The following is a 64,964-nucleotide window of genomic DNA, read 5'->3' as shown; positions in this document are numbered from 1 at the left end:
CATATTCATTGCATCCGTGATGCTATCTAGCCATCTCATCCTCTGCCGTCCCCTTCTCCTTTTGCCTTCAGTCTATCCCAGCATCAGGGTCTTTTCCAGGGAGGTTTCTCTTCGCATTAGGTGGCCAAAATATTGGAGCTTCAGCTTCATTATCTGTCCTTCCAATGAGCAGTCAGGGTTGATTTCCTTTAGGATGGACTGATTTGACCTCCTTGCAGTCCAGGGGACTCGTAAGAGGCTTCTCCAGCACCACAGTTCGAAAGCATCAATTCTTCGGCGCTCAGCCTTCCTTATAGTCCAGCTCTCACAGCCATACATTACTACTGGGAAAACCATAGCTTTGATTAGACGGACCTTTGTCGGCAAGGTGATGTCTCTGCTTCTTACTATGCTGTCTAGGTTTGCCATAGCTTTCCTCCCAAGGAGCAAGCGTCTTTTAATTTCATGGCTACAGTCACTGTCTGTGGTGATCTTGGAGCCCAAGAAAGTAAAATCTGTCACTGCTTCCATTTCTTCCCCTTCTATATGCCAGGAAGTGATAGGGCCAGATGCCATGATCTTAGTTTTTTTAATGTTGAGTTTCAAACCAGCTTTTGCACTCTCCTCTTTCACCCTCAACAAGAGGCTCTTGAGATCCTCTTCGCTTTCTGCCATTAGGGTGGTATCGTCTGCATATCGGAGGTTGTTGATAATTCTCCCGGCAATCTTAATTCCGACCTCTGATTCATCCAACCCGGCATTTCTCATGATGTACTCTGCATATAAGTTAAATAAGCAGGGTGACAATATGCAGCCTTGTCGTACTCCTTTCCCAATTTTGAACCAATCGGTTGTTCCATGTCTGGTTCTTACTGTTGCTTCTTGACCCTCGTACAGGTTTCTCAGGAGACAGGTAAGGTGGTCTGGTACTCCCATCACTTTAAGAATTTGCCACAGTTTGTTGTGATCCACACAATCAAAGGCTTTAGCGTAGTCAATGAAGCAGAAATAGACGTTTTTCTGGAATTCTCTTGCTTTCTCCATGATGCAGCGAATGTTGGCGATTTGATCTCTAGTTCCTCTGCCTCTTCGAAACCCAGCTTGTACTTCCGGTAGTTCTCAGTTCGCATACTGCTGAAGCCTAGCTTGTAGGATTTTGAGCATCACCTTGCTGGCATGTGAAATGAGCGCAATTGTGCGGTAGTTTGAACACTCTTTGGCGTTGCCCTTCTTTGGAATTGGAATGTAAACTGACCTTTTCCAGTCTTGTGGCCACTGTTGAGTGTTCCAGATTTGTTGGCATATTGAATGCAGCACTTTAACAGCATCATCTTTTAGGATTTTAAATAGCTCAGCTGGAATACTGTCATCTCCGCTAGCTTTGTTGTTACTAATGCTTCCTAAGGCCCACTTGACTTCACTCTCGAGGATGTCCGGCTCAAGTTCAGTGACCGCACTATCATGGCTATCGGGGACATTCAGATCTTTCCTGTATAGTTCTTCTGTGTATTCTTGCCACCTCTTCTTAATCTCATCTGCTTCTGTTAGGTCCCTGCCTTCTTTGTCCTTTATCATGCCCGTCTTTGCACAGAACGTTTCCTTGAGTTCTCCAATTTTCTTGAAGAGATCTCTAGTCTTTCCCATTCTGTTGTTTTCCTCGATTTCTTTGCATTGTTCATTTAAGAAGGCCTTCTTGTCTCTCCTTGCTATTCTCTGGAACTCTGCATTCAGTTGGGTATATCTTCCCCTTTCTCCCTTGCTTTTCGCTTCCCTTCTTTCGTGAGCTACTTGTAAAGCCTCATCAGACAACCACTTGGCTTTCTTGCATTTCTTTTTCTTTGGGACGGATTTCGTTGCTGCCTCCTGAACAATGTTACGGACCTCCGTCCATAGTTCCTCAGGCACTCTGTCTATCAGGACTAATCCCTGAAATCTATTCCTCACCTCCACTGTATATTCATCAGGGATATGATTTAGGTCATACCTGAATGGTTTAGTGGTTTTCCCGACGTTCTTCAATTTAAGCCGAAATTTTGCAAGAAGCAGCTCATGATCTGAGCCACAGTCAGCTCCAGGTCTTGTTTTTACTGACTGTATGGAGCTTCTCCATCTTTGGCTGCAAAGGACATAATCAATCTGATTTTGATATTGACCATCTGGTGACGTCCATGTGTAGAGTCGCCTCTTGTGCTGTTGGAAAAGAGTTTTTGCTATGATCAGCGTGTTCTCTTGGCAAAACTCTATTAGCCTTTGTCCTGCTTCATTTTGTACCCCAAGGCCATGCCTGCCTGTTATCCCGGTGATTTCTTGACTTCCTACTTTAGCATTCCAATCCCCTATGATGAAGAGGACATCTTTTTTTGGTGTTAGTTCTAGAAGGTGTTGTAGGTCTTCATAGAACCGATCAACCTCAGCTTCTTCGGCCTCAGTGGTTGGGGCATAGACTTGAATTACTGTGATGTTGAATGGTTTGCCTTGGATTCGTACTGAGATCATTCTATCATTTTTAAGATTGTACCCCAGTACTGCTTTTCCCACCCTTTTGTTGACTATGAGTGCTATTCCATTTCTTCTAAGGGATTCTTGCCCACAATAGTAGATATGATGGTCACCTGAATTAAATTCGCCCATGCCTGTCCATTTTAGTTCGCTGATTCCCAAGATGTCGATGTTCAATCTTGCCATCTCATGTTTGACCACCTCCAGCTTACCTTGATTCATTGATCTGACATTCCATGTTCCTAAACAATATTGTTCTTTACAGCATCGGATTTTCTTTTCACCGCCAGACACATCCACAGCTGAGTGTCCTTTCGGGTTTGGCCTAGCCGCTTCACTCTTTCTGGCGCTACTTGGAAATACCCTCTGCTCTTCCCCAGTAGCATATTGGACACCTTCCGACCTGAGGGGCTCATCTTCCGGCGTCATATCTTTTAGCCTTGTGATACGTTCCATGGGGTTTTCTTGGCAAGAATACTGGAGTGGGTTGCCATTTCCTTCTCCAGTGGACCACATTTTGTCAGAACTCTCTGCCATGACCTGTCCATCTTGGGTGACCCTGCACGGCATAGCTTATGGCTTCACTGAGTTACGCAAGCCCCTTCGCCACAACAAGGCAGTGATCCTTGAAGGGGCAGAACTAAGTACTCGTGAGTTAAATGAAGCTTATTCCCAGGTAACTAGGCAAAGGATTACAGTTGTACCAATCTTAATCAACTAAAGAAAAAATCCAAAATCCAGGGGTGGGGGGAAAGAGGAAGAGAGGAAAAAAACTCACAGTTAGGCAATACCTAAGCTGAAGCTCAAATATTTTGGCCACCAAATGTGAAGAGAAAAGTCACTGGAAAAGGCCCTGATGCTGGGAAGGATTGAAGGCAAAAGGAGAAGGGGACGGCAGAGGATGAGATGGCTAGATAGCATCACCAATGCAATGAATATGAACTTGAGCACACACCGGGAGACAGGGGAGGACAGGAAGGCCTGGCGTGCTATGGTCCATGGGGTCACGAAGAGTTGGACACAACTTAATGACTGAACAACAACAACCTAATACTGAAACTGAGCCTATACTACAGACCTGACAGCCACAAGATCTGACCCAATTTTTAAACTTTTCTGTTTCCCTTCCCCCCCATCCCCTGCCTCTTATGCCCCCTAGCCTGATGAAGAGTTCTGGAGAACTTGAAACCTTGCACAATCTTTTGTGGCATTTGAGTTTGTCTGAATAAAGGTAGTTGACTGCCTATGGATTTTGGTTGCCTTACTGTATTATGGTCCTTCCCCCCCCCCCATCCCCATTGAATTTTTTTACTCATGGACCAGCGCATCCATCTTTGCTTTTCATAGATTGGGTGTTATGCTGTGTGTACGGCTGCTCTTTGGTGTGTGATGCTCCTGAGTCCTCCTGCACTTCAATATTTATCACCACACCACTGAGACCAATACCGACCTCCCTGACACCGCTGCTGAAGGTAACACATCTGAAGCCCTTAGAAAGTGCTTTAGAAATGCTGCATGTGTCTCCACTATCCATCCATCCATCCATGCAGCAGGCTTTAGAGAAGGGAACAGACATGCCTGCCCTACACTGTGTTCAGGAAGGATCTTTATCTCTCTGCCCCCGCCCCATCAATCATTTTCTTTTGGTCTCTTGTTTCTTTTTGTCCTTCCATCCCCGCCTACCGGGCTGCCTTTCTCTCCTCTGGGAATGGAATCCACGCGGCGCACATTCCTGAGCAGGCGGAGGGGCTGCTGGGACTTGTTTTGGCTCAGGCCACCTCGAATTCTTCATTCAAAGGCAAATCCCTGCCTGCCCCCACTTTCTCGCCTGGGATAGGCGGCTGCCGCTGACTGCTCCCGCCAGGTGTCTGTCTCTGTGTGTGTGAGTGTGCAAGAGATGAGTAGGCGAGAGCATGAGTGAGAGGGGGAAGGGGCTCAAAGGAAGGAAAGCAAGAAAAGGGAAGGGAAGAAGGCGAGGCATAGTAAACAGACGGAAGGGAAAGTTGGCAAAGTCCTGTGCTGCTCCAGGAGTTCACTCTCTGTGGAATTAGCCCATCAGCTAAGAGGCTCAAGGTAATAGTCCTCACGATTCAAACAGGACGTGAGGATGCTGGTGTACATCTGCGAGGAAAAGGTGTGGTGTTTGTGTGTCTGTGTAAGTACGCTTTAGTTGGGAATGTTTTCTGGCCAGCTGGTCAGAAACCCTTTTCCTGACCGTGTGTGAATGCACCCAAATCCTTTTGTAACTAAGCCTTAGTGTGCAAAACTGAAATGAGCACATATTCTACCCCCTTTTATCCTTGCCTCTGTTTCCTTTGTCGTGTGCCATGTGTGTGTGTGCTTGTAGATAGAATTTCATTTTTATGTGGGCTTCTTAATTTTTAAAATGACTCAGAGGTACTGGGGCCCATGGATGCTTGGAAAAGCATCCCCCTCTGCCTTGAAAGCTCTGCCTCTCTTCACCATCCTGCTATATGGTGATGGAGAAACCATCTGCTATTAATGTTGTGCAGGAGAGGTACTCTGTACCTGGTCAATTATACTCTCATTTAATTTCTTTTCAAGTGAAGAGGCTGAGGCCTGGCGTTGGGTCTAGGTTTTGGGGAGACGCCCTGGTGCCCCCTGGTTTAAATTAAGGCTAGCTTTGTTTCCAAGACCCGTAAGCTGCCAGTGCCGTGCTGTATGCCTTCAACACCCGCTGTATGCCTTCAACACCCACGCATGGAGTTTGGCCAAAGGGAAGAGTTGAGCAGTGAAGTTATTTAAGGCCGGGCTGGAGGTGAAAGGTGATGTTATCATTGGGCCATTTCATAACATTTTTCCTTCCCTTTGAGTGGTTCAAACATTTGTGCGATGAAATGTCAGCATTTTTAGGCGGTGTGTACTTTGGACATGCAGCGTAGTAAGGGAGAGATGCATGAGGATAGAGCAAGAGAAAAGAGAGGAAGTCGGAATGCCCAGAGCTGAAAAGAAGCACCATCCTAACAATTACTTAACGAAAGAGAAGGGAAGGATTGTACTGTATTAGTAACAACAACAATAACAATAATGCAGGCTTTGTGTGCTCTGTTGCCAGCTGTACATCTCCCCGAAAAGTGAGATGGCCCAGGGACGCTTACGGTAACTGAAGGAGATCCATGGAGAAGAATTCACAAAAGTAGAAGTTTTTATCCTGGGCTGGTATTACCTCTGACTCTGCAGCATGACAGGTAAGGTAGGATCAGTTAGGACTGGAACTTGGTTCCAAAGTCCGGGATGCCACAGCTCCCAAATGACAACCCAGAGAGTGGCAGGTGATGAGGGCAGCAGAAGCAAATTCTGTTTTATTCCTGTAGTCATGATGGTGCTGTGATTTAATGGAGCTTAAAATGCAAAACTGCACATGCTCAGTGTTTTTAAAAAAATATCAGGATTGGCAAACAGTTTTGTAGATGTTGTTTTAATGTATTGAGAATGTAGAAGTAGTTGTAAAGCAAGGAGTGTGTGTGTGTGTTACTTGTGTGCTTCTGCAATACACCTGGCCTTCTAAAGCCACTCCCCTGCCCCCATAAGACCATTAAATCCAGGGCCTGAAATTGCCAAGCTGCACCACATAGTATGGACAGTGCAGATGTAATGAGTTGGAGATTCTATTGGATAATATTAAATCTGAAGTTGCTATATTTGGAAGTGTGTGTGTTTGTCTAGCTGAGAGGCATTTCTTTTCTTTGTCTTGCTTAAGTATTAAATATATAACTCCATAAATTGCTTAGAGTTGATGACAAACTAACTATTGTAAAAAGAACCTGCCCCCTGGGGAAGCCTGCATGGGCGGGCGGGCGGGCAGGAATGGCGAGACCTGTGCTTGATGACTCAGCAACTCATTTGAATGTCTGAGATTTGTGACTCAGGACATCTCCTTGGAACTCCGCTGCCTCGCCTCTATCACTTCATCACAGCTAAGGCTGGGAGAAAGAGAGCTACACTTGCTTATATTTAGTTCAAAGAGGGGTAGGAAGGCGGTTGCTTTTTTCTTTTTTGGTCCCACAAGATGCCCAGAACTTTAACTGCAATCCAGCAGGTACAGCTTCTTCCAGTGTGGAGAAAAAGCTTTGCTGCTAAATATCTGCTTGACTATATTGTAGTCAGAGGAACCTTTGTGTGTTTGTGTGTTTGTGTGAGAGAGAAACCCTTAATGAGAGTCTAGGACCTACCATTTCCATCTTTTCACCTCTAGCACCAGCCATGTATTGCCCTATTGAGGGCTGCAGTCATCCTCAAACTCACTTCTTCCAACTACAGGAGTTAGAACAAGGGAGGTAATTTGAAATGTAACGTATGAACACAGGAAGCTGTCTTATCCTGAGTCAGTCCACTGGTCCATCCAAGGCCCACTACCATCTTCTCTGACTGGCAGCCATTCTCCAAACTGAGCTGGGACCTTTCCCAGCTCAGCTACCTGCAATCTGTTTAAGTGGAAATACCAGGAATTGAACCAGTGGACCTTTTCAGGCAAAGCTATGGGCTCTCCCCAAAGGTGGTGGACCCAGGTGGCTCCTGACACAAGAGAAGATGGTATCTATGTTTTGGTTTCTCCTCTTTGGGTCTCCCTTTGGTAGAGAGTTGGGAAAACAGGAATAAAAAGTTCTCTATAAAGAGGAGCAGTATCATCACTCCTGTACTTTTTGTTCATGTGAATATTATAAGAGTAGTGTATTACAACCTTCCACAACCTGGCACCCTCCAGTTATGTGGGACTACAATTCCCATCATCCCCAGGCCATTCTGGCTGGGAGCTGCATTCCAATGTATCTGGAGGGTGCCTGGGTAGGGAAGACTGGTCTGTTATCTCTCCTTCTCTTGGGTGCTTCTGTCCACCACCAAGAAAATAGGCAACTTGCACATTAGGAGACAGAGCCAAAAATAACATGACTCTTTTGAAGATGGTCCTCCTGCCAGTGACTGAAAAAAAGCCGTGTTATGTTCTTAAACCTGTGTGAACAGTATTCAATGCCCCTGGTTTTTGTTCATGTGAATGCAGCCTAGGACTGTTAACCTTGACATTTCCACTGTCCCGGTCTTGTCTGGGTACCATACACCAGGGTTAGGCAACCTGGTGCCCCCCAGATGTTTTGGACTACAATTCCCTTAACCTCTTACCATTGACCCTGCTGGCTGGGGCCGATGAGAACTGTAGTCCAAACCCCTGTTGCTGACTGTAATCCCTGTGAAGACTATGGGCAAATCCATGCTACAGAACAGAATTTCTTTAGTGGTCATGTCCCCTTCCCTGGGAACCTTGAGAATTGCAGAGTATTAGTGCTGGTGGTGGCATCTAAGGGATTTCTAAGAGAACTCTCAGTAAAGGTGCAATTCTATGGATGTCTAGGCAAAAAAAAAGTCCTGAAACTCCCAGTATTCATCAGCATGACTGGCTGGTGAACACTGGGAGTTGTAGGACATTTTTCTCCATCTAAACATCCATCGGATTGCGCCCTAAATCACCAAACAACAACTCCCTGGATTCTGGGAGGAAACCATGATACTTAAAGTGTCATGAAATCATATACTAAGTTTGCACGCTCAGCTAGGACCTCTGAGTCAAATAATAGGCTTTCTATGGCTTATTTTTGGCTTATTTTTCACTTGCCACTTGAATGAATTCAGCGCTGCTCTTGGCTTGGAAAGGTTTTCCTAATTGCGGGCCTGTTGGGCAGCCCTAGACCTCTGCAGGCAACATGAAGTTTTGCTGAAATCGGTTTCAGTGGCAACGTAAACATTTGGATCTGGGTTTCTGTATGGTAGATGTGCTCTTATCTTCTGCTTGCCTCTTCAGTGCCTTAGTAAAGGCTGGGAAAATCCCTTGAGGTGGGAACTGAACGGTTCCAGGGAGCCTGGGGTCAGGTTCAGGCCTCCGGTTATGAGTCAGCCATATTGATATTGGGCTGCTTTGGAGGCCCTGAGGAGATCTGCTGCTATCTGATGGAGTGATGGCCAGGATACTCAATGCCGTTTTGTTCCCTGGGGATATTGGCTTTGTGCCATGTGAAGAATGAGTCTTGGAGAGGGAGTGGAGGCAGGGATACGATTTTGCTTTTCAGAGGGTTTTTTTCGTTATGGGAGGTTTATTTTTGTTCTTGTTGTCCACATTATTGAATAGTTAGTGATTTCTTGTATCCAGTGAGCTTTTAGATGTGTTTGTTGTGGGCTCATTCAGGGATGCTTCCAGTGGAAGCTGGTGGCTCCAAATTCGATGGGGCTGTGAATCCATTCCAGGTTTCAGTCAGAAACAGCCAGAACTCTAAAGGTCATATCCCCAAAATAGGTTCAGCACATTGGATAGCTCCTTTAGCGTTCTGGCCAGTTCTGACTGAAACCCAGAATGGATGCACAGCCCCACTGAAATCAGAGCCACCAGCCTCCACTGGACCCTTCAGTGCCCTCCCATTCTGGCTAGCTTATAATTGATGGCTGATGAGGCATTTGTCCTTGTCTGTCATAAGGTGGCTGGATGGAGCCATGTGCAGGGCTCCTGTATCTTTTCACAGTTGTGCTGAAGAGGGAATTTCAGCATGTAATTATGGCTTCTATAGTACCATCAACATAGATGGTGCTTTACAGGGCAACTTAACAAGAAAAATAAGTCTCTGCTCTGCTCTTTAAGCTTACAGTTTAAATTCCAACAATGAGGGAGGATACAGAGGGACAAGAGTTACAAGGATCAGTCTGAGCAAATGCAATTCTATGTGCTTCGGTGGGAAAAGTTTTTCCTCCAAAGGGCCATTGACTTACAGGAAAAGTCAAAGGGTGGGGGGCTGCAGCCAATCAGTGGGTCCAGGGGAAAGGGGCATGTCCATCTGGGGAACCACAGATGGCCATATTTGGCCCCTGGACAGGCCAAATTTGGTGCTCAGGATTGAAGTTCTGCATCTAATATTAGTGTTGCCTCCTGTTCCTAGCCTGTCACCCTTTTTGCTCCTTGTGTATTACTCTTTCTATATTGCCTACCTAAGATCTCATTAAGAACATGAGAAGAGCCCTGCTGGATCAGACCAAGTGTCCATCTAGTCCAGGTGCCCACAGGAAACCCAAAAGCAGGACATGAGTGCAGTAGCACCCTCCCGTCCATGTTTCCCAACAATTGGTGTACATAGGTACACTGCCTCTGATACTGGAGGTAGCATATAGCCTGTAACATGTGGAGCACATTGCTATACTCCACATGTAAATAAAGAATAACAAACACTCCCCTGGTTCCATGTTCTTGGTAGAGGTTAGGATTCTCGCTTCAACCATGAGCATGCATTGAAAGGGTGCTCAACAGCCACCCTGCTTATGAGTACAGACCAGTTACAGACCAGTTAAAAGACTTACAAGTACAGACCAGCAGACTAGTTAAAAGCTCTGAAGGGAAAATTAATTCATATGTAATGATCTTGAGTATGCACCCCTAGGGCCTGAGGATACAATCAACCAGGTCCAAAGCTTCTCGGAGGCAGAAGAGGAAGAAGGTGCCGTGTGGGAGAAGATTGAGAGCGTGCGGCACCAGCTCACCCGCTCCCTGAACCCAGCAAAGCTGACCCCGTACCTGCGCCAATGTCGCGTGATCGATGAGCAGGATGAGGAGGAGGTGCTGAGTGCCTTTCGGTTGCCGTGCAAGAGCAACCGGACAGGTGAGGGAATTTTAGAACTCACCTGCAGGATTCAGCGGTGCTGGTGGGTGGGGAAGGCCTCCTTGGTTTGTAGAAGTCGTGATGCAGAGGGATGTGTCTTGAAAGGCAGAAAGGATGGGGGGATGTGGCTGTCTGGCAGTCATGGCTCCTTGATGCATGTCTTGGAGTGTTTGGATATGTGTGTGTACCCCTGGTCTCTCAGGATGCTTGCTGCAACCATCTCTGTTGGAACACCGTTGGATCTGGGTTGGCATGCAACGTATGGAGCAGCTTTTATTGCGGCAGGGTATATTCCAGCCTTCCCTAACCTGGTGCCCTCTAGATGGGTTGGACTACAATTCCCATCACCCCCAGCCAGTATGGGCAGTTCAAACATACCTGGAGGGCACCAGGTTGGGAAAGGCTGGTATATTCCATAATAAGTAAATTATGCATGTTGCGATAAGGAATGGTTTGGTCGCCTTGACCTGTCTCTGTCCTGCTTTGGGGCTATGCGATGCTTTCACACAGGGATAAGCCAGGACATGACACATGTGGGACCCAAGTGCTAGGGACTCTGTTAAAGTGGGATCCCCATGGATGGAGGTGCAGCAAAAGCTAGGAAGCTGGGTGCTAGCTTGATGGAATCCCCCAACAGAGTCCCTGGTACTTGCAACCAACACATGTAGTGTTGTGGTTTCCAATGGGTGTGAGTGTGTTCGACACTGTGGTCTGCATTGTGTGGGTTGATTTATGTAAGTTTGGAGGTTTTGTTGAGTCCTCCCTCGGGTACAGGTTTGCTCCAGCCTCCCCCTGGGGCCTCAGATCTTAGTAGGAGGAGTTGATTCTGTGTTATTCCTCCATCCTGTGCTCCCTGGCTCTGTTTCCTTTGGGCCTTCCAGGAAATCCTCCTCAGGCCCCATCCTGGCCAGCTTTCGATGCCTGATGGCAGATTCTGCAGTTCCTTGTCAGCAAGACATCCAAGTATGGACACCCAAGGATCACTTCTCCATTGTTCTGGCAGCAGAGCTGCGACTCCTGGCACCATCTGTCTCCTGGCATGCTCTGACCACCTACCCTGTTGCTTGGGCAAGCATCGTTGCTTTGCTGACGTTTCCTCTGAGCTGCAGTGTTTTTCTCCTCATGTCACTCCTGCCAAGAGGCCTTGGCCTAAAGCCACAGTCCAGGAATGGATCCCAGACACAGGAATCTATGAACCCACTTTGTTGCTTTTCCTCGTCATTATTTTACAGAACATTTTAATATGTACAGTTCTATTTATGCCTTGCCCTCCCAACAACCACTGCAAAGTATGTTCTGGTCATTCCCCTTTTACAAATGGAGAATTAAGGCTGCATATAATTTACTTAAGGCCCACTCAGGCTGACTTGAACCGGCGTCTCCTAGATCCAGCAACCTCTGCAGGCCCATGCTGGTTCTTGGGGAGTAGCAAAGGGTTAGACTAGGGTGGCCTTTCCAGGCCTTTCCAGCTCCTCGATTGCTGATCATGCGGCACAGATCAGTTCTGTGGAGGCATTTTCTTCTCCTTTTTGACTGCCATTGTCTCTGCAGGGCTCCTCATGGATATCCTTCGAAGCCGAGGGAAGCGAGGCTATGAAGCATTCCTAGAGTCCTTGGAGTTCTATTATCCTGAACATTTCACCCGACTGACAGGGAAGCAGCCAGTTCAACGTTGTTCTATGATCCTGGGTAAGACGTTGCAGGAGGCAACTTCTTATATGTCTACATCTGACCACCAGAGAGGCTTGATTCCTCTTTGGAGTAATCTCAGCAGACTTTCTGCTGATGCATGCAATTGCACTTGGGTCCTGTTGGCCTGTATTCCACCTGAATTCCGAGACTCTCTGTTTTTCTTTGTTCTTTTTGAATGCACTCTTGACTATAATGCTAGGCAGTGGCTGCAGTTTAGAAGATTAAGCACTTCAGGTTTTCATGCTTAGCTAGGCCTTTTGTTTGTTTCTCATCAAAGCAACCCCCAAATGAGCTGCTTTTCAGGTTTAAAAATCAGCCAGATGGGTGGTTGCCAGAGAGAGATTGTGCCAGAAAAGAAGCAAGAAGCTTGACTCTGCACATGTTGTCTCTGGATTAAGGGTGATGGGGTTTGCTAGTTTATGGCCAGCATTTAGAAAATGCGTCAAGGTGTCAGGATTATGCTTGTGTGCACTGTGTGACTTCTTCCCCTTCCTTGTGGCTTCCTCCCACATACCTTTCCCTGTAGAGCCCCTGTTTCTTGTCACCACACTGTTCTCTGTGAACAAATACCATTTTTATTTGAAGAGTATCCCCCTGCCAGAACCCAACATGAAGATTAGAGCATGAGCATTGAACAAGTTCTATGCCTAAACTAATCCACTTCGCATGCAATTTATTAATTTCCATTTTTTTCTTGAACTTGGAATTTGAGTTTTCTGAGCACAGAGTTAGCGCATTTTAGCATAAAGTAAAAATTAGATTATAATTCATAGAGGACTATATTTAGGGTGCAAATATGCATGCATGCGTGCGTGCTGTATCTATATCTATATATCCCTAGTTAGAAGGAGGTACATGAGAATAGTTTTGGGTAGCATAGAACCATATGGTCATGAGGAAATCCCAGGCTAGGGATATATACATTTGTGTAGATTGGAACTCTGGAACCTTGTATAGCAAATCTAAGCACTGGGTGTCTCTGACGCAGCAACTGTTCCACCAAGCCCAAGAGCCAATTCACCCTTTATGTAGCAAAGTATGTTTCCTGTGTGTTTGCAGCAGTTAATACCTCAAAGTGTGAAACAAGCATGCCTGTTTTTAATCGTGTGTGTGTGTGGGGGGGCAGGGGGTAGGGAATGTGGAGAATGTATACCGGGGAGCATCTTTACACCAGCCTATAATCCTGCATTTAAAATGGGTCTTTCTGCTTCCGTTTTAAATGCAGGATCACAACGGACTCCCTTTACACGTGCTTCCGTCCCCCCCTTTCCCCCCTCCTCCCCCTTATCTGAGTCTTCCATATGTTTCACTGATCGCGCTCCTCTTGTGGCTTTTCCTTTTTCATGGAAGGAACTCAAGTGGGGTAATTTGATATCTCATTATCTCCGATCTATTTCAAAACAGAATAAAAGTCATTTCGTGTGGGAGACACCCTGGAGGTTAACGGCATCATCTAAAGGGCCCGCAAACTTCCATGAGCAAGCAGTCTCAATAGCAGGATAAAAAAGTTGCATGTGAAGAAGCCCGGGGTGTTTCGATTGGGCTGCATTTTCCAGGCCCACATCCCATGTATGCTTACAAATATACATCTCCATTTCATAAGTTAGGAACATAGGAAGCTGCCTTATACCGAGTCAGACAATTGGTCCATCTAGCCCAGTATTATCAACACTGACTGGCAGTGGCTCTCCAGGGTTTCAGGCAGGAGTTTTTCCAACCCTTCCTGGAGATGCCAGGGATCGAACCTGTGAGCTTCTGCATGCAAAGCAGGTGCTCTACCGCTGAGCTACGCTCCTCCCACTAAAAAGTCACGTTGTGGTGTTTATTGATGCAAACTCAAGTGGGCATGTGGCAAATATGCTTGTCATGCAAAGCGTGAATTAGCTGCCCCTGGATGAGAGTTGGGACACCCTGTCTCGTCCCTTTGCTGACCATTCTTTTCCAGATGAGGAGGGCCCCGAAGGCCTGACCCAGTTCCTGATGATGGAGGTGAAGAAGGCAAGGGCCCAGCGGAAAGGGCATCTGGCAAAAGAGCACCAGCTCCAGGTAAAGAACCAGGCCTTGGAGGAGGAGAGCACCCAGCTGAAGCAGCAGCTGCGAGAACTGCGGAAGGTGCAAGAGCGTTGCCAGCGGTTCCAGGAGGAGTGGGACTCCAACAGTCTGGAGCTGCTGCGGCTGAAGGATGAAAACTATATGCTGGCCATGCGCTATGCGCAGCTGTGTGAGGAGAAAAACGCAGCCGTCCTACGAAGCCGGGACCTGCAACTGGGGGTATGGTGAGCAAGGGGAGCGCGCGCGTGTGTGTTTTATCAGGGACATTGAACCTCTTTCAGCCTGAGGGCCAGATTACATTCTGGAGAAGCACTTGAAGGCCAGTGCTGGCTGGGGCAGGAGGAAAAAGGGGCGGGGCCAAACTTTCCAGCATATTGGAACTAGGGATATGTGAAACCCCCCCCCCCCCCCGGTCTGGCTTCTCCGGGCACCCACCCAGCCCTTGTCCCCACTCACTGGTCCCCAGACCGTGCTTGAGCCCCTTCTGCGCTCGGCGAGCAGCCTGCACTCACTCTGGCAGCCTCGTTGAGCTCTGTGACTGCCATTTTTTTGAAAAATAAAACAGCAGTTGCAAAAATGTGCATATATGCATGTGTGAATATGTGCATTTTCGCGCATATGCAAATATGCACATTTTTGCAATCGCCATTTATTTTTCAAAAAATGGCGACTGCGGAGCTCAACAAGGCTGCCGGGGTGAGTGTGGGCTGCTTGTGAAGCATGGGCAGGGGCTGAGTGGTGGCAGGGGCTCGGTGAGTGGGGCTCGGGGGTGAGGGCAGGGGGGCTTCCGCAGGCTTCCCTGATGGAATCGGGCACCGGTGCCACCCCTAATTGCAGCTTCAAGCTACTGCCAGGAACTAAGCCTTGGGAGAGGCATTTCAGCCTTTTAGAATGGGGGAAAAAACTGCACAAAAGCTGGGAACCCCCCAAAAGGCAGGCAGTCCAGCAGTGGGGGGTGGTGGCTCCGATGTCATTGGGCGGTGAATCTGCTCCGGGATTCAGTCAGAACCAGTCAAACTCTAAGGGAGCTATCCAAGGTACAAAGCACCTTTAGAATTCTGACTGGTTCTGACTGAAACCCAGAGCAGATGCACCACCCCACTGACATCGGAGCCACCAGCCTCCACTGCAGTCAGCTGGGGGAAGGGGGAGCGTGAGGCCTCTGGTGATGTGGGGAATGGGGTGTGGTCATTTGGGGAATCCTGGAGGACCATATTATGACCCCAGGCCTGAGATTCTGCACCCCAGTTTATAAACATGATTGGAGGGCTGCGCAAAGCAGGGTGGTGCAAAATGGGATGTATGTCAAGAGTGGGACCCAAGTCATTTCCCCCTGCCAGAAGCAATGCAGCACTGTCTGCACGCATGCAGCTCTTGTTCTGGTCTCATTGGTCCCAGCCTCTCAGCAACTCCTATAAAAGGAAAGAGGAAAAAAGAGCTAGACAGCTACTCTTGTCTGTGTCTCATCCTGCGTGGTGCATTCTTGAAACTCCCTGACTTAGTTCCTTGGTTTCTCTTTACCTTGCCCTGGCCGCAACCGTTTTGGAGCCTTGTCTCTCTGCTGACTTCATTGCCACACCTTTCTGCCTGCCCTAGTTTGCTCTAGTTTTGATTCTGGCCAAGCTTCCCTCCTGGGTCCAATGCATGTCCCAGAGGGCTCTCTGATACGCCAATTGATCTGGGTCCACAAAGGGCAAATTTCACTTCTTTTAAACAACAACCCTGCTGCTAAGATGTCAGACAGAGTGATCTGAGAGTCCCAGACAATGTTGGGTGAGAGACCCTGCAGCTGCTACACAGGATTTTCTGTTAGGAATTCGTGCCTGTGGTCCTGCACTACCTGGAAGATGTGAAATGCCATGGACGCAGTTGGGAATTGCTGGTGCTTTTTCCAGAAAAGGCCCAGACTTGAGATTTTTGATGCAGGCTTGGAACAACTTGGTATCGCCCTGACTCATCAGGGACTGACAATGTATATTTGTTGCATGTGTGCACAAACCTGCATGTTTAAAGTGCACAGGGATACAAGGTGCTTTGTATTGGATGAGTCTTGGGGTGCTTCCAGATAACAACAATGTGATTTATTAAAGAATTAAAATGAACACTGCTATACTACTGCTAATCCTGTCCAGAGGTGATTGTGCCTGATCACTAGTTCTAGTGATCAGGCACAGTATCACTATGCCTATGGTCACTAGACATTCCATGCAGTTGTGGAATATCTAGCTCCCCATGCAAAGTGGACGTTACCTTTTAGAAGCGAAAGCAGTCCTATCCAGACCTAGTGGCACCTCCCTATTCTTTACTGCTGCAATTGTCAGAATTCACCTATGGTGATTTTGGGGTGGCGGCGACAGATGGAGCATTACCAATTTTGCCAGGGTTTTTTTTTCTTAGATACTGGTGCGTGTTGAACAGGCTTCTTTGAATTGGCTGCTGAGGTAGGGGAAAGGCTTTGTCAGTTTCACTGCAGCTTTAAAAAAAGGAATCATGGTCAGGCAGGTGTTGTGATTGTGAGAGAAGGCTGGTGTTAGCCATGGGATTCCACAAAGTTCCCAGCCGCTCCCCTGCTTCCAGCGACACAGTTGTGCTACAGTCTGTTTCTACCCTGAAAAGATTGTGCTTTAATTGCAGTGAAAGTTTGAAACAGAATTGTGTTAAATTAGTTCTTGAGAAAAATAAGACAACAGTGGGGAAAATGCAGGATTGCGACCCGCCTGGATCCTCAGGAATGAATAGTGTCCAATAGTGTCTATACAAGGAAAATATTCTAAGTGGTGCTGTGTCAACATGAGATAAAATTATTAATGCACTTGATTTTTAAGTCCTAGGGCCGTTAGAGTATCCAGATCATGTTCTTGCATGAAGCCTAGTCAATGCACAAGCTTTAGGAAGACACGTTGGTACAAATGAAATGATTTGGAATGAATGATTGAACTCTGGCAAGTTTAAATACCACTTTGATTTCTAATCTGAGCTTGCCCAGCCACTGAGCTGGGCATGTTTAGGTTTTTTTCCTTGCTGAATTTTTGCCTGAGACCCTCTCCAGCTTCAAAGCAACATCGATCATTCTTGGGGTCTAATTGAATGCCTAAAGCTGGTCTGAGTGAATAGCAAAACTCATCCACTGAGAGTTCTGCCAGAATTTTTTTTGACTGGGGTAGGAACATTAGAATGCGGCTTGAACCAAGTCAGACTATTTGTCCAGAATTTTCTGCTTTGACTGGGGTCCTGGGCAGAGAGAGGGGCCGCCTTTCCCGTCATCTCCTACCTAATTATTTTAAGCAGAGATGCTAAGGATTGAACTTGAGACCTTCAGCATGGAAGCCATGGCCACTGAGCTGCAGTCCCCCTCCAGTATCCTCTCTCCAGTTATAGCATTCCCTGATGTCCCAAATATAAACGGCTAGTTTTTCCTCACTCTTCAAATCCCTCCTCAAGACTCTTCTTCTGCTCTGCTCTTCTCTAAGTTCTTCCCCCCTCCCCTGCACCGGACCCTCAAAATGGCAGCTAATCTAAGCATATGTATAAACTGCACTTGCTTGACGTCTTATGGTTTCTCTTGTGTGTGTCCCTCCTCCTCTTTCTCTCTTTCTTTTTATGATATCTTCCCCTTGTCTCTTTGTATACTGCAGCTGCTGTAGAGTAAGCAACTGCCTGCTATTTTGCTCTGTAAAGGCCCATGCATATTGATGATGCTGTAAAAGTGATAGATTGTGGCAGTCCTACTTTTTGTTGGTTAGGTCTGAGCCCTGTAGTCACTTTCAGATTTGCTCTGGGAAGACATGAATACACAGAACATGTCCGAGCCACTTCCTAATGTACTTTTTAGTGAATTGAACAGACTGCGCTTGGGTTTGGGTTAGGGCCAGGGCAGGCCCGAGACAGTTTGCTACCTGAGGTGAAGTTCAAAATGGCACCCTCAGTTCCATGTACAGAAGCTGACCTGGCAGTTGAATCTTCCTCCACCACTATCCCTTTGGACAGCAAGATGGTTTTGGCCAGGGGCAGGCAACTACTGGGAGCCAATTCCACCCCCAACCTGACCCACTGGGGGCTAACCCCCCCCCCGTTGCACCGTCAAAATCGCCTCAGAAATTGGTGATGTGGCAGCAGGAGCAGTGAAAAAATGGCCAGTTTGCCACCAAATTTTGTTGTCACAGTGGTGTCAAAAAATTTTGTTTTAAGGCTAAATAGGCCCTTTTTTTGGGTACTGCCAAAATTCGGCAGCAAACAGGTGAGATCTGGTGGCAAACCAAATTTTTTTTTTGCTGCTGCTGCTGCCGCCACCACCACAGAAAATTAGGCAGCAGCAGTGGGGGGCAGAGGGGCCGCAAAGAAGGGCAGTGGGCTGCATGTGGCCCATGGGCTGCATGTTGCCCACCCCTGGTTTAAGGGGTACAAGGTAGGCTGTGTTGCACACACAGCTCTGTACTCCAAAACCTCACCACTGCTCTCTGCATTCCAATATCTGCCACCTGAGGTGGCTGCCTCACTCTGTCTAATGGTAGGGCCAGCCCAGGCTGGTGCACCATTTCTTGTAGGATACATGTCCCAGAAATGGAGTGTTTCTGGGGTGTGCTTGTGTGCACATATCTGCTATGGAATGTGTGTGTAATGTATCATTCTTGTTATTTCAACATTTATCCCACTCTGTTCCTAAGGGCTCGAGGAAGAGTACCAACTTTAACCCCCCCCCCCACACCGTTAAAATAACAATGTTTCTTTGCATTTTATATATCGTGTAAAACCCTTTAAGGTGCTTCACGTGAATTATCTCAACAATCTTTAGAGCAACCCTATTAGGTAGGTTCAGTATTATTACATCCCCATATTGCAGGTAGGAAGGCCGAAGCTGAGAGAAAGAAGCTTACCCAAGGCCATCTTCTGGGTTCACGACAGAGGGAGGATTTATACCAGGGACATCCTGGCTCTTAGCCACTATTCTCCGTCAGCTCAAACAACCCAGACTATATTAGAATGAAGCAACAGTGAAAGAATCCCTCTTGCTTGTTTGCTGCTGCTAAAATGTATGCTTGTGTGAACTGGTGTGCATGTGTCTGAAAGAGGTGGGAACAGCCTATATTTGCCATTTGTGAGATTTTTGAGCCAGAGTATTGATCTTTTCCACATACAAAAAGTTGCTACCTATTCTATTTGTTTTAACATGACAACATATTGTGTACTGTGGTTTAAGCCCTTTATGCTTGGTGTGGGCATGCATGCATACGCATGTTTAGGATTTTCCCCCCTGCCTAGGATATGGGTTTGTTATCTGACTGTTTTACACTCCCACCCACTTTCTAGCGAATGTCCTCAGTGACTTTGCAGGTACTCCAGGTGAAACACACCCTGAGATTCACATAGTGAGAAAGTGGGTGGGAGCATTCAATGGCCAGGTGACAAACCCACATCCTAGGCAGACTTTTCACTCTAGATAGTCGAAGGAATGTACCAGACCGCACCTTGGTTATCTTGCTTTTGCAGTGAGCAACTGACACACCTATTTCCTCTGTCTGTCTGAGCTGGGATAGCTTCACCATGAGCTCACTTGTTCATAACTCTGATTAGGTTAGAAGTCCTCCTGGAGTCACTGTATGGTTATTTCAGCCTCTGGCCCCTGAGATTCTAATCATTAACTTCTCACTCACTATTGCCCTGCAGTATAGTCTTAGTTTTCACTCCTGGATTTACCTAAATAACTCCTTCCTGTTTACCTATAACTTACACTTATCTCTGCACTGTCAGTTATGGCAGTGCAGGAACAATGTGGGCTCAGGCCTAGAGAGAGAGAGGGAATGAGTGAATGAATGAATGAATGAATATGTAGGTTGGCTGTTCCTGCTTAAATGGGGCTAGGACTCAGTCTGTTTTCAGTGTCATATTTGTAGAGCAGAACATTACTGCTTAGGTACTGGTACCGTTTGCAAAGTAACAAGGAAGTCCGGTTCTTGCAAGCACCTTTTCCAGACAATGTAACTCCTATTCAACAGGGATATGCAGGAATATTCAATAGAATCAAACTGTTATATACGTTGGCCACTACATAGGGGAATCTAACATGTTCACCAGTAGCCCAGTGGTGGAGCACCTGCGTTGCATGCAGAAGGCCCCAGGTTCAATCCCCGGCATCTCCAGGTAGGGCTGGAAAAAATTCCTGCCTGAAACCTTGCAGAGCTGTTGCAAGTCAGTGGCAATAATACTGGACTAGATAGACCAGTGGTCTGGCTTCCTGTGTTCCAAGGTTTGGGTGATGAAGTCATTTCAAACCTAGAACAGCATTCCCCAACCTGGCGTTCTCTAGATGTGTTGGACTGCAACTCCCATCATTTTTGCTGCCATAATGGAAGTTGCAATCCAACACATCTGGAGGATGTGTGGTTCATTTGTGGGCATGGGCAAACCTATTTGTGGGTATTCCTATTTCCACCTCATAGTGTGGTTTTCTGTTTGTGCCTTGATGCGATATTCTACAGCTTTCCTTTCTTGAGTTCTCCCACAGTTTCTGCAAGTAACAATTCTATGGAAGTGCACTCAGGTATGATTTTGTGATACAAGGCACAGGTCAGCATCCTTGTTTTGCATATCATGGCAAGAGTCCCCTCGCACTGCTGAGAAATGTGACAAGAACACACACCCTTCTTATGAACTTGGAGCTGGCAAAGGTGGATCAGCCCTAAGTTTGGGCTCTGCTTTGGCAGCTCTCGTGGTGGCCAAAATTTAGCTGCCAACAAGCAGCCATAAGTAGGCATGAAAGGGATAAAGAAGTCCTGTCCTTATAGCATCCTGACTGTGAATCCAATAGAATGGTCAAAGGACATTAAGGGTAAAGCATGGGCTTTTCTACATGAGGCATTTATTGTGTGCTTGTCGTTCCCCAATCACAGTTGTTTACAGGTTCATTAGACAATGTCATGATACTTCAGTTTCGTTCAATGTCTAACTAGCACTTTTGGCGAGTTGTTTTAGAGCAGGGAAAATGTGGCATTTAATTGTGAAAGCGAAAGAAAGTGCAATTTCCTCTTGTGAATTTGTGTTATTCTGCTATACCACAGTGCCACCTAGAGGTTATTTAGCAGAAAAGCAGGAAAGGAAATGCTCTCTCAATTCTGTGACGAAACTGAAAGTAGATGCAGCAGATTAACAGCCTTGTGTAGAAAAGCTCAGTCTATTCCACTTTCTGGCTACGTCTTGACAACCTTTCTTCTTAAGTGGTCTTGAGTGTGTGCCTTAAAAAGTGAAGTGATTGTTTTGGAAAGCTTTATACTAGCCTTCCCCAAATTCCTGTCTTCAAGAGGAGCTGTACGACAACTCCCATCACCACTAGCAAGTGTGGCCAATGATCCTGCCAGCTGAGGAAGATGGGAGTTGTGGTCCCACCCATCTGGAGGACGCCATTTTGGAGAAGGCTGCCATACGCCTCCCTTCTGACTTGGAAGCTCTTCCCCCAGAAATGTGGGTTGCGTTGTAGGGGGAGAAATTCACTCTGTCCATGCTCAGATGTACATGCGTCCCCCCTTCCCCCCATTATTAGTACGTACGTTCTAGGGTTGGATCTGGCATTCCAGAGCAATTCTGGAGGTAGTCCCAGTCCAAGTTGAGCCCTGTGGACATTTCTCTTCTCATTTCCCCAGCACTACAGTCAATGCTGTGGTACTGAGCTGCTGTGGTCTTCGTTTCCTGTGTATTTCAGGTAGATCAGCTGAAATGCAGAGTCAGCGCCATGGAGGAAGAGTGCTCCTTACTGAGGAAGCAAGCGTTGGCAACTCCCCAGCAAGAGGTGGAAGATCACAGCCTTGCCGACACCGTCTCTGAGCTGCGGGCGGAGAACCAGAGGCTGATGGCTTCCCTGCAGGAGTTGCAGAGTGTGGTACAGGTACTTGTTGAACACTACAGCATGGTTGAATGTGGACCCATGGAAAAATTGCATTGTATTGTGTCAAATGCCTCTTCTCTGAAACATAAGGTTCTCCTGGATGGTAAGAGCCTGTGGGCCAGTTTGTACAATTACTGCAGCACACCGTGGCTTATTTAAGCCATAGTGGGTAGGGGGTTGCGGTGTGTGCTAGCGGCCATTGTGAATATTCAAGCCACGGTGGGCAGTTGCTGCAGCTTATCGTTACTTCCAAACCCAGTAAGGGCAGGTTGTTGCCGTGGTTAACAAACCACCACAACCCATGGGCTGTTTTGGGGTTAGGGGTGGTTTGGGCTACAGCAATCATGAAAACCAGTCAGTGTCTGCCTGTAGGAAGTTCTTCTCAGTCCACCAGCTTCTTCTCCATTGTGGTTGGAGAGGCCATAGCTTGATGGTAGAGCACATGCTTTCCATGCAGAAGGTCCCAGACAAACCTTCTGCATGGAAAGCGCCGGAGACAGGGCCAGAGATAGCCTAGGAGTCCCCCACATTTAATTCTGAAAGAGTGTCATGGGTGCTCTCACAAAATGGCTGCCATGGAAGGCTTGCCAAGTCATAAAATGGCTGCCATGGTGAGCATGGCTAGATGGAAAACATTCGTTCCCCAGAAGGCAAACTGATGAGACTAAGAGAAAAGTAACTTCCCCAAGAACCGAAGTACAAACCAGAGGTGGGGGTCTGAGCTCAAAAACACAAAACCACTTTTTTGAACTGAAATAAAGATGGTGCTGCAGGGTAGCACCTTGCTTGCAGCATGGCAGCCTCCCAATTAATTTTTTTGAATTACAAAAAACCTTAAGAAATAAACTAAAAATTGGGAGGGACAGGGAGTCTTGTGGGTGCCAAGAGAGGTGCCTGTGGGTGCATTGGTGCCCATGGGCACCATGTTGGACACCCCACATGTAGCCAAAGATGGGCTGGTGGTCAGGCAGGTTTGGGATCAGTGAAACAAGTTGTCTCAGATTAGGGTGCTAATTTAGATGTAAGAGCTTTATGCGGCCTGATGTGTCCCAATTGGCTCATGCGGGTTGTCTGACTGCATTTATGCTGGAGCTGCAACCAAGAGGGCACCCTTGATCCGCAAAGCCCAATCTGGCCGATTTGCTGAAGAACCAGAGCACCGATGGCTCAGAAGATTATTCATTTATTACCTTATTTATTGCATTTCTTTACCACCCAATATCTGAACCTCTCTGGGCACAAAATGAAACGTTAAAACCATACAATATAAAAATAGGATAAAACTGTAAAAACCTAACCGTTTAAAACAGAATAAAACCAAAGTAGAAACTAGCAGCAGTGCAAGATTTAAAACGTGCCAACATGGCTTTTAAAAACTGAAGGACTAAAAAGCCTGGGAGAATCAAAAAGGTCTCTTGGCACTGAAGGAGACCACAACGTAGGCACCAGGCGAGCCTCTCTGGGGAGAGCATTCCACAATGGGATGCCACCACTGAAAAGGCCCTCTCCTTAGTAGCTGCCCATCTCACCTCATTTGTCGGGGGCACCAGAGCAAGGCCTTTGAAGATGGTCTTGAGATCTGGGCAGGTATGTAAGGTGCTTCTGGAGACCGGCTGCAGGAGGCTGCCTGGTTCTAGTCCTCCGTCATAGTGCCAGAGCCTCAGTTATGTAGCCCCCATGTTTCTTCACTGCCCATCCAGATGTGTGATCTGTATGCTTCGGTTTTTTGTGAAACATTGCACTTTGTCCCCTGCTCCCCTATCCATATACATCTTTCAAGGCTGCATATTCCACCTCTCTACCAGTGTAGTGCACATTTCCCATGTTTTGTTTCAAAAGAGAAGATGTGCTGAACAGAGCAACTTTCCATGGCAAGACTGTCCCCTGCCATTGCAGCTAGGCTACCCCTGCGCGTTACACGGGAGGTGGGATATAGTGCCACTGGTGCTGGTTCAGGGCTCGGTTTAGTAAAATGCTAAAAATAAAATCTGTTTAAAGGAAAGGCCTCTAGTGTTGGCTTAGATGCTGCTAAAATACCAATGGATGGTTTGAACAGCTGTGGCTCTCAGCTGTTCAGGAGAAGCAAGCTGCCTGCTGGTATCTGAGTTACAAAATCACTCTCATCATAGCCATGGATAATATATGAACATGTTAGTCTAGAGTGTTCCTCTTTTATGTGTTTTTAAAAGGTATCCTGTATTTCAGAACTCTAATGGTTTGTGACATCCTTGATTTGTTAATGCTATTTCTACAACTTTATCTCAAAACTTTAAGGCTTGCACTAGTTGTTAAATCCTGGAGAAAATTGCTTAAAGATGTTCTCAGTTTGAAATTCTCTTTCTCTCTGTCTCTCTGTCCCCACCCCCCAATAAAACCCTGACGTTTGACCAGAAGAATATGTACATTTGACTTAGGGGGAAAAAAATAAATTGATTGAGGAGGCAGCATCTGGATACAATCAGCTATATAAAACTTTGACATGCTCAGCAAAATGTTGATATTGCCATTATACTGTATAATTTTGACTTGGAGTGGTTTAAGAACTGGTCCCATAAAGTATGAAATTATAATGTTCTTATCTCAGAAGACATGAGCCCATCTCTCCGTATTCATAATGAACCATAAAGCATTGCTTAGTTATGACATTTTGACTGTACAGCATCAATCTGACACAGCTTGACTCTTTAGTTCAAGTTGGAGAGAGAATCATATTTTTCCCTGCTCCGGGCCCTCGTATCAGTCATTTCTAATTTGAGCAAGACTGTGGTTGCCAACTCTGATGTGTGCTCCACATCATGTGATTTGAGATCCAGTGTGGTGCAATGGTTACAGCAGCCTTCTCCAACTTGGTGCCCTCCAGACATTTTGGATTTCAACTCCCATCAGCCCCAGCCAGCATGGCCAGTGGTCAGGAATGCTGGGAGTTGTAGTCTAAAACATCTGGAGGGCAACAGACTGGGGAAGCCTGAGTTGGTCTCAGACTGGGGAGAAGTTTCAAATCCCCACTCAACTACAAAGCTCACTGGGTCAATCTCTTTTGGCCTAACCTACCTCAAAGGGTTGTTGTAAGAATAAATGAATGGGAGGGGGAAGAACCATGTATCTTGCCTTAATACCCTTGGAAGAAAGGTGGGATATAAATGTATTAAGTAAATAATGAATTAGTGGTTTCCTGCGGTAACTCTTCACTACAGTGTCCACCACTGCCTGTCATGTTGGAAACTGGATGGCATGAAGAGCTTCCACACCAGTGCTGGATACACCTGTGAACATCCAGGTCTGGTGTGTCAACTCTCCTTGTCATTGCGAGGTTCCATAGAGCAGGCAGTACAACTTATAACAGTGAAATGCAGAATCTGCATTAAGTAGTGTTGGGGCCGGCCCTACCATTAGGCATAGTGAGGCACATGTCTCAGGCAGCTGATTTTGGGTGTCATGAAAGGGCAGCAAATTAGTTAGCTGTCATTATTGTTGAGTTTTTACTGCCAGGGAGAGGCACTTGTGGGATGTTCAGCCTCTTCATAACCAAGCATTAGGGATCTCTAACCAGGAATTCTCAGCAGCACCCTCAGCAGGTTCAAATTCCCAGAATTCTTTGGGGGAAGCCATGACATTTAGAGTGGCCTAACACTGTTGTGAACTTTGTAACGTAGATGTGCCTTTAGTTTCTGGTGGGGGAGGGTATGAAAAACAACAGCAAATGGGTATAGACTAGATAGGCAAAGTTTTCTGCTCTGGAGCTCCTGGCAGAGTTATTGAAAATGGCACACTTACATAGTGGGGCAGACTGCTGCTCCTCTGTCAATTCATCAGACTCTCCCTAATTCAGCTTATCCCAGCGGACAAGTGATAATGTTCCCTTGTTGCTTAGAAGGCAGGTGAAGGCCAGGTGCCAGGCTCTGAGAGGATCCTTCTAGACATTTTGGAGCATGACTGGAAGGAAGCACAAGCTGACCGACAGGAACTGTGCCAGAAATTAGACTCTGCGCAAAGTGAACTGCAGTGGGCAGAGGAGCTGAGAGATAAGGTAAGATGCCCCCTTCCCCAGGCATTACATTCATTACTGGGGAGGCATTGACACAGTCACACGCTCCCCACTGTGGTTAGGGTGTATTCAGTCTTTAATGCAGGGGAGGGGAACTTGCTGGTGAAATGCAAACCTCCAGGCCTCTCAGTCCAGAGCTTCAGACTCTCCTCAGGTCACAGCCCCTTACAAGCCTTGCTTCACGTTATTGATATTGTTACTCCATCCCATTTTGTCCCCCCCCCCAGCTACAAAGCACAAGCAAAGGTAAGAGTCACACTTGTAACTCCACCCACTTTTGGCTCTGGCCACCACCCACTGCTGGAATGTGGCCCCTCATAGGTTTTGACTGAGGTAGTGCAGATCTTGGCAGGAAAAATGTTCTCCACCCCTGCCTTAATGTCCAAAAAAAGTGTGTGTATGTGTGTGTGTGGGGCTGTTGGGGCTCAAAATGGCCAGCAACCCATTGCTCTCTACCCCATGAGCCCTTAACCCCAGTTTGTGTGCTATGTGTGATTACTAAGAGGTGAGGTGGAGGTGGTGGGAAACGTTTGCATATGTACTGTTTTTCCACTTGATACATTCCAGGTCTGAATCCTGGTGCAGAAAACTGATTGCAGGGCAGGACTGGTGTCAAGGGTAGGGATGGTTGGAATAGTTGGGCACCTGCCGAGGGCCCACACCCCAGCAGGGGCCCATGGACAACAGCGACGTGGGGTTCCTCCTCTTCATCATTGCAACCTGCTTGTTCACCTGCCTCTTGCTCTGTCCCAGACAACTATGTGAAGGAAGGAGGAGCGGACTTGCTCCCTGGCTCTCTGCCTGTCAAACAAGCAAATGGTAGCAGTGATGAGAAAGAGGAATAGGAGCAAGAGCAGCTGGTGACAATGGTGGTGAGAAGGTGGACTCCCTGAGGGAATGGGCCCACTGAGGTTGCCCTGCTCAAGGGCTCTCAAAAACCTGTAGCCGCACTGATTGCAGGCCCAAACCTTCCTCATTGTAAGCCCTAAATACGTATCTGGAAAGTATAACCCTCTCTGCCTTTCCCCTCTCAGTACCTGCAAGACGTGGAGGATCTGCAGCTGAAGTACCAGACTCTGCAGAAGAACTGTGACCTGTACAAACACAGAATGAATACTGTGCTAGCTCAGCTGGAGGAGATAGAGAAGGAAAGAGATCAGGTGAATCGCATCATTCCTGAGATCTTTCCTTTTGGCTAGATTTGGGACTCTCACAAAGATGGTAGAGTCCCTCTGCTGTCATCCTAGGCTGCTCAGCCTAAAGGCAGGCAGTAGTGATGTGGCTGCTGGTCCATTCCATGCCACTGTAGTTAACATACAAATGAGGAAACCACATGGGAGGGATGGGACCTATGTGCCCACATGGGAAGGCACAATGTTAGATTGCTAACTTTGTGCCCTCCATTTAGAGCATCTCTACACCAGCCTAAAATCCTGCATTTAAAATGGGGTTTTCTGCTTCCATTTTAAATGCAGGATCACAACAGACTCCCTTTGCATGCGCTTCCTTTCCCCGCTCGCCTTTCCCCCTCCTTCTCCCCTGTAACTGAGTCTTCTATATGTTTCAGTGATCTAGCTCCTCTTCTTGCGGCTTTTCCTTTTTCATGGAGGGAACTCAAACAGAACATAAGCAGGGTAATTTGATAGCTCATTATCTCCGATCTATTTAAAAACAGAAAAAAGGTCATTTAGTGCGGGAGACGCCCTGGAGGTTGACGACATCATCTAAAGGGTCCACACACTTCTTTAAGTGAGCATTCTCAATAGCAGGATAAAAGTTCCATGTGAAGAATCCCTTAGCCTGTCATGCCAACCCCTGTGGAGGTACATGGCCCCGTAGGGCAAGTATTGGGCTTGATATAATATGATGTTGGTGTAATATGTTTATACTGTTGTTGACCACCTCAGGTGGACTTTGCCCAGAAAGGTTGCCTAGAAGTATTACAAAGAAATAAAGCATACAGCAGGGGTGTTGAACCTCTTTCAGCCCGAGTGCCAAATTCAGTTTCAGAGAAGCTCTTAGCGGTTGCATTCCAGTGGTGTGTGGGGCCACAGACAAAAGGGGCAGGACCAAAAATAAAGCATATTTTCACTTAAAGCTCTTACTGCCAGGAACAAAGCCTTAGGAGAGGCACTTCACCCTTTGAGAACGGGGGTGGGGGTAGATGGGGAAATGTTAGAAAGCCGGGAAATCACCAAATGATCAGCAGTTGGTCCAGGGAAGTATGGCCTTCTGGGGAATCCAGAATTGAAGGGCTGGATTGGGACCCCAAGCAGGTCAGATTTGGCCTGAGGTTCCAAACCCCTGGCATGGAGACAGTGCCCAGTGAATGCGACAAGGGGACTGAAAAGAACTTCCAATAATCAAGGCTGGGGATTTATTTTTCTTCATAGCTCCTTGTTCCTTCTCCACAGCTACTAAAAGCTTAATAATTTATGCAGCATAAATTATGCAGATACATGCAAATCATGCAAATACATGCAAATTTGCACAACATGTTCAGAATTTGTCTGTTTAAAAAGGAAGAAAAAAGAAGCACACGGTGTGCTTAGTTCTGCGTGTCATCCTGCCTGCCCAAGCTCTATCTACCTCCCCTACAGGACTGTGTTTCTTTCAGGCAATCCAGAGCCGAGATGGCATTCAGCTGCAATACTCCCAAAGCCTTGTTGAGAAGGACCAGTACCGCAAGCGGGTTCGGGCCTTGGAGGAGGAGAGAGATGAGCTGCTGAGCAAAGTTACACAGGCTGAGAGCAAGATCGGCACCCTGGAGGCCCAGCTGCAGCGATGCCATTGCACCAGGGGCCTGGCCAAGAAGGTGTGTTTGGAAGAGGAAGCCTCTGATAGAAAGGAAAGGAAAAGGTTTATATTGGGGAGGGGAGGGGAAGAGAAGTGGGCATAGGATTCCAGCCTCAGCTTTGGCATAGGATTCCAGCCTCAGCTTTGGCATAGGATTCCAGCCTCAGCTTTGGCATAGGATTCCAGCCTCAGCTTTGTTACCCAATTCCAGTTGTGCAGCCTCATGGCACAGTTGTCTCTGTTGAAGCTGCCTTGGGTCAAGTGGTGACTCTGAAGGTCAGAGGAAGGGTGGTCTTTCTTCCTCCCTAGAATCATTACAGTATGTGGGTTCATGCAGGGCCTTCCAAGTTGGACAGTGTGGGTTCCAGGCAAGTTTATCCCTCAGCATGTCTTTCTTCACGAATCAACTACTGTACTGAGACATCTTTTGTTTTTCCACCAACCCTTAGATGTGTTCCTCCTCCCATTCGCTCTGTTCCATCCTCAGTAGCACTTGGAGCATGATAGAGAAGCCTTTAACCCTGGAGGATGGGGTTCTAGAAACACCAGGCATCCTGGACATCACATTTCCTGGGGATTGTTTAAGCCAAGATGGGGTAAGTGGGGGATTGGATACACCAGGATGGGGCAGAGCCCCTGCTTTGCTTGCAGAAGGTCCCAGGTCCAATCCCTGGCATCTCCAGTTAAAATCAGGTAGCAGTTGATGGGAAAGATTAGAGAACCTAGAGAGCTGTGGCCAGTTGGAACAGAAGCAACATTGGACCTTGGCTCTGACTTCGTGTAAGGTAGCTTGATACATTCCCAGGAAACTATATTGCTGCTTTGCATTCATATTACCCAACAACTTGGAAAGCACTAGGCAAACCTCTAACATTGCCGGGAGATGGCCACTCGGATTTTCCCTTTGTGAGGGCAAAATCAAATGAGTTTTAATCAGTGAATTACTCCAATTAGATCTGGATAGGTTTCTGTATAGATGAAAACAATAGTTCTGAAGACAAAGCCATTCTTTTCCACCTATGTCCCACCCATGACCCTGCTCTGTTCCAGCCGTTCAGTTGTGCCAGTAGAGTGGTCCACCGGTGTTCCGCCGGCACAAATGTCATGGTGGTGACGTATCTCATGTTCCGTTGGCATAGCGGTGCTTCCACCAAATCCTATAGCTCAGCACTTCCTTATCAGGTGTTCTCCAGATGCTTTTGGATGACAGCGTCCAGCGTTCCTGACAATTGGCCACGCTGGCTGGGGCTGATGAGAGCTGAAGCCCAAAACAGTTGGAGGGCCCCAGGTTGAGGAAGGTTGCGATAGCCCAGCCTTCCACAACCTCATTTGCTTCAACTGAGTGACAACTACGAACAGCTTCAGCTATGAACAGTGAGATGAGGACGCTTGGGGTGGGGGTGTCTGACTTTAAGGTGTGTGTATATATATATATAAATATAAAATAAATATTATTCCTCCTTAGGATGTGACTCCAGAAAGAGAGAAGGAAATAAACCGCCTTTCCATCTTTCCCTTCCCACCCTGTGCTGGCTCCATACTTCGACGGCAGCGTGAAGAGGGACCGGCTCCCATCAAGAGGTGACACCTGGGGTCCCAGGCTCTCTGCGCTGCAACGGGAGCTCTCCCTCTCGGCTCCTGCATCTTAGGCCTCCCCATATTGGAGAGAGTCTCTCTGACTACAGAATATGACTGCAAAATATAACTTCTGGTCCAGGGGGTGGGGAGAGGGCTAGTGGAGGCTGGTGGGTCCAATGTCAGTGGGGCAGTGAACCCACTCTGGGTTTCAGTCAGGACCAGCCAGAACTCTAAAGGAGCTATACAAGGTGCTGAATCTATTTTGGGGATAGGGTTCAGCACTTTGGATAGGTGCTTGAGAATTCTGACTGGTTCTGACTGAAACCCAGAGCGGATCACTGCCCCACTGACATCAGAGCCACCAGCTTCCACTGGAGAGAGCACATGGCACATCCTGAAACTCAGTTCAGTAGCAGACATAGCACTGTGCCTCGGGCGTGTGTATTGCAGTTATGGTTCCAGTGATCTGTGGTTGTGAAGCCTGCAGCTAGGGTTGGGTTGGCCCCCTTACACTTGTCCCCCCACCCCAATGTTTTCAAGTGTTGAGATTGAACACTTGGAAAATGTCTTCCAGTGCCCCACCTTCTCTGGCAGTCCCCACCTCTTCCATTGCCCCACCTTCTCTGGCAGTCCCCCCTTTCTCCCAAGAATGAACAGCGTTAAAGCGTTACCTTTTGGGAATGGGGAGGGGGTAACACTTTGCAGAGGGCAGGAGAGGGGGCTGGGATAGGCCTCAGGGGACCCCTCACACTGGCTGCAAATGAAGCTCCACTTCAGGGTGGGGTGGGGGTTTGAGTTCACCGATAGGAAATTCATGAGAGCTGGAGGCAGGGCCAGCCCATGAGATTGTACTGCCTGAGTCAAAAGGACAAGATGACACCCCTTCCCATTCCAGGTACAAAAGCCAACTGGACTGGCAGTTGAATCTTTCTTGAACACTGGTGATGGGACAGCATCCTCTAATACACCTGAAATCAGCAGGCTGGCTTAGGGGCACAGGCCACACTAAATGGCCCACAGTTCTCTTTTTCAACAACTTGCTGCCATCTCCCAGTATCTGCTGCCCGAGGCAACTGCCCCACTCTGCCTAATAGTAGGGCTGGAACTGGGTGGAGGGGAATTTCCCCACTACTATATATATTTAAAAATGCCCTGCTCTGAATTGTTTGAAGACAGGAGGAATACAAACATAATAAAGACATTATTTTTGAAGAACAGTGCAGAGATAGACTGTCAATTTTGATACTTGTAAGAATTTCAATTAACGCTTCCCCTTCTGTGTTCTTTTTGTCTTCAGTTGGTCTTATGGGTCCTTTGGCAGCATGGAAGACTTGACAGGTATTTCCAGCCATGGTTTTCCATTATAGAGTTTCTCCTTGAAAGCTCTGTGAGAGGATGCGGGGAGAGGGGGGACTTCCCTCTGCCAAATCAGCTGCCTGACAGTGTGCCCGCTAGGGGGCACCCTTGCCCCACATTTCTCCTGCCTGCACCTCTGGGGACTCGCCAGCCTCATGCGTGCATGCATGCCCAGCTTCTAGGCTATTCCGGTCTGGTGTGTTTAATTTATAGAGGGTTTTTATTTGACAATGAATTCAATTCAGTTTCAGAGGAGTAGGGATGAGATAAATGCTTCTGCTTCTGGCTGTTATCGGTTCTTGTTGATGGGCTGTAAATTTCTACTGTATGTTCCACTGTATATCTTGGGCCTGGCTAGATTCGTGGCATTTTCCACCAATGCACTAACCCAGGAGGATTGGCATATGTGCAAAGACTGTCTGGCTTCTGCGTTCAGATGCTAAAAATGGGGAAAGTTTTCCCAATCCACAGTACCCCAAAGAGGACTCAGAATCAGATGGGTCACTGGTCACCTGACTTCAGGGGGAGCCCACAACACTCCCTTCAATATCTTCCCAGCTTGAGGATGTAGCTCTCCCATTATCTGAATTTGAGGATGACATGCCTGCATTTTCTCCTGTCCCTCAGCCACACAGGAACATGGGACTGCAGAAAAGACACTGGCCTTTTAAGAACCATAGTCAGCATCCAGCAGGGGTTGAGCCACTGAAAGACCAGGCTCTTAAGACCTCAGCTGGTTGCAGTCCTTTGCTGAGACAACAGCTCCTTATGGGAGAATATGCCAGCCAGCACGTAGTGCGGTGTGCTGTCCAAGGTCCTGCATTCTGCCTTGCTTAACATGATCCAGAACAGACAGTGAGTGCTGTTGTGCCATCTGCTTCTCCTGGGCCTCACATCCAGCCAGGACAGTATGCTGGTTCTGTAGCAAAGGCCTACATGACTGGCCCTCGCTTTCATGGTTAGGTCATTCAATGTTACCCCAGCTGCATGGAAGCCGTTCATGAAAAGGGTCCCTTAGTTATGGGCTTTTCCTGTCCCATCTACTTCAGTGCTGTCTCCGCACTCTCTCCAATGTCCTTTAGATGCAGGCTAATCGGGACCACTTGGATGTTTTCTGTGGTAACTTGTCCTCCTCCTTCTCTCTGTCAGGAAGTGTCACCACCACGGTCTCATCTGTCAGATCACCTTCCTCTTCCAGCAGCGCACACACCAGGGCAAAGTCGGAAATGTGCTTGTCCAGCATCTCTGACCAGCAGGATTTTTCCAGGAGGTCTGTTTGCTTTCCCCCCCTCCCAATGGTTTTTAGAGGCAGCCTTACGACATTCCAGTGACTCTGCAAATTGTATGGCCAATGGGACCTGGAGGAAGAAAATATGAAGGAAGACGTAAAGGGTCTGAGAGTCAGTATATCTGGAAACAGCATCTCTTGCATTGGTGAATCATTGTAGAAAACATGCCCCTGGGGGGAGATGATAGATAGATAGATAGATAGATAGATAGATAAATAGATAAGCATCCTGAGTTTCCTTTTCTTTTTTCGTCTTCATCTTTGTCTTCTTCTGTTTGTGGTGCCAGCCCATTTTGTTGTTGTTGTTTGCTGTGGCAGAGCCAGCTTAGCATGACCCAACTGAGCTTGGCCTGATACATGATGGCCATGTGGAGCATTTTACTGGGAATAGCTGTATGCCTCCTGTGGGGCAGACCTCGCAACACCCTCTTCCACCAGTGGAGATTCATGGAGCTCCTTATATCCTGCTATTCAAGGCACAGTGTGCCGTTCCTTGTAGAGAATACCAGAGTCTCAATCTCTACTGTTGTTTTCTTTCCCATGCAGATCTGTTGTGGTGCATTTGTCAAGCGCAGGTCACCTGGGCATTCCAGCACCCCAGAGCAGGGGACTTGCTGGGGACATCTCCATCCTCGGAGGAAACAGAACTGGGATTTACGTCCAGTGGGTGAGGCCAAGCTCGGAAGCAGAGAGGGCAGGACTCAGAGAGGGATGCCGGCTCCTAGAGGTATGAACGAATGAGTGTGTGGAACTGCGGCTGACTTCTGAGCAGGAAGGGTTTGAGAAGGAAGGAGAAAACTGCAGGAATCCACCGAGGGGTAGCTGAGGCACCCCTCCTTGGTCTCTTATGGTTATTGGGAGCACATCCTGCTTGGGGCTGAGCTGTAAAATGAAGGGTGACACCTAGTGGCTGAGCTATATACTGCAACTGTGTTATTTCAGAGGTGAAGCAACTTAAAGGCAAAGGTTGGAATCCTATGTCTAGTTACATTTTGTTTGTTTGTTTATTTAATTGATAAGCCACCCAACTGGCAGATGCCCTTGGGGTAGTTTATAATCCTTAAACCCCCCCTGAAAAACACAATAAAATAACCAAAGCAATAAACACAACAATGAATATCTCCAAGTGCCAGTAAAGAAAATCGAGCAAGATTAAATGCCAGCTAGAAAAGGCTGGCATCTGAATGTATATAGTGAAGACTCCAGGCAGATCTCCCTAGGAAGGGCATTCCACAGACAGGGGGCCACTACAGAGAAGGCTCTTTCCCTGGGCGTCATCCCTCATACCACTGTGGGCAGCGACACTCAGAGAAGAGCCTCTGAAGATGATCTTAGCGATTGGTCAGGAACGTACACTTTTGCATGAGTCCCATAGAATTCAAGGGGATGTATTTCTCCCCATGCATAACTGATCTCAGGGTGAGATCATAAGGGGGTTATTGACGTGTAGTTTGTCCCATGGAGCGTCGATGGAAGTGGTGGGGCTTTTGTGTGGATGTTGCTGAGCTAGATAGACCAATGGTCTGACTTGGTACAGGGCAGCTTCCTATGTTCTTGAAACATTTAACTTTCATTAACCTGGAATCCTTGTGACAACCCTGTAAGATGTGTCAAGTATTATTATAATCCCCCTATTGCAGAGAGGAAGGTGAAAGGAGCTCTGTCCCCAGGAAGTTCATGGCAGAGACAAGATTGGAATCTGGGATTTCTTTAGCCCAAGCAACTGGTAATAGATAGCTATCTGTGAAGGGGTTGCTTGTCCTCTATATACCAGTTGCTTGGGGAACATGGGCAGGAGGGTGCTGTTGTGCTCATGTCCTGCTTCTGGGTTCCCCACAGGCAGCTGGTTGGCCACTGTGTGAACAGAATTCTGGACTAGAATTCTGGACCCTTGGTCTGATCCAGCGGGGCTCTTTTTGTGTTCTTTCCACTTTCTGAGCCCGGTTAGCGCCTCTGCAGCTACTTAAATATCATATTTATCCAGGACTGGCTACCATCATCTTCTGTAGCTTGGGGGTGCAATAGAAAAGTCACCATTGGTTACAGTCTTTATATCAGTTCATGTTGCTGTCTTAGTGGGCATTACAGGCAAGCTTGCTCTCTTCCTGACTCTCCAGATTGTGTCCAGGTACCCCAGTGCTGACAAGGGTGTCGGGATGACCTTGCATAGTGCATGGAGTTCACCAGTAAACAGAGGGCTGCAGACCTATTTTGGCAGCTTGCAAGTCCCACACACCTCCTTTAGAGACCCCCCGCCCAACAATAGTCTGTTTTCTCCTGTCTCAAGGAAGCCTGCTATCAAGCTTGCATTTGCCAGTCTTCATTTGCTCTCTTGTATTATTTAACATTACAGAGAAAGTAGACAGAGATGTAGAAGCACAGCTTTTCAGCCCAGAAATATTATTAGGAAGCTAATGGTACTTGATCCATGCATCTTCTTTCTACTGTGTGTTTCTTTGGCAGCTTAGGGGGTCTCAGCTAAATGGGGAGGTGCTGTCCCTGGAGAACTGCACACGGGAGGTAGCTTACCTGAGTCTGTTGCACTGGGATGACCCATCTGCTCTCCTCTTCCTTCCTGATATGAGAGGTAAACTGCTGTAACCACACATGGTATATGTGTTTATCCTGACCTCATCTGAACAGCCAAGGCTGTGTGTATTCAGCACATCTGTGATTGTGCTGGAGAAATATGGAATTGAATAATTGAATATAGAATTCCACATCTTTCAGATTTGGTCTGTCTGTCTGTCTGTCTGTCTGTCATTATCTCCATGTGTCCAGTCCCTATAGTAGGAGAATGAAATCTCAGAATCCTGAGGTGAGGCTGATCCTGTTATAAAAAAATGGTACTTTAGTAAAGTACTCTATGTAATGCTATATTTCTCCATCACACTACCCAAAGCAAAACAGATTATGGACATTATTGCACACAAAGACAAAAATGTCAGATGTACCAGTGTCTATAGTTCCTGATGCATTTCGAGAATGTCTCTTTATCAAGGGCAATTGAAAAATATATAATACAAAAGAATCTTTTAAAAATCTTACTACTTCTTAACTTCTTAACCTTGTGCCTTTCCCCTCTGTATTGTGCAAGATAGCTTGGTGCCCTCTAGATATTTTGGACTCTAACTCCCATAATCCTCAGCCAGCTTGGCCAGTGGTCAGGAATGCTGGGTGTTGTAGTCCCAATAATCTGGAGGGCGTCAGGTTGGGGAAGGAAGTACATCTTGCAACATGTTGTGAATTTAGGCTCGACGGCTGTTAGCCACGACAGCTAAATCAAACCTCTTGTCAGGAGCACCCTTCTGAAATCCTCAAGTAGCCAGAATCAACACACAAAGGCCTCTTTTCCAAGGCTTTATTTCCATTCAACCTGATGATGCTTACAGATGCTAATTGCATGAGCCTAATGAGGGAAACTTAAGAGAGCTGCCTACTTGGGGTTTCTAGCCTTAGTGAATCAGTTGATCTCCATTTGGAGGTAAAGGCGGGAAGCCTCTGAACTTAAGAGCTAGGAGGCGAAAGTCCACCCCCTTCCCGTGGGGCATCGGGGCACAGCTGTTTACATCGCACCAAGCAGGCTGAGTGCCTCCTCTCAGCGCCCTCCATCTCCCACTTGTCCCTATGCTGCGCCTAGCATCCCGAAGCTCCAGTTGTCCCTTCCCCTGCCTGCCAGGGTCACTACCACTCTCAGGAATGTGATCAGGGAGGGGCTGTCCCTCCGGCGGCGCCTCTGAACAGCACGCGGGTTCCTCTCCCATGGTTTCTATCTCTTCCTCAGCATCAGAACTGCTTTGGGGCTCTATGGGCTCCGATCCAACCCTGACACCTCTGTGTTTGGCAATATACCTCTCTATCCTAGGGATGTCAGAGAATTCCACCTGAATTTTAAATGGGATCGAATTCTGACAAATCTGGTCTGCGGAATCCTCCTCGGAATGGGGCGGCCTGGTCAACCTGGACTGGAGCTCATGCAACCCCCCCTTTTTTTTTGTCCGCTGAATGGCAGATTTTACAAAAATAATCATGAGAATAAATCTGTAAATCGGAAATGGAGGAAGAAGAACGCGAACAGCTTTACCCTTTTTATGAGGCATTTTCCCGAGGCTTTCTTTCGCTGGGGCTGAGTCGCGAAGTCCACAGAAATCCTCTGTCTTTTCTGTTTATTGTCTGTGGAGGTGAGGTGAGGTCCGGTCCAGTGAGGTCATGTGAGGTCTGGTGAGGTGAGGTCAGGTCAGGTCCGGTGAGGTCAGGTGACGTCAGGTGACCGGAAGTTACGTGGGGAATCCCCATGAAGGGCTTTACTCTTACGGAGACCGACGGGTGTGTGAAAAGGATTTTTTGGCGGTACTTATGGAATTATTTATGTAGGTTCGGGGAGCCACCCCCCCCGGGGGAATCCGGGGCATGCGGACGGCGGAATGGAGCGGCCCTCAGCTCTGCGAAATCCTCGCGGAGCGGAGGCGCTCTGCAAGGATTCCGGGGGGGGGGGAGGAATGGATTGCCTCCCCCCCCCCGCAGATTCCCCCCTGGAACGGATGGTGGGAAACCTGTACATCTCTACTCTGTCCCAGATGCAGCAGCAGAGGGCCATTGCTCTTGAACCCTACTTGTGGACTTCCCAGAGGCACCTGGTTGGCCATGGTGGGAGACAGGGTGCAGGATGGACTTCCCAGAGGCACCTGGTTGGCCATGGTGGGAGACAGGGTGCAGGATGAGCTGGACCTTTGTTCTGATCTGGCAGGGTTTTTCTTATGTGTGCCCTCTTCTTTTTGCCAGGGTATCAGCCTCTCCAAGAAGCACGAGATGCCGGCCAGAAGATTCCTGGTGACTCGTTCTATGTGCGCGCCAACCTGAGCCTGCTGGAACTGGCAGACCCATCCGCCCTGTGCGTGAAGTGTCGGGAGATCCTCCACGTCACCGACACCTTGCATAAGGGACGGCTGGAGTGGTACTGTGCCCGAGTGGACCCCTTTACCCTCCAGGACCTGGACAGGGGCACTGTACCCAATTACAGCAGGTATTGGGCCACTGGGGGCTCTCTGTCGTTATAGGTCAATGGTTCCTGGGTGTCTCGAAAGGAGAGAAAAGTTCACTGCCTTTCCTCAGGGAGGGACCATTACGGATGTATGAGAATTTCATTTTTACTCACCAAACATGCAGGGATGCCCTGTTCGAAGCTGTGAACGTGAGTGGAAGCATGTGCTTGCTTAAAATATTGACAAATTGTCAAACACATGCTCATGTTTGTCTCACTCCCAATTCCTAGTTTGATTTGTGCAAATTTCCTAATTTGCGCAAATTTCCTCAGTAGACTGTATCAGCCCCGCTTTATTCTGTGGAGGAAATCTGTGCAAATTTTGGGATTGTTGTGCAAATTTGGGGAGTTTTATGCAAATCTCCCATTCGATCGCTGCTCAATGTGTGCAAATTTCCCGTTTGGGCAGAGCAAGCCACGATCGTAAAAATGGATGGGCATCGGGCATGAGATTAGCGGTGAGATGATGTTTGGAGAATCCTAGACCTTGAACATTGCTCATTCGCCCATCCCTAGGGACCATAGCTCAGTGACAGAGCATCCGCCTTCCAGGCAAAAGGTCCCAAGCTCAATCCCTGGTGCCCCCAGTGTCATTTTGTTTTTCAAAGTAACATGTGATGGGAAATATCTCTTTTGGCCTGAGACTCTGGAGAAAACCATCCTTCCCCAACCTGGTGACCTCCAGGTGTTTTGGATGACAACTCCCATCATCTCAGTCCATTAGGCATGCTGGCTGGGGCTATGAGAATCGTAGCCTAAAACATCTGGAGGGCACCAGGTTGCGGAAAGCTGGAGCAGACAATACTGGGCCAGATAGACACATAGTTTGACTTGGTCTAAGGCAGCTTCATATTTTTCCTCACTCCCATTCTAGTTTTGATCATTGCAGCAATTGAATAGCATGAGATGTGCTGGTTCTTAGCCTATGGAGCAGCCTTCTCGAACCTGGTGCCCTCCAGATGTGTTGGGACTGCAACATGATGGCTGAGATTTATGGAAGTTGCAGTCCCAACACATTTGGAGGGCACCAGGTTCGAGAAGTCTGCTATAGAGCTAAGCCCCACCATGATAGGTGCTGTAGGAGAATGAGTTTATAGGAGAACAGATTCTTTTGGTGATGATGGTAGGGAGATGTTTATAGAGCATCTTCTTGCCCAATTAACTTCATCAAGAAAGGTCCTGTTCAGGGCCATCTATTTGAGACATGCAGACAGTTGGAGGCTGCATAAGGGCCTTATGGAACATTCTGCCCACGGAGAATTGCTCAAGTCTAGTCTGCAGGTTTTTAGTCAGTTCTGCAAAACAGTCTTATTTAAACAGGGTTATAAACGTATTTTATAATATTTATGTAATTTCATTGGATTATTTTTAGATGGGCTTGGATTTTTAGAGCGCTAATTGAGTTTTATTTGGTCTTGCACTTTTATTATGTTACCACTGGATTTTTGGAGATGGTGCTGGGTATATATTCCTGGATTAATAAATGTAGATGATTGACTGGGCTGGGTAAAGAAACAAGCGATGGCAGTTTGAGGCAAGTGAGTGGAGGCGCTGCAGCTATTGCAGAGATGGCCTGATAACTATAGGGAATTAGGGTTGCCCAGTACATGGGATTTGGGAGTCCTAGGTCCAAACTGCTGCGCAGCTGGGAATATCCGTCCGATCATTCCTGGCCAGAATCTCTGCACTGACCTTACCCCCAGTATCACTGGGGATGAATGAGTTGAGAACTGTGTAGAGCAGGGGTAGATAGAACTCAGGCTTGTAGGATTAGCTTTGTTTTTCTATTAGAAGCATCTCTGCACCAGCCTAAAATCCTGTATTTAAAATGGGCCTTTCTGCTTCCGTGTTAAGTGCAGCATCATGACGGACTCCTTTTACACATGCTTCCTCCCCCTCCCTTTTCCCTCTTATCTGAGTTTTCCATGTGTTTCATGATACAGCCTCTAGATGGCACTGTGGTCTAGCTCCTCTTATTGCAGCTTTTTGTTTTTCCATGGAGGGAACCCAAGAGGAACACAAGCGTGGTAATTTGATAGCTCATTATCTCTGATCTTTTAAAAAAATGGAATAAAGGTCAGTTAGTGCAGGAGATGCCCTGGAGATTGACAACATCATCTAAAACACCCGCAAACTTCCATGAATAACCAATCACAATAGCAGGATAGAATCTCCATGTGAAGAAGCCCTAGAACACCGAGTTCCATAACTGGAGCCAGCTGCGAGAAATGTAGATTTTGTTTTCTTTTAGTACCAGAGTGGAATGGCGTTCACAGTCTTGCCACACAAAAATCAGCTTCTGGTTGCTCCCCCACCCCCACTTCCAGCTTTCTTGATTTTGCCAGTATAATGTAGATCTCTGGGTTATTTGCAGAGATTGGCAAGGGTTTCTGACTCCCAGTAGTTTAACGGGGGTGGTGGGGGTGATTTAGAGTAATTTTGTTGTTGCTCTTGTTAAGCACTTGGCTGCAATCCTTACCTTCCTCGGAGGCCAGCTGATGGCCCTTAGGAGGTGGCATAAGTGCTGCTGCACTGGTGGTGAAGGAGCTCTGCAACTAGGATGACACACTCATGGCAAGCTCTGCTGGTGTACGTGTTCCATTCTGCCAGTGGTGCGGAGGAAAACTGGGCATGTCGGGGACAAGCATGGATTTGCCAGATCCAAAGCCTCCTTGTTCCCCTGACATGGCCAGAAATGCCCCGATACTACACCAACTGTGGGGCTGATGTAGTTATTTCTCTCCCATTGTTGCTGCCTCACACACCTCCCACCCTGGCCACAGCAAAACAGCAGGGGAATGGATCTAGTGGTTGCTCCAGCAACAGATCTCCATCTCCTCTTTGGTGTATATGCAAGGCAGGAGTACTCTGTAATATTTCTTTAGTTGGTGATGTCCGTAATAATAGCTCATTTGTGGTTCCCTCTCTTTATCATCCTGCAGTATCGCATTCTGTTGTGCAACTGACAGGTGGAGCTCTGCATCTGAAGGGGAGATAGGAGTGGGCTTGATTCTCAATGGCACCCATTAAGTTCTGTGGAATGAAATATAAAGGTGGCAGTTGGCAAGATTGTTGGCAAAAGGGCAATCCCTTTCTCCTCTCCTCAAGAAACCGGGCTCCCACATTGTAGGGGAGCAGGTTTAGCACCCACTACAGCAATCTCCCTGAGTACACCCCTTTACTGTCTCCCATAGAAGTGAATGGCTACATTTGGAAGTGGGAAAAATTAAGGTGCTACATTTTGGGCCACTGTTACAGTTGGGGCCAAACCTGCCCTTGCTTGTGACACTGGATAGTTTAGTCTCTAGTGAGAGGGACTTCAGAAGGAGGACCAAATGTGCACCTGTGTTTCTGTGTGTCATTATGTGCAACAGGAGCTGTGGCTAGTTGTAGCCATTCTGGCTCTTGCCATGTATGGATGAGAGAAATCTCAGTCAGCTTTGTTCACAAAAGGGCCATGTGAATGATACATTTCTGTGCATCTGAGTACCTCTGTGTGCCTATTGAGAGTAGTTGGCCATGCTGTGCTGCTTCCATCTCACTCTGGACTGCCAGTGAACTGGTTTTCAATTACTGTCATCCTTTCAGGGCCCACCAGCTCTTGAAGATCCAAGTAGCGGCCCGTCAAAAAGGCTGCAGGACTAAGGTGAGCCAGAGGTGAGAGATTGGGCGGGGGGGGGGGGGATGCCTGGGTTTGAAAGAAAGAACTAGCCATTCATGGTTGATCTTGGTGACCTTGTAGGTTATGCTGGGTCATTGTTTACAGACTCTGACAGATATGTCCTTGCATGAGGCTGTTGACGTGAGTGGGGATGCTGTTTGTAGGCTGTGCACAAGAAAAAGTGCTCTTGGCCTAGGCTCAGCCTTGGAACCTGTTTGCAGTCAGTGGAGGCAGGTGGCTCTGATGTCAGTGGGGTGGTGAATCCGCTCCAAGTTTCAGTCAGAACTCTAAAGGGTTCTGTACACCTTGGATAGCTCCTTTAGAGTTCTCACTGGTTCTGACTGAAACCTGGAGCGGATTTACTGCCCCACTGACATCGGAGCCACCAGCCTTCCCTGCTTGCAGTGCGGGGGCAGTACGATGTAGTGGACAGAATATAGAAATTGGACCAGAGAGACCTGGCTTCAGATCCCCATTCAGCCTCAAAGCTCTCTGGGTGCCGTTGGGCCAGTCACGCTTTCTCCCTCAGGTGTTCTGTTCCAGGAGCCCTGTCACTACAAGGGCCTAGTGTTGTTGGGCATTGTGAGCTCTGAGTTGCAGGGTGTCCACTATGGATTTGGTTCACACAGAGGTCTTGGGGCAAGTCAGGTTCAGTTGGATTTCAGCCAAGCAGGAGTCAGGTTTTCCATGGAACCAGAGCAGCACCATGGAGAGCTCCACATGACATTGTGGCTGGAAGCCAGATAAGCTTGCCTGTATATTGCTCCAACAATGAGCCATAGGTATGATTTTGGGTTCCTTTCGGCTGGTTAGTCTTGCTCCCATACTGATCGAGGCCTTCTCTCTTAAAGGGGTCTGGTCTGTTTCAGCAGCTTCAGGCTGCAGTGTGATGGTATCTTCATGGCTGGGCTCCTTAGCATCTGAGGATGACAATGCGACCTCCTCCAGACACAGGGAGGTGTGGGTGGTCACTGAGGTCTTCCCTGGGGAGGTGGAAACCTCACAACATTGTTTAGTATTTGAGCCTTCTCCCTGTTCTGTTAACTCAAGGGCTTTGTTGTCTGAGGATGAGGGGTCAGGGTCCTGTGCCATGACATCAGGCTAGCCTAACTCACAGGGTAGGAGCAATTTGGACATCCCCATGTATGCCAGCCTGAGCTCCATGGGTGGAGGGCCAGAAACAAATGTGGATATTCATACTAATACTAATAACAAGGCACTCTGTTCTGGAATCTGTGATGTACCATTGAACATGCACAAAGCATGCACAAAGCATTCAAAGTCCCTTTGAACATGCACAAAGCATTTTTCTCTCACAGTTGAATAACTGAATTGCACACATCTGGGACTGTGGGAAAAAACATAGGGCGGTATCCAACGGTGTCATTCCATTAGCGGAAATGATGTTGTGCTAGTGGGAACTAGGTTCTGAACTATGTGTAAGAGAAGAATCGAAATTAAGTTACGGTTGCGCAAGTAAAATTGTGCAAGTGGTTGTGCATTATGCTTGTGCAACCTGTTGTGCAACTGCTTGTGCAACCAGTTCCACAAATGTAATGGGCAAACGCTTGTGCAACGGAAAGAATCAGTGGAGCTCCGTTCGTGCTATTTGAGTTTGTGGAATGACACCATTGGATACTGCCCATAATGTTTGTAAGCTACCTCAGATGGCTGGAAATGTGGGATATGTGGGATATAAATGTTTTAGATGCATTTCTGTTGAGAGGATTTTAACCCCTGACATCCCTTATTTTAGGAAAGAAGCGCTGATCTTGGCTTAGGGGGCTCCCCATAGCAAAACCTGAAAAAACAACAACCAACCATCCCACGCTCGCTGGTCTAGGCCTTGTCCACTCACTATAAACCTTGCAGCAACCATAGGGTCCTGTTCTCTGACATCATGCTGGCTGGGGATGATGGGAGTTACAGTCCGACACATCTTGAGGGCATCAAGATGGGGAAGGCTGCTCTGAGCTGTGGCACTTTGACAGGGTAGGGACTGGGAGGGCTGATTTCCTGCTCTCGTGGGGTGTGGGGACAACTCTGCAACATGGGGCCAAGTGCAGTGGTGGCCACTGTTGTCCCCACTGGTGCAGCATTTCCTTAGGGGCAGGGTTGTCTTATTTGAGATGCAAAGCAACGCCATGCATTGTTATCTCAAGGTGCGTCTGGAAGGAAAATGGTTTGGGGAGAAATCTTAATTGCTGATATGCCCCTCCTCGCTTGGGGAGTTGTACCTCGAGACAGAGTTTATTTAGCTTGCAGTAATAAACATGTAGCTGTCATTTTGCAAGCATCTGAGCGATGTGTTCTTTGTTCTTTCTCTCCCGCCTCCCTTCCCTTCCCCCTTTGTTCCATTCAGCTGAAGAAACGAGCTCTGGACCCGCTTCGCCTAGTGAAACACAAGCGGCAGGGAGAGGCCCCTTGGAAGGACACTTGCCCAGGTGAATTACAGCCCCTGATCTCTGCCCTCACACGGATGGAAAGAGGCTTGCTTTTGAGCAGCAGAGGCTGGTGGCTCCGATGTCAGTGAGGCAGTGAATCTGCCTTGGATAGGTTTGCACCTTGAATGTCTCCTTTAGAGTCCTGACTGGTTCTGGCTGAAACCCAGAGCAGATGCACTGCCCCACTGACATTGGAGTCACCAGCCTCTACTGCTTTTGAGTTATGCTGTCATTTCACATAAGTAAGCCCCAGGGGACAGTTCTGCCTCCCACAGGAAGTACTGTATATACCAGAGCAGTGTGAATTTTGCATATTTGTGTTTTATTTACGTACGCATTTATTTATGAAGATTTATACCCCACTCTACAATCCCATTATTAGGGCAACTAACCATAAAATGTTAAAAAAACGCAATAAAATAGCTAACACATAAAAATAAACAAATAAAAGGGCAAGTCTATAAAATCAACATTAAAATAATATATGTATGAGCCAGAGAGAAGCAGATCAGAAAAAGTTAAAAAGGCCAGGAAAACAAAAAAAGCCTTTGCCTGGTGCTAGAAACCCATCAGAGTGGGTGCCAAGTGAGCCTCCCTGGGGACAGTGTTCCAAAGCCAGGGTGCTACCACTGAAAAGGCCCTTTCCCTGTAACCACCTCAGCTGGCAGGGGAACTTGGAGAAAGGTCCCTGATGATGATCTCAAAATTGGATGATGTTGGAATCTGGTGCATGTCAAAAACATTCCCCTACTCCTCATATATACATATATATATATATATATATATGTGTGTGTGTGTGTGTGTGTGTGTGTGTGTGTGTATTTATTTTCCCACACAGCTGTAGATGAGTTAATGTATCTGAGTGTAGTAGGTTCTTTCCTGCAACCCCGCCCCCCCATGCTACAATACTTAAGAATACTTAAAAAATACTTTAAAAAACATAATGCAATCCTATGCATGTTTAGACTGAAAAAATTCCTACAACTCCCAGCATTCCAAAGCCAGCATGGCTAGCTGGGGCATTCTGGGAGTTGTAGGACTTCTTTTCTGTCTAAACATGCATAGGATTGCACCCTTAGCCCTTACGGTGTCACAAGACTCCTTGTGCTTTGAACATAAACAGGCAGTGCCCTGTCAAATCTCACAAGCCAGAGCAGGCCAAACAGCTCTCCCCCTCTCACCATTATCATGGTTAATGCAGCCATTAAAAGTTTAGGGGTCCTTCCCCTGTATCAGGAATGGGGATGGTGCAGTCCTCCAGATGTTTTGGCCTACAACTCCCATCATCCTTCACCATTTGCAATGCTGGCTAGGGAGTTACAGTCCAACTACATCTTGAACACACCTTCGCCACCCCTGCCCTATATTGAATCTCAGTCCTCTGCTCACCTCTTGTGCTCACCAAAGTCACCCTTCTGTCCACAGATGGAGTTGTAAAACCTTATAGTCCAGTACGCCCCCTGCTGGTTCAGTCCCGTCGCCCCGCTGTGCTCTCACCTGGCTGCTTAGCACCACGGCTCATTAGGAACCTTCTGGACCTCCCTTCTTCGCATCAGGACTTCTACTTGTGCCCAGCTGGTAAGCTGGAAAGGTTGAGTGACTTGACCAGGCCCAGGGGTGGAGTCAGAAACATGAAAAACAGGTGCCCTTCCTTTGTGATCTTTCACCTTGAGACCACTCCTAGAAATGAACCTTCGGCAGGGCTGGCCCTGCCATTGGGCAGAGTGAGGTGAGGGCCTCAGGCAGCAGATGCTGGTGGGCAGCAGTGGCAGCCTCTGGCTGTTTATCCTGAACTCCCTGTCTCTTCCTCTTCATTGGAGGACAACGCTGAGTATTCCGTGCAATCTGTCCTGCACTCCCTACGTTAGTCTGTTCTCCAGTGGAGTCTGGTGGCTCTGATGTCAGTGGGATGGTGAATCTGCCCCAGGTTTCAGTCAGAACTCTAAAAGAGCTATCCAAGGTGCACCTTGGATAGCTCCTTTAGATTTCTGACTGGTTCTGACTGAAACCTGGAGTGGATTCATCGCCCCACTTACATTAGAGCCACCAGACTCCACTGGCGTCCTCCCAGGTATAGCGGAGGACACTATCCCACTGCAAATGTTGAAGTAAATTTCGGCTCCCAGTTCACCCAGCTTCTGTATGCGGAATGAGGAGGGACGCCATCTTGTCAACTTCAGGCAGCAAAATGTCTCAGGCTGGCCCTGACCTTTGATTTGATAATCTTTACTCCTTCTGCAGGAAGCATGTGAGCATCTTCTTTTGCTCTGACCAAGCATCTTTCATCTGTGTCTTGAAGGAGAGAGAGGGGGAGAGAGGAGAGGCTTTGACAGGGCTTTGTGCATCGGGTCCTACTGCATATGAGGCCCACAATGCAGGGGGGTCCATAGTCTGCTGCACGAAAAACAGAATTCTGAGAATTTGCATTCATGTAGAGAGAACCCAACCCAGCCCAGCCCAGCCCAGCCCAGCCCAGCCCAACCCAACCCAGCCCAACCCATGCTTTCAGCAAAAAGGGTTGCTGTTTTGGGAGCGCTGCCTGCTCATGCATTTATTCCCACAAGCCAGCCTGGGACCTGTCAGTGAATTGGGAGACACTGGGACTGTGTGGTTATGATTCTTGTAATTGCATGTTATGGGCAAAGCCACAGGAGGCTTGTTCTGGGTCAAGGGCAGGGCCAATGGGTGGTTCATGAAGAAAGGTGGTCTTCGGTTGGTGGATGCCCTTCACAAAAATATTGGGAACTGCAGTGCAGTCGTCTAGACCAGCCTTCCTCAACCTGGCGCCCTCCAGGTGTGCTGAACTACAGATCCCATCATCCCCAGCCAGCACGGGCATTGGCCTTGCTGACTGGGGACAATGGGGGCGGTAGTCCTGCACATCTGGAGGGCGCCAGGTTGAGGAAGTCTGGTCTAGACCAGAGGTGCGCAGTATGCGGCCCATGGGCCACATATGCCCCCTGGCATCTAGCGTGGCCCCCGCTGCTGCACTGCCCCCAACATCGTCCGTTTGCCAATTGAAAACAAGCTAACTTTATCCCTTTTAAGCCTCTGTCACGGGTTGCTGCTGAAATTCTGTGGCAAAGTGCTGCCCTTCCAAATTTGGGCAGTCGTGGTAGGAGTGTGGTGGGGGGAGGGGGAAGTGGCCCCCAGACCTTGTGAAGTTGCCCATCCCTAGTCTAGACAAAGAGCTTCCAGCAACTCTTTTCTTTCCTGATGGGCTTGTCCACTGCTCCTATTGCTTTACCGCCCTTCTCTACACATGCTTTCCTTTCCCTTCTCTTCCCTTGCAAATAATAATAATAGTAATAAAGGTGCAGAGGAGGTCAAAAACTGGAAAAAGAAGCAAGTTGATAAATACCTTGAGATTTGCATAATTCACAGCTCCCTCTTTTACATGTTTACTCAGAAGTAAGTCCCAGTGTGTTCAGTGGGCCTTACTCCCAGGAAACTGTTCATAGGATTGTAGCCCAAGGCGTCCATCCCCTGCACATGTAACTTGGAAGTAAATGTCAGTGAATCCAGTGGGGCTTACTTCTGATTAAAGATACGTCAGAGGATGGAGGCTGCATGTCTCAGCCCAGCATTTGGAAGTCTTTTGTTGTGCACAACCCAGGCTTACTGGCATTTTTCCTCTTAAGACTAATCTCTTGTTGCTGTTGTTGCCTCCATTCACAGATGCTCTTGATGAACAAAGACTCTCCTCTGGCTCCTGCAAGACTATTAATGCTGATAGTATCTCTCCAAGCCAGAGGGATTATGGGAGGATCCGCACTATCCAGGAGGCTATGGAAAAGGTGAGGAAGTAGAGCACAGCAACTTCAAGGCTGAGAGGCAGGGCTGGATTAAGTGTTATGCTAAGTATGCTTTAGGGTGGGACCCCAGCCAAACTGAAGCCCCCTTTCCTTGTAATACTACCCGAGTGACTCTTTGTGGAGAGATAATCTAAACCGCTCCCTATGCTAGCCTGTTAAAATGCTCCTTAGAGCACGGAGTGTCGTGGCCGTGTTCTCAAATGTGGGAAATGCAGTGAGGAACTGAATGGGCCACACCCTCCATTTCTTGGTGGATTTCCAATCTGGGATCAGCAAGGCAGGGGGAAGAAGGTATGAGCTGATTTGGTGAGAGAAAGCAAAGGAGATATTTTTTCCATAGGAATGAGAGAGGAATGGAATCCAGAATCCAGGTCATAAGAAGAGCTATGCTAGATCAGCCTTGTGTTCCCTTAGTGGCCAACCAGATCACAGAATCATAGAATAGTAGGGTTGGAAGGGACCTACAAGACCCTCTAATCCAACCCCCTGCTCAATGCAGGAATCCAAGTCAAAGCATCCCTGACAAGTGGCTGTCCAGCCTATTCTTGAATGCCTCCAGTGTGGGAGAGCCCACCACCTCCCTAGGTAATTGGTTCCATTGTCATATTGCTCTAACAGTCAAGACATTTTTCCTGATGTCCAGCTGGAATCTGGCTTCCTGTAACTTGAGCCCATGATTCTGTGTCCTGCACTCTGGGATGATGGAGAAGAGATCCCGTCCTTCCTCTCTGTGACAACCTTTCGAGTACTTGAAGAGTGCTATCATATCTCCCCTCAGTCTTCTCTTCTCAAGGCCAAACATGCCCAGTTCTTTCAGTCTCTCCTCATAGGGCCTTGTTTCCAGTCCTCTGATCATCTTTGTTGCCCTCCTCTGAACCCTCTCCAGCTTGTCTGCATCCTTCTTAAAGTGTGGTGCCCAGAAATGGACAGAGTACTCCAGATGAGGCCTAACCAGTGCTGAGTAGAGGGGAACTAGTACTTCATGTGATTTGGAAGCTACACTTCTATTAATGCAGCCCAAAATAGCATTGGCCTTTTTTCCAGCCACATTACATTGTTGGCTCATACTCAGCTTGTGATCTACAACAATACCAAGGTCTTTCTCGCTTGTAGTGTTGTTGAGCCAAGTATTCCCCATCTTGTAACTGTGCATTTGGTTTCTTTTTCCTAGGTGCAGAACTTGGCATTTATCCCTATTAAATGTCATTCTGTTGTTTTCAGCCCAGCACTCCAGCCTATCAAGATCACTTTGCATTCTGTTTCTGTCTTCCAGGGTATTAGCTAGCCCACCCAATTTTGTGTCATCTGCAAATCTGATAATCATTCCCTGCACCTCCTTATCCAAGTCATTGATAAAAATGTTGAAGAGCACTGGGCCCAGGACTGAGCCCTGTGGTACCCCACTTGTTACCTCTCCCCAGTTTGAGAAGGTCCCATTGATAAGCACTCTTTGAGTCCGATTCTGTAGCCAACTGTGGATCCACCTGATAGTTGTTTCATCTAGCCCACTTTGAGCTAATTTGCTAATCAGGATATCATGGGGCAATTTGTCAAAAGCCTTGCTGAAGTCGAGTTATATTATGTCCACAGCATTCCCACAGTCCACAAGGGAGGTTACCTGATCAAAAAATGATATCAGATTCATCTGGCAGGATTTGTTCTTGACAAATCCATGTTGGCTTCGAGTAATCACGGTGCTTACAAACTGATTGCTTTATAATCTGCTCTAGAATTTTCCCAGGGATTGATGTCAAACTGACTGGTCTGTAGTTCCCAGGTTCCTCCTTTTTGCCCTTTTTGAAGATAGGGACAACGTTAGCCCTCCTCCAGTCATCTGGCACTTCCCCCGTCCTCCATGATTTCTCAAAGAGAATAGACAGCGGTTCTGAGAGTTCTTCTGCCAGTTCCTTTATCACTCTAGGGTGCAGTTCATCTGGCCCTGGAGATTTGAACTCATTCAAAGTAATGAGGGGTTCCTTGACCATATGCCTATCAATCTCAAGCTGCAATCCTGCTCCTTCGGCCTGTACTTTGCCTTTGCCAAGGGGGCTCATAGAACTTCTTTTGGGAGAAGACTGAGCTGAAGTAGGAATTGAGCACTTCTGCCTTTTCTTTGTCATCTGTTATAATTTTGCCATCCTTATTTAATAGTTGAACCACCATTTCTTTCCTGTCTTTTCCTACGCAAATATCTGAAGAAAGCCTTTTTGTTGCTTTTAGCATCCCTCGCTAACCTCAGCTCGTTCTCAGCTTTAGCCTTCTTGATGCCGGAGCCATTGCTGCAATTCTGTGCTACCTGCCTGTACTCTTCCCTTGTAGCTTGGCCTTCCTTCCACTTCCTGTATGTGTCCTTTTTTGTTTTCCGGTCATCTCTAAGCTTTTGGTGAAGCCACATTGGCTTCTTCTGTTGTCTTCCACCTTTTTTCCTTGTTGGAATTATTTGTAAGTGTGCCTTGAGAATTTCCTTTTTTAAAAACTCCCCCCCCATCTTGGACTCCTTTTCTCATTAGAGTTGCTTGCCATGGGACCTTATTTATCATTGTTCTGAATTTATTAAAATTGGCTTTCCTAAAATCCAGGGGATATGTTTAGCTACACTCGGCTTTTGCTTCCTTTAGAATCAAGAACTCAAGTATAACATGGCCACTTTCCCTCAGAGTTCTCGTAACTGCTAGTTTATCCACTAAGTCATCTCTGTTGGTTAGGATTAAGTCCAGGATAGTCGATCCTCTAGTTCCTTCCTCCTCTTTCTGTAGGAGGAAATATCAGCAACACAAGTCAGGAATTTCTTGGAGGGGCCATGTTTTGCAGAATTTGTCTCCCAACAAATATTGTGGAAATTGAAGTCCCCCATTACTACTACATCATGCTTCCTTGAAACACTGGCAATTTGCTTTTCAAAAGTTTCATCTTTGCCTTCTCCTTGATTGGGTGGCTGGTAGTAGACTCCGACAACCATGTTCCTTTTATTCTTTGCTCCATGTATTTTAACCCAGATGCTCTCGATGGGGCTACCAAGCTCATCCTCCTGTATTTCTGTGCAGAGATATTAAAATCCTAAAAGACAATGCTGTTAAAGTGCTGCATTCAATATGCCAACAAATTTGGAACACTCAACAGTGGCCACAGGACTGGAAAAGTTCAGTTTACATTCCAATTCCAAAGAAGGGCAATGCCAAAGAGTGTTCAAACTACCGCACAATTGCGCTCATTTCACATGCCAGCAAGGTTATGCTCAAAATCCTACAAGCTAGGCTTCAGCAGCGTGTGAACCAAGAACTACCGGAAGTACAAGCTGGGTTTCGAAGAGGCAGAGGAACTAGAGATCAAGTCGCCAACATTTGCTGGATCATGGAGAAAGCAAGAGAATTCCAGAAAAACGTCTATTTCTGCTTCATTAACTACGCTAAAGCCTTTGATTGTGTGGATCACAACAAACTGTGGCAAATTCTTAAAGAGATGGGAGTAGGGATGGACGGAACACTTACCTTCTGTTCTGTTCTGTTTCCACGGTGGGGGGGAGGCGCTCCATCCCTCCCCCCGGAATCCTCGATGGGGGGGGAGGCGATCCGGTCCTCCCCCCTGGAATCCTGCCTGACCGGCTCCGCTCTGCGGCCGAGCCGCCGGCCGACTCCGGCCGCCCGCAGCCAGACATCCGGCCACTGGGTAGCCCTGCAGGGACGCAAATGGTGGCTGTTGTAGCCGCCGCCATTTGCGTCCCTGTATTTAGCCGTGATAGGCTACGTAAGTATTTACATAGCCTATCATGGCTATGAAGAGGAGGAAGCGAATGGCGGCCGCAGGACGGCCGCCATTCGCAAGTCAGCGCGGACGGGAGCAGCTAAGTGCTCCGTTTTGCGTGCCTTTTGTGGGTTGGGGGCAGCGGGGACTTCATCCCGTGCGCCTTTCGTGGGTTGGGGGGGCGGGGGCTTTGTTCCGTGATGGATTTCGGGGGGGCCGAATGCACTGGCATTTGGCCTCACCGAGATCCGTCGTGGAATTCTCTGACTTCCCTAGATGGGAGTACCAGACCACCTTACCTGTCTCCTGAGAAACCTGTATGAGGGTCAAGAAGCAACAGTAAGAACTGGACATGGAACAACCGATTGGTTCAAAATTGGGAAAGGAGTATGACAAGCCTGTATATTGTCACCCTGCTTATTTAATTTATATGCAGAGTATATCATGAGAAACGCTGGGTTGGATGAATCACAGGTGGGAATTAAGATTGCCAGGTGAATTATCAACAACCTCAGATATGCAGACGATACCACCCTAATGGCAGAAAGCGAAGAGAATCTAAAGAGCCTCTTGTTGAGGGTGAAAGTGGAGAGTGCAAAAGCTGGTTTGAAACTCAACATTAAAAAAACTAAGATCATGGCATCTGGCCCCATCACTTCCTGGCATATAGAAGGGGAAGAAATGGAAGCAGTGACAGATTTTACTTTCTTGGGCTCCAACATCACCGCAGACGGTGACTGTAGCCATGAAATTAAAAGACGCTTGCTCCTTGGGAGGAAAGCTATGGCAAACCTAGACAGCATAGTAAGAAGCAGAGACATCACCTTGCCGACAAAGGTCCATCTAATCAAAGTTATGGTTTTCCCAGTAGCAACGTATGGCTGTGAGAGCTGGACTATAAGGAAGGCTGAGCGCCGAAGAATTGATGCTTTCGAACTGTGGTGCTGGAGAAGACTCTTATGAGTCCCCTGGACTGCAAGGAGGTCAAATCAGTCCATCCTAAAGGAAATCAACCCTGAGTGCTCATTGGAAAGACAGATACTGAAGCTGAAGCTCAAATACTTTGGCCACCTAATGCGAAGAGAAAAGTCACTGGAAAAGACCCTGATGCTGGGAAAGATTGAAGGCAAAAGGAGAAGGGGACAGCAGAGGATGAGATGAGTAGATAGCATCACCGATGCAATGAATATGAACTTGAGCACACTCCGGGAGAGAGTGGAGGACAGGAAGGCCTGGCGTGCTATGGTCCATGGTGTCACGAAGAGTCAGACACAGCTTAATGACTGAACAACAACAACAGTGCAGCTCCAGCTCCCTTTCTGTTCCTTCTGAACAAGTTATATCCTTCAATTGCTGTATTCCAATCATGGGAGTCATCCCACCAAGTCTCAGTTACACCTATCAAGTCATAATTTTCCCTCTTGTATTAAGAGTTCAAGTTTGTTCGGTTTGTTTCCTATACTCTGGGCATTAGTGTATAGACACTGAAGACCATGTGCTTTATAGTCTGGCTTTCTTCCTACATGTTTTTGAAGACTTTTATTGGGCACTATTAAAGCTGTTCTCTCCATTGCGGTGCATGAGCCTTCATCCATTGTTACCCCCAACTTTGCATCTCCCTCCCCCATAGGATCCAGTTTAAAGCCCTCCTGATGGAGTTCTTCATACTGTGGCCAAACACATTCTTTCCAGCCCTTTTAACTTCTGTAAACTGCCCAGAGAGCTTCGGCTATGGGGCAGTATAGAAATGAAATAGATAGATAGATAGATAGATAGATAGATAGTTTGATAGATAGTGAAGGGCAACCCACCCCTTGCAACAGTCCATCTTCCAGGAAGTATAGCCTGTGGTCCCAGAATCCAAATCTCTCATGTTGGCAGCACCTTCATACACCTGGAGTATTTTCCTTTCCCTTTCTATCCCTCTTCTAACTACCGGAAGGATGGATGAGAAAACTATCTGAAAACTATCACGTTCTTGAGTTTCCTTCCCAAAGCTTCAAAGTCTGACGTGATTTCTTCGTAGCTCCGCTTGGCAGTATCATTTGTTCCCACATGGATGAGAAGAAAGGAATACCTATCAGTGGGCTTTATGAGTGTAGGCAATCCTTCAGTCACGTCTCTAATCTGTCCTCGTGGGAGACAGCATACTTGGCAAGTCTATGGGTCTTTGCGACATACTTGGGTTTCAATCCCATGCTGCAAAGAGTCTCCCACTACTACTACTATTCTCTTCTTGTTGTAGGCCTTGGTTTCATTGCCTCTGCTTGACTGACCTTCAGCCTCTTCCTCTCTCTCCTGCGGGGTCCCCTGTAATTCTTCCTCTGCAGGCTGTCCTCCAGTCTCATCTGCAAGTACCTGGAAATGGTTCCATACTGGTGCAGAGTGGCTTCTAGTTCTTCTGCTCCTAACTGTCACCCTTTTGCAAGGAGTATCCTCTACTTCATTTTTCCTTGCCTCAGCATTTTCCTCTTCTGCCTCAGCTTGCTGTTGCTCTTCTGGCTTCTGGTCTTCACTTTGCTGCTGTAGTTCCATTGTTCTAAGTACTCTTCATCTTCTCTTCTTCCCTGGAGGGTCAACACTCGCTGCTCCAGTCCTCTTACCTTTTCTTCCAACAGTATAATCAACTTGCACTTGCTGCACATGTAGGCCATGTTGATCTCAGGCAAGGAAACAAACATTGTACAGACCTTGCAGGTCACCACCACTGGAGAGGCTTTTCCTTCCATAGTCTCTATTCCCTTTATGTTTCTAGCTTTCTGATTGTACTCCGATAGCCTGTGCTTTGTCCTCTATTCACTGTAGGTTAACAACAGAGTCCCACTGGTATGGAAGTGTGTGTTACAAGACAAATAAATTTAAAAAAATGGTTAGGGACCTTCCCCTTGACCTCTCCTGCCGAATTCCTCTGCCGAACTCCTGTTTGCTCTTCCTGTTCATTTGCTGTCTGGGAGCTTGCTTGCTTTTATAGCCCCTAGACCAGCTGGAGCAACTTCCTCTGCTCTGCTCAAGTAGGAGACAGGAAACCTCAGCTAGGAGACAGTAAAGACAGGTGCCGATGGATAGCCCACAAGCAGGACATGAGTGCAAGAGCAGCCTCTCACTCATGTTCCCCAGCAACTGGAATTGAGAGGCATCCTGCCCCTGATACTGGAGGTATCATATAGCCATCATGATTAGCAGCTATTGATAGCCTCATCCTCTATGAATGTATGAATGTCTACTCCTGGACACCTGGACACCTTTACATCCTTTGATCAAGCTGGGATGGAGGACTGAGGTGAAAAGAGGGCTGCCAGTGTCTTGTGGCAGGGCTCCTCTGCCTCTGAGAGCTGCCTAGCAAGCAGAAATATATGGTCTGAAGTTTTTCCAACCTGCAGATGCAACGATGAGGAAAGTTTTGCTTGCTCAATTTCCTTCTGTCGTGTGGCTGTTACACAGGCTAAAAGTTAGCAACCAGAGGAGTGAGAGGTTGTTCCGCCAGAGCAGTGTTTCTCAACCTCGCACCCTCCAGATGTGATGGGCTGCAACTTGCATCATCCCCAGTGGGCTTACTGGCTGGGGTTGATGGGAGTTGTAGTCCATCACATGTGGAGAGCGCCAGGTTGGAGAAGGCTGCATTAGGCTCTGTCAAGCTCCTTGATTGCCTCTGTGCATGCACGCGTATATGTGTGAAAGGAGAGATGCATTGAGAGTAACGTCCATTCAAATAGCATTGCTGAAGTCCTCATTTCATCTAATTTTGTCATCTTTACTGTCACCAGAGGAGGAGTCTTCCCAGTGCAAAGCTGTAAGCTAGTGGGCCCTGTAGGTCTGTAGGGTGATGCTATCCTTGGCTAGCCCGCAGACTGAGTGACCCTGAAGGTGGCTGCAGGGATCCCCTCCCACCCAGACATTTCAGACATCCAGTCTATTATATATCAGCTGACCCTGCCCTTCGATTCTCTTTTTCTCTTCATAGGGTTGGTTGTAAATCCCTTCATTTAATGGAATTACTATTGGAAAAGCAATGATATTTCACACTGTGGGGTTTGATTTAATGTAACTTGTCAGGGACGGGTTATTTCTTTTCCATTTAAATCACTAAATCTGTTGGATTTCCTTGCAGAATAAACACTGCCTGCTAGAGCTGGAGGTCCAGATGGTGAGGGATCTAATTAAAAGTGAAATATACCCCATCATTATCCATGTCGAGGTCACCGAGAAGAACATCAGGGGAGTCAGGTATGAAAAGCCCGTCTCTGGATTGACGCAAGTTATGGTGTGGACGGGAAAAAGCTAATCACTTCCAGTGGATAAGGCAGAAATGTGGGCTGGAAGGGGAGTTTCTGCCCAAACAGGGTAATGGTCTGTTTGGTTACCAGCCTATGTGAGGCTGTTTCTCTCTTGAGGACTTTGGATTGTATTGGTTGCAGGAGGGGGAATATGAAATGTTGCTACAGCAGGGTGTCTTACAGTGTAACCCTGTCCATGTTTTCTCAGAAGTAAGGCCCACTGTGTTCAATGGGGCTTTCTCCCAGTTAAGTGTGCATAAGATTGCGGCCATAATCTTCATGTGGATGCCACTGAACCTTAAGCGGTGGTGTTTGGCTACCTGTTGTAGAAACTGGCGCTGCCCATCCATAATCTTATATGTATATTGGCTGGTTCTCTCTCTCTCTCTCTCTCTCTCTCTCTCTCTCTCTCTCTCTCACCCCCCCCATAGAGCAGTGGTAGGCAACCAGGTGCCCTCCAGATGTTTTGGACTACAGCTCCCATCAGCCCAGCCAGCATGGTCAGGTGTTTTATTTATTATTATATTTATATTTTCCCTTTTTGCCTCTTGCAAAGAACCCAAGGCAGTTCACATGGACCTCCGCCTTCTCTTCATGTTATCCTCACAACAGCCCTGTGAGGTAGGTTGGGCTGAGAGTCAATGACTGGCCCAAAGTAACCCAGTGAGCTTCATGCCTGAGTGGGGACTAGAACCTGGATCTCCTGAGTCCCAGTCTAATGCTCTAACCACCACACTGGCTCTCGATTTTGGGAGCTGTAATCTAAAACATCTGCAGGGCACCAGCTTGCCTATCCCTGAGCTAGAGACCCAGTTTCTCCACCTCATCCCTCTGTGTAAGAGACTGGCTGGGAAAACCACTGTGTCCTGGACAGTAGGTAGATGCAGCCACCAGCTGTTTGAAGTTATTTCTGTTACTGTGGAAACTGGGGAGAAAGAGATGGCAGTGGACAGCAGCTGTCTATGTGCAAGCCTGGTTCACTGTGAAGTTTCTTCACGCTGTCCTGTGCATGAGAGAGAATTGTCCATTGAGATAAGCAGCTGTCTTGCAACTGTGAACTGTCCCTTAGCTTTCATTACAAAACACAGAATAGGTTTCTTACCTTCCATACTACAGTTGTTTCCCCCTCTGCCCCGCCCAGTTGCAGAATAAGCAGATTTTTTGCGCTGAGTGTTCAGAAATTGGAGAGTGGCTGCTCCCGTGTCTAAGAGGACAACTTCTGGCCTCCGCTATCCACCATGGTCTCTGCACGCTGTCCCTTCATGCTGTCCACTACTTGTTGAAAACTCAAACCCTATTTGCAGTGCACTGGCTGAGGCATATACGTCTAGCCTGGAATGTGTGGAGATGTACATTTGGAGGTCTGTCGCAGCCTGGCCGTAGTGTTTGTTGTGAGGCCTTTCCAGAATGAAGTGGGGTGGAGGGAGGTTTGGTTGGTCCAGGGCTATCTCCAGGTTTCGTAGGGCCCTTTGGCAAGACACCCTTAGTGGGCCCCCTCCCAGAGTGAGTCTACCTTCTCACTGCCATTGTCATCAGCTGCTCTTGCTCCCCACCCTCTTCCTCATCATTGCTCCCACTTCCTTGCTGGACAGGCAGAGAGCCAGTGAGCAAGCAGGCAGGGAATCTGCCATTCCTCCTTCTGGTCTGGGTTAGAGTGAGAGGCAGGAGAACAAACAGGTTTCAGTGGTGAAGAGGAGGAGCAAGTCCAGGAGGTTCCTGTTAATGGGCCCCTGCTGGGGTGGAGGCCCTCAGCATGTGCCCAACCATGCCTACCCTTGATGCTGGCCCTGGGCTGGCCCTGGTGCTCTTACTGTATGTGTCCTCGGCTGTCAAATGTTTAAGACAGTTCAGCCAGAAATCATGAACGTTTGCATCTGCTAGCAACACAGTCTAGTAAATTTGTAACTAGTGCAGCCTTTCCTAATGTGGTGCCTTCAAGACATATTGTATTACAACTCCCATCATTCCCAGCCAGCATGCCCATTGGCCTCTGATGGGGGGGAAGGAGCACTGGTACAACGAGCGATGCAAACTCCAACACAAAACATTTGTTTGGCAGCTCCTCAGTTCTTGTGATCAGACCATTACACTTCAACATGCTTAAACTAACATGCTTGACTTAGCCCATCTCTGCTAATGCATTATTCACAGCATCTAGAAGAATATCCTGATGGTGCATTTCTCCTTTTCTGTGCTTCCCTCCTAGGAGATTACTTGGAAAGCCAGGGCAGCGTGATTCCGAGGTGCTAAAGCAGTGCCGGCGGGCCGAATGGTCTCTCCACGCCTTGCCCTGCTCATGGGCCTGGGTGGACCCTCAGTCCTGGGGTAGTGCAGAGGAGCTGGTGAAAGTGGTGCGGGCCCACATCTTCCAGGAGCAGACCAGGGTAGTGTGGGTTGAGGAGAGTGATATGTGATTGGCTTCTTGCTACAGAAAAAGGCGTGATCGTCTTTGGTGGGAGTGGTGAGTCTCTAACATCAAGAGTGGCCTTTGCAGGACAGGGGCTTGGACTCCATGATCCACTGAGGTTCTTCCAAACAGATGATACACTCCATGCATCCTTGGCCCTCAGCGCATGCTTGGCCCGTGTGACTTCTTTGTGGTCTGGTCATTTCTTCGCTAAGCCAGAAAAACTGGAGGAAACCCCTGTGAAAAGTTCTCCTCTGTTTCACCGCCTCCCAGGTCATAAGGATATAAGAAGAGCTGTGCTGGTGGATCAGATAAGAGGCCTATCTGGTCCAGTATTTTCCCCACAGTAGCCAACCAAATGCCTATGGGAAGCTCACAAGCAGGACATGAGTAGAACAGCCTCTTCCCGCTTGTGTTCCCCAGCAACTGGCATAGAGGCCTATTGCCCCTCCCCAACTGGTTGTCACCTAGTTTATCAGCCTCCATCCCACTCTCCCTGGCCCTTCATTCTTCCCTGCGTTCTCTGGGGCTCTTGTCTCTACCTCAGTTCACATCCCAGTGGAAGCGTGTGCTCATGGTCTGAGGGTGTGGGATGGAGAATGCATTCCATGCATACATGCCCCAATGGACACGCAGCGTCCCTTCAGCCGCGGGGACTGTGAGTGGGTTTGTGAGACATCCTCATCGTTGTGAGCTTTTTTTGTGTATAAATTATGAATGGACTCTTTTTATATGCAGGAAGGCCTGCATATAAAAAAAGAGAATTAAATAGCATTTACAATGAAAATGGATGACTGGCTGCTTCTTCCGGCGTTCGCTGAAAGGAAGTGCAGAGAAGGGCCTATTTCATTCTCGCCTTGCCCCTAGGCCTGACTCCTGTTGGTCTTCAGTCCTTCCTGTCTGCCTAGTGTCCTCTTCCTGGTTCTTGTGCTAGCAAAGGCAGAAGCGGTGTAGGTGAACGAACCCTTTCTAGGGTCATGTTGTGGGCATGTAGCCAGCACGACTGTCGTCTGTTCCTGGGCAGTAACTTGTTCCTGCAGCTTTCTCTGGCTGTGCTGTTCTTTCAGAACCAATGGAAGAGTCTGGTTCCAGAAGGGCCTGGGGACGACCAGGTATTGCCCTTTATCCACTCAACAGAGGCTGTTTTTCCCCTTCCACACAGCCCTTCTACTTCATGAGCTAAGACAATGTGCTAAGACCAGGGCTGGACAACAAACTTCCCGCAGGTCAAATGCAGCCTCTGCTGTGGTCCCCCACACCTCCCACCACTCCCATAATTGGGATTGGGGAGAAGGCATCCTTAGCAGCTATGGAGCACCCAAAGGTTCAAGATTAGCGTGTTTGCAAGCAACATTTGACCCTTTTAGCACTCCGTAGTCACCATGGAGCACCAAAGGGTCAAATTTAGCTTGCAAACTAGCTGATTTCAACCCCTCTGGTGCTCTGTGGTGTTACAGATGCCATTTAAAATTAAAATTTCTATGTTTCAGTGTCTATTGGGGTGGGGGGAAGCCCATGGGAAAGGGTCTGAGGGGCAAAAGTGACCCCTGGACCTCCTAAAGTTGTCCACCCCAGCTAAGACTGTTCAATCCTGTGCTCTTTGTCTTATCCCCTCCCTTTGAACATCGGAGAAGCAGAGTAAGTTAAATGCATGGAGGGAAGGTAAAGGGAGAATAGGAACTGGCAAGTCAAAACCTAGCATCCACGTTGGCTTATGATGCATAGCTGAACTCTTGGCTTGCCATGTCAATGGTCCTCTGGGAGTGGCTTAATTTTGGGAGAGTGTCTGCTCACAGAGTTAACTTTCTGTTGCCTCTAGGCAATGGATGGGCAGACTAAAGGCTTGAGGGATCTACTTTTTTTTTTTTTTTACTAGAACCCTAATACCTACCAACTGGACTCAGGTGCAAAAAGCCTACACTGAGAAGTAAAGAGCTCTGAGCCAGGGAATTTGGTTTAAGTATCAGAACTGAATGGAATGCCCAGTCCTTCCATACAAACCCCACTCCTGGTTACCCCAGCCTTTCTTCATTTCAGCAGTATGAAGTTGTGGTTGGGGAGAGTCATTTTGTTGCTGCCATTGTTAAACAGTTGGGAGTAAGATACCTTTGCCATATACCACAGATTCCCCAGAGATCTACCCGTAGCTCCAGAGCTCCCTTCTGACCACGCCTGCTCTAGCAGCCTAGCACAAGATGGTGAATGTGTTGGCAAAGGAAATGACATGTGCCTGCGGGAGGGCTGTGGATAGTTCACTCATGCTAATGCACATAAGCACATTAAAGACTAACACATCTATGATGGCACAGGCTTTCACAGGCTACAGTCCATTTTGTTAAATGCAGGAGGTGTTATCCTGAGTTACAGGTATATATACATATGGTTTGAGGCAGGGGATTGCAAACACTGTGGCCAGAGGGAAAGGAAATGCAGAAAGTACTGAGTGTGAACATTATGTTAGTAACAGTGGCCACTCACAGAACAGTTGTTGGTGATAATGTGTAAAGTGGACTGCTGTCCATGAAAGCTTATGCCAAAATAGATTTGTTGGTCTTTTTGTTGTTCAGTCGTTAAGTCATGCCTGACTCTTCGTGACCCCATGGACCATAGCATGCCAGGCCTTCCTGTCCTCTGCTCTCTCCCGGAGTGTGCTCAAGTTCATATTCATTGCATCGGTGATGCTATCTAGCCATCTCATCCTCTGCCATCCCCTCCTCCTTTTGCCTTCAATCTTTCCCATCATCAGGGTCTTTTCCAGTGAGTTTGTTGGTCTTTAAGGTGCTGCAAAACCAGTTGTTGTTTTTTTTGCTGCAACAGACTAACAGGGCTACCCCTCTGGAAATGGTTAGTGTGGATGTAACAATTAGGCTGCAATCCTATGCATGTTTAGACAGAAAGAAGTCCTACTGTAGGACTTTTTTCTGTCTAAACATGCATAGGATCGCACCCTTAACCTATTAGAAGTTTTAAAACAAACATTTCTCTCTCCAGCCAAATCATCACTATGGTAGTGAAGAGCCAACGTGTTGCTGCCCCTGAAATGAGCCAGCATCTCAGAATTATTTCATGCTGAGTCTCCATGGTATGAAAGTTAAGCCGATGACAGGTGTGAACTCTGGCGTGGCTCCCATTTCAGATCTTGGCTATTTGTTGTGTGATCTGGAATAACTGAATGTGAGCCAGAGTGGAAGATTATGTCAAGAGACTGACCCACCACTCTTTCCCTCTCTGCACCTTTTGGCAGATGGGTGGTCAGGTTTTCAGCTGTTTGTTCACCCAGGACTTTCTGCATTCAATACACCAGCTTCAGATTCAGGAGGGCAAAACATAAAAGTAGCAGAGTTGGTCAACAAGCAGTTTAGATGACACTAAACTGTGGAAGGCGTGGGCAAATAAAGCAGTCTTCAGCTGGCACAAAAAAGACATCAAGTTTAGCACTGGGCAAGGCCCTGCCACGGCAAAGGCATTCTACCTGTGGGGGTACCACAACTGAGAATTTTACCCCCAATTCTCTGACCTTAATAAGAATTCCAGGCGGCAACCCTTATAACAGAGATGCAGGCCTAATCTGGCACATGGAGGATCTGTGTTGTTTGTTTATTACATTTTTATCCTGCTCAACAGCTGAGGCTCTCTGGGTGGTTCACATCAATTAATCTCTGGCCCCTGGAGGAATCCCCACTGTTATTTCTGACCTGAGATTGGAGATAACAGGAGGCATTTGCCTGTGTGCCTGCTGTTCCTCCCTGTCATGGTCCCATGTGTCATACCACCACTGGAGTCATCTTCAAACTTCCAGAGCCATTTGGCCCCCCAGGAGACCCTGGCACTAGCCAAGATGGTCTGGGCCCCTCTGGAGTGATGCCTTTGAATCTGCCTCCTAGAGAGGAAGAGAGCTCAGCTTCTGAGGCAGAGGGAGATGCCGGGCCACCATCTAGCCCTCAAGACCAATGACGCTTTAAGATCCATGATAGGATGGTAGCCAGGGTAAGGAGTGCACACACACTGAAGAGGACTACTCATGAGTTGCACTCTCCTCATGAGGAGGACTGCCAACCTAGCAGTTCGAAAGCAAGAAATTGCAAGTAGATAAATAGGTACCGCCTCGGCGGGAAAGGTAACAGCGTTCCGTGCACCTCGGTGTTCAGTCATGCCGGCCACATGACCACGGAAGTGTCTTCGGACAGCGCTGGCTCTTCGGCTTAGAAATGGGGATGAGCACCGCAACCTAGAGTCGGACACGACTGGTTGGGGACACCTTTACCTTTTACATGAGGACATCTGACAAGCCCCTAACAGGATGCAGCTGAGCATTGGGCGGGCACCAGTAGCTCTGTTGGCTCTCGCTGGTAACTTGAGAGCTGCTGGAAAGAATGCCTCTGCCAGCTCCAGCGTCTGCTGCCTCAGCTCACCCTGCGATCGGTGCTCCGTGCCACTGACCGTTGGACTTCTTGACTCTGCTTCTGGACGGTGTATGGTAACTTATTGCTTAACTGTACTTTGACCTTTGATTGTATCTTGACCACTCCTGTCTTAGCCTGATCCCCAATGGACTGGAACCTGCATGCTTGTCCATTTGCTTGCAAATTGGCCACTCTGTTGTATACCTGCCTGTATTTGCTTGTAAAGAGCCAGGACTCAATCTAGAGCAGGACACTCCCAACTGGAGCGGCATTTGGGGAATTCACTGCCTGTTAGGCAAGCGGTGGGGGACTCAGTGCCTTTCTCGGCAAAGGGAAAGGCAAAATGGGAGGGAGGGGCAATGACATCAGTGGCTGTGGCCACACCCACTGATGTCCTCCAGCCCATCGAGGGCAATTTGGTCCCCACCCGCATGTATCGTGTCATTTTCAACAGCCTCACCATAACTACAAGAGCTACTTAACAGAGCTTATGAAGTTTCCCATCAGGAGGACTCAGGCCCTCTTACGGTTCCACCACAGCCTTAGTTAGATGTCCCATTCAGTGTACGGGTTTGTGATGATGATTCAGTAGAAGATTTACCCCAGTACGTGCTGAGTTACCCTATTTACACAGTGGTATAGTGGGAAATTCTGAAGCGCAGCTGTTCATCATGACATTCCCTGTAACCATGCCCCAAAGGGCATGGCAGGCAGCTGTGTTTATCCTACCCCCCCCTCCTGTATTACATAAGTCTTTTGTAGGTCTTCAGTAAATCTAATGGGTCTTAATTACGCATTCAGGGCCAACCCACCCCAAAATACTTTGCATTGCAGCAGGGTAGTTCACAACAATGCACTGTTGCTGGGAAAACCCATTCCCCTCCCACTCCCCAGCTACTGTGAGGTTTTCAGTGAAGCTCAGAAGGAAGAGAGGTACCTGATGGGGGTTGGGGTTGGGGGATGACATCATTGTCCCTGCTAACTAAAATATCCTGGTGCTTGGGCCCTGTGAGCCCTGCCTCCACTATGCTGTATTTACACAGAAATAAGGGAGAAATACCTTGCATCTGATGAAGTGGTCAAAAGCTTATACCACAACAAATGTGTTGGTCCTGAACATGCGACGAGATGCTTGCTCCAACAGGATAACATGGCTATCCCTCTGAAAATGGATGTCTTGGATAGCTTCTTGCCAACTGTTTTGTTTAATATCAAATCAATTAAAGAAATTGAATTTATATTGGCCAGTAGTAACAGCTATGTGTGTACTCTGAAGGGTATTTTTTCTGCATATGTGATAGATTGTTTTAATTACTGGATAGTTTGATAACTTGTATCCTACTAATCTCATTTTATGAGCGTGCATATATTTTTCTTGGCTTTTAATTGGTATTGGTATTTTAGTTTTGTTCTAGCTTATGACCAAACAAAAGCAAATAAGAGCGCAATCCTATGCATGTAGGAATTTTTTCTGTCTAAACATGGCTGGCTGGGGAATGCTTGGAATTGTAGGAATTTCTTCTGTCTAAACATGCATAGGATCACACCCTTAATAAATTGTATTTAGCAGTTCTGCCGCTGCAAAAGAGGACACCGTTGCATGTTCTCCATGCCTATGCATGCCTGACCCTGTTGACCACCCTTCACCTGCTGTGGGATATGACAAGAGTCCTGTCCAGGACTCTTAGATGGGAGAGGAGGGTGGGTCAAATATACTTAGCTTGACAAGCACCATTAGACTGAAGATCTAGAGCTTCTCTACATGAGGTTGTTACTTGGCTGTTCATCCACTGTATCTACTGTAGGTTTTGTTACAAAACAGATCTGAGAGCTACAGGGGGACTGTTTCCTATCACTCTTTTTCAATCCATAACCTTCCGGTTGCACTGAGGTGTAGTGGAAAAGCGCAAATACCCAAGAGGAAATCGTGCTTTCTTTCGCCTTTTTAATTAAGTGCCCCATTTCCCCTGCTCTAAGAAAACGCCTTGAAAGTGCTGGCTAGACAAACTGGAGGGTCACAACATCGTCTAAAGAACCTGTAAACAACTGTGAGTAGGGAATGATGAGCGCACGATAAATGCCTCATGTAGAAAAGCCCCGAGAGTTCCATGGCTCAGTCCCAGGCTTTGCAAGTTGTGCTCTGGTGGTGGGAACCATAGCTTAGTGGTAGAGTGCATATTTTGCAGGCAGGAGGTCCCAGGTTCAGTCCCTGACATCTCCAAGACAGAACAGTTCTCTGGATTGTGACCTGCAAGACCTCCCATGAAAATCCAGCCAGCGGTTCAGCAAGGGTGGGCAAAGCAGTATTGGAGCTGGTGACAGAAACTGCATAGGGCTTTATGTGGCACAGACAGCAGCAGTGCCA

At 47.6% G+C, this 64,964-nt stretch overlaps 1 protein-coding gene across 5 annotated transcripts; it reads left to right on the top strand.

Annotated features, from left to right (window-relative positions):
- The first annotated feature begins 4,216 nt into the window (after positions 1 to 4,216).
- Positions 4,217 to 58,979, top strand: CARD10 (caspase recruitment domain family member 10). 5 transcript variants are annotated; one of them, XM_084811748.1, is made up of 22 exons: positions 4,217 to 4,551; positions 5,555 to 5,687; positions 9,912 to 10,130; positions 11,682 to 11,819; positions 13,768 to 14,093; positions 21,568 to 21,750; positions 25,625 to 25,777; positions 26,830 to 26,955; positions 28,413 to 28,610; positions 29,041 to 29,187; positions 30,057 to 30,172; positions 31,467 to 31,507; positions 32,675 to 32,795; positions 33,360 to 33,540; positions 35,277 to 35,400; positions 37,596 to 37,836; positions 41,443 to 41,500; positions 43,878 to 43,959; positions 45,385 to 45,537; positions 47,638 to 47,756; positions 55,624 to 55,739; positions 57,996 to 58,979. In XM_084811748.1, the coding sequence occupies exons 2-22, from the start codon at positions 5,681 to 5,683 to the stop codon at positions 58,201 to 58,203; spliced, it is 3,057 nt and encodes a 1,018-aa protein (XP_084667874.1). In that variant the 5' UTR covers positions 4,217 to 4,551; positions 5,555 to 5,680; the 3' UTR covers positions 58,204 to 58,979. The 5 variants fall into 5 exon arrangements, with proteins under 5 accessions (XP_084667874.1, XP_084667873.1, XP_084667875.1 ...); XM_084811747.1 differs by having other exon boundaries at positions 4,224 to 4,551; positions 25,622 to 25,777; XM_084811749.1 differs by having other exon boundaries at positions 4,468 to 4,612.
- Positions 58,980 to 64,964: the final 5,985 nt, after the last annotated feature.

The sequence above is a fragment of the Heloderma suspectum genome, chromosome 7 (assembly GCF_057233095.1).
Source record: "Heloderma suspectum isolate Gila_16-S chromosome 7, 16-S_ref, whole genome shotgun sequence".
Classification (NCBI taxonomy): domain Eukaryota; kingdom Metazoa; phylum Chordata; class Lepidosauria; order Squamata; family Helodermatidae; genus Heloderma; species Heloderma suspectum.
The sequence above is the reverse complement of the archived record's forward strand: the minus strand, read 5'-3'. Positions and strand labels throughout refer to the sequence as shown.

Bases quoted from the DNA above. Each gene is read 5' to 3' on its own strand.
- CARD10 (XM_084811747.1), top strand. The intron at 21,751-25,621 runs GTACTTGTTGAA...CTTGTTGCTTAG, and splicing joins AGTTGCAGAGTGTGGTACAG to AAGGCAGGTGAAGGCCAGGT. The intron at 33,541-35,276 runs GTATGAACGAAT...TTTCTTTGGCAG, and splicing joins AGGGATGCCGGCTCCTAGAG to CTTAGGGGGTCTCAGCTAAA.